Source organism: Vidua macroura, chromosome 25 (genome assembly GCF_024509145.1).
Source record: "Vidua macroura isolate BioBank_ID:100142 chromosome 25, ASM2450914v1, whole genome shotgun sequence".
In the NCBI taxonomy this organism is placed as follows: domain Eukaryota; kingdom Metazoa; phylum Chordata; class Aves; order Passeriformes; family Viduidae; genus Vidua; species Vidua macroura.
In genome coordinates this window covers 2,783,673-2,850,000 of record NC_071595.1, presented here as the reverse complement: position 1 = coordinate 2,850,000, position 66,328 = coordinate 2,783,673, and the positions used below count along the sequence as shown (strand labels likewise).

Here is a 66,328-nt window from a genome sequence, read left to right as displayed (position 1 = left end):
CTGACACCTCTGTGATCCAGGGTTATTTTCCACAATGGAAACGTATCAAAAAGAAAAGAAATTAAAAAAAAAGAAAAAAAGAAAAAAAAAGAAAATAAAAGGGAAAATAAACCATAAACAATGATTTTCCATTCCCACTGGAGGCAGCGAGTGCCTTTGGAACATGAGGAATGTATTACTCGGGCTATTGTAAAGTAAAATATAAAAACAACCAAAATAGGAGGAGAAGGGAGAGATTAAAAAAAAAAAAAAAAGGCCTCAATTGGGAAGGGAGACACTGAAAATTGGGTTCTTATCCAGCAAATTCTGTCGTGCAGAAGAGTCTGGGATTGGTGAATCCTGGCTGGATGGAGAGGAGGCTCCAGGGTTTGAATTTCCACGTGGGGAGGTGTAGGGATCCCTGTGACACTGGAAGGGACCTCCTGCCACCCTGGATGGTCCCAAAATGCCAGCAAGGAGCATCCCTGGGGGATTCATACCCCTGAGGGATTCACATCCCTGGGGGAGTCACATTCCTGGGGGATTCACATCCCACGAGGGATTCGCATTCCTGGGGGATTCGCGTCCCGCGAGGGGTTTGTGCCAGGAGGAAACACCTCCCAAGGCTCTTTTCCTCGCTCTGTGCCCTCACTGCGGCCACACCGGGATGTGACTTGAGAGGCTGCGTGGTTTTTGTTAAAATAACTCCTAAAAACCCCCAGACAGAAGGGCAGGGATGGTGCGAGGGCACAGCCCGGCCCGGAGCCTGCCCTGCTCCTCCGGCGCTCAGCCGGGCGCGGGGACAGACAGACGGACAGGGGCCGGGACAGACCCGCGAGCGCGGTATCACGGCCCGGGCTGAGCTGCTCATTAAAGGATAATTAATTTGTTAATGAGCCTCGCTCAGGGCTTCGCGGGAGGTTCCCAGCGCGGCCCCGGGTGCAGCATCCTCCGGCCCCATCCGTGCGTCCGTCCGGGGCTGTCCCGCAGCCGGGGGGGGTTTCCCGCAGGGGAGCCTCGGGCGGCGGCCGCAGCGGTGGCTCCGCGATCTCCGGGGCCAGCAGCGGGTTCTCCCCGGGAGCAGCAGCATTCCCGAGCGGCACACGCCTCCCGCGGCTGCCACGGGAATATCCCAGCTGGAGCTCGCCCTCGCTCCCGGGGAGAAGCCAAAAAAAGCCGCGGAGGAAGCTCCGCTCAATCCCAGCCACCAAAATATTCCCTGCTTCCATTCCTTTCCGTAGCGCTCAGGACATGTTGAAGGGAATGTTGCTCCCTGCAGCCCAGGGAGGTGCAGGAGGATGCTGGAGCTGGGACTGGGGCTGTGGATCCGTGAAAAAGCCGGGGGAGCTGTTTCTGCACAGCCTGGCAGGGATTAAATGCCAGACAGGGGCTGGGCTGCTTCCCTCTAAACTGGGAGTGACTGCGTGGAGATAATTTAGTGATTTCAGTGACTTGGATCAGGAATAAACTCCTTAGGGGGATTTGGGAAAGGCTAAGCTGTTTTCCCTCGTTAGGGCAGAGAAAGTGGCAGCCAGGGAACCCAAGGGTTAAATCAGATGTGCTGCTCCAAACCCCAGCCCTCGTTCTGCTGCTCCCTCTTGCCACACCGTGTTTAACTGGGCATTTTTGTGCCCAATTACCCTGGACCCTGTCACTGAACAGCATTTTTTTATTATTATTATTAGCCCAGGGTCAGTTTGGAAAATGAGAGAGCCTTCCATGGTTTTTTTCCATAGAATCTGGAGAACATGCCAGGCTGGGAGGGGCAGCCCCAGCCCTGGGTCCTGGTCCCCGGGGGAGGTGAGGGGACACGGGGCTCGGAGCACCCTGGGGTGGTGGGAGGTGTCCCTGCCCGTGGCAGGGCTGGCACCGGGTGGGTTTAAGGTCACTCCAACCCAAACCATTCCAGGATTCCGTGATCTCCCCTGCCCTGCCGAGGCCTTCTCCAGAGCCAGCCTGGGGCAAAACCACAAAGCCACTTTCCAACCCCCAGTTTTGGAGGGTGGGCAGGTGCAGGGTGAGTCAGGGCACTCTGAATTTGTATTTCCCAGCCCAGATCCCCTCTGTGCCCGTGGGAGACCCAGAGCTGCTCCTGTTCTGTCTGGGCAAGTTCTCCATTTCCCATCCCCAGCCCCAAAGTGCTCCAGAGCCTCTGTGACTTCCCAGACCTTGTCTGGGCTGGCTGAGGAGCCTCCCGTGGTGGCAGCCAGCTGACCCAGGCACCTCCTGCTTGCGTAGGAACTTTTATAAGAAACTTCTGCAAAAGCCCAGATGAGCTCACGCTGATGAACGCGGGGCTCGCCGGGGATGAGTTCCCTTTCCAAGCTTGTGGATGAGGAGCAAACAGTGACTGAAGAGCAGCCCTAAATAACAGCGAGCTGGAGCTGTCTCAGTTCATAGCCAGAAACCAGAAAAGCACCTCCTGCCTCGTTTTTAGCCTGTGACTAATTCCCCCAAATTGGGAATTTGTCTGGGCCTAAGGGGAGGTGTAAATGTCGGGTGGATTCGCAGACTGAGCCTTTTCAGGGGAGTTTTTTGGAGCTACTCTACAACCCCCAGGCTTATTGATGGGCCCTGTTGGGGCCACATCCATGTCACATCCAAGTCACATCCATGACAGCCTTCATGGAAAGGTGGATCTGGAAGAAATGTTTATACAGGAAAAAACAATCTGAGGAAGGAGCAAAAGCAGCACAACCCAGAGCCCATCCAGTCAGAGCAGAGATCACATCCCCAGGGTCATTCTAGGAGTGAAAGTGGTGAATAATGGCAAAAAGCAGATTAACCTGGCAAAAATACTGTGACAGGTACAGGCTGAGGTTTGGGACAGGGGGAAACTCTCCACCTGCAGCCAGGGGATGTTTCAGGAGGGGCTTTGGAAGTTGAGCCCAGAGGTTTCTCCACTGCCCCGTGCTCAGCCTGGGTGGGGCAGCACAGCCCCGTCATCCCTCACCGCAAGGTGCAGAGGAGGCACAGGGACCCTGCACAGCTGGGGCTGGCCTGGGGGTGTCTGGGACCAGGGGGTGCCCTCAAGGTGACCAGTCTGGGTTCCTGTGGCCATTCTGGTGTCCCACAGAGGAGCTCAGCAGAACTGGGGAGCGTTTGCCCGGCCTGTGAAGCTGCTTCTGCTGAGACGTGACCTCTGTGAGACCTGAGGCAAAAGGGAAACCGGAGTTCCCTGTCTGACAGCAGCAGCCAGGCCCTGTCTCAGGCAGCTGCCAGACCCTCCTGGGGAGGGGGGGAACACACTGTCCTGTCCCCACAGAGAGGGACAGAGAGGGACAGAGACACAGCCCTGGCACAGGGAGGCCTCGGGTGAAGTTTGCTCTTGCTGGGGATGGGGCTGAGCTGTGGGATCGCGTTCCCCAAGGGTCACTTTCTCTCCTCACGTTCGACTTCCCCAAAGGGAACTTTCCACAGCAGAGCCCAGCACAGCTCCCTCACCCTGTGGGGCTCAGGCACATCCCTGGCCACTGGTGTGTGGGTGCTGGCCCTGCCCCAGGCTCCTGCAGCAGCCCCACTCACAGGAGCTCTGGCACCTGCTTTGTACCTGGAATCACCCCAACATTTCGGGCCAGGCTGTGGGAACAGCACTGGAAAATGCTCCTTGGGCAGCACCCCTGCCCCTCCAGCCAATGCACGGGGACAGGGGGCTGGATTTTGGATTTCCCACCCCACCAGGACGGCAGTGAGTGCTGGGTCCAGTTTTACCAAAGCACCACGACTTTCCAAGGCAAGAAACAACTTGGTGCAGCATTTTGCTGCGGCAGCAGGGCTTTGCTCAGCACGTGCAGGAGGATTTCCCTGCGCCTTGGAGCTCTGCCCAGGAGCCTTTCCGTGACAGCGCTGCTTCAAGCTCCTCTCCCTGCTCAAACCCTGTTTTTCTGTGCCCCTTGTGCTTTTCTCGCCGTCATGTGCCTTTCAGTTCCTCTTTTCACCTTCCAGACGTTTCCCCTTTTTCTTTCCTTTGGAATTTTTTTTAATTTCTCCCCATGTCGCGTTTTGGGTTTGGAGGGTCTGGCAGCACCCGGGGCTCTGTCCCCACCGTGGGACAGGAGCCCGGGGCTCTGTCCCTTCCCGGGTGGGTTGGGCAGTGCTGGACTCCAGGAAGGTCTCTCCAGGGGTTCCAGGAGTCCCATGAAATGCCTTCCATGGGGAATGGACAGGCTCAGGCTGGAGGTGTGTCCAGCGAGGAGAGCCCTCATTCCCTGGCAGAGGCGGAGTCATCCCTTGCTAAAACTCCTCCGAAACCCCTTGAGAGGGAGAAACTCTCGTGAACTCGAGCAGCTCTGAACAAAGCCCAGCATTTCCAGTTGTGCTCCGCACCTTTGAGCATTTTTGGAGGAGATGGAGTGTCCTTAGGTGCTCCATAACCTTTGCATGAATGGCTCCTTTTCTCTGCATAAGCACATTCTTGAAGGAGTGTTGGGCTTTCATTCTGCTCTGCCCCAACCCTCGGACTCCTCTGTTCACTTGTTTAAATCAAGCATAAAGCTCTAACTGTTCTTTGAATATTTATGACCAGTTTTTATCTCATGCCATGCATACAAAACATACTTGATTCCTTTCCTAAAAGTTTTTTCAAGTGCAAAGTTTTAAAAACATGTGGCTTTTATTGCAGGCAGGAATGAATAACAGCATTCCACCCATAACCACATTAAATGGAACAGTAATATTCATATGCGTAAGGGCAAAAGCTGCCTTGTTTCCTATTTGCAGCCGAACTCTGAAATTAATTAAGAACTAAGAGGATCTGACAGTCATTAGGATCTTTTAAGAAGGAGTGGAAGCGGCAGATGGGACCCACGCTCCAAAAGCGCGGCCGTGCTATCAATAGCACAGAGGATGTGAGCCCCGAGCGTGCTCCTCATCGCGGGGCTGCTGCGGCGAGAGGAGAGCGGCGGCCCCGGACAATGAAGAATGGCACTTTCGTGACTTCACAACCGCAGCGCTCACGTCAATGGCACTCGTGCTCCCGAGTCACTTCGCAGCTTTTGAAAACCCCGTCTGCTCCCCGGGGTTCGCGCCACGCCCGCGGCACAGCGCGCCTGCTGCCGGGGGCACGGTGTGTCGGGTGTCCTCGGGAGGTGACAAATCCCCCAGGGGCAGCGGGATTGCTCCTGGATCCCCTGAGCCGCCCGGGGGTGCGTGTGGCTCCCGCAGCTCCCGCCCGAGCGGCAGAGGGTGCGCGTGTGGGCGGAGTGTCCCCCTGGGGATGCTGATGGAAATGAGGGCTGGTACAAAACCTGCAGGACTCAGATGGGGACAAGTGGGAACACAGGCAAGCTCCAAAGCTGTCAGGAGTGTCACCGATGACGATTTCTGCAGCGCAGCCTTTTGTAGTCATTCAGGTGCTGCCGAATGAAAGGTGGCCCTCGGCTGCCAGGTGGGAATCTCAGACTGATTTTCCCGCTGACAGCATCTGAAACTCCGGCTGAAGCCTCGCTCCTGCTGCTCCGCTGCTGCCCCAGGCGAGGATCTCAGCGCCAGGGCTGTGCCCACACTGCAGCTGCGGCTCCCGGGGATGTCCCGGCTCAGGATCCGACCTCAAACAGCAGCAGTGGGATCGGGGCTGAGCAGGGACCCCACTGCGGGATCCCCGAGCCCAGGGCACAGCAGAGCCCGGGGCAGCCCCCGGGGCCGTCCTGAGGCCACTCTGGCAGCTGCTCCCTGCCCAAGAGGAGATTTCCCTGATTTATGTCAGGGGCAGCCGCTGCTCTTTCCTCCGCCAGTTTCCCTTCATTCCTCCCCCTGAGTCCCGCAGCTTCCTCCCGGCAGGAGCCTCTGCCCCCAGCGCCCGGAACTGCCCCGTGGGAGCCCGTTGGAGCAGTGACACTCAGGGGTTAAAAATTGCCACCACCGTTCACCCCATTGGCCCCGGCATCTGCTATTTGATTTATGAATGAATTGCACGCTCCCTCCCTGCGTGCTGCTCTCAGATCCCCTTCCCTGAGCTACAAAATAGATCCAGACACCCGCCTGGCCCTGCTGAGTGCCGAGCTCCTGAGAGTTTGCGATGAATTTTTAATAGAAAGCTTCCTCTGAGCCTCTGCTCTTGCTGCTCTGCTGTCGAAACGAGCGGCTCTGCTGCTAAAAGAGCAGCTCAAATGAATTAAAAACTACAGAGGAGCCTGTAAGGGAAGTAATCCCAGCGAGGAATGATTTAAAGAGCTGCTGACCTCCCCGCGATGCAAACAGTAGCTTTTGAGTGTTTGTAAAGAGGCCCATGCAAATCCTGGGTCTGATACTCTATTAACCTCCTCGGGAGCGCGGGGAGGGCGGTGTTGGGATAATCCCCACGTGTCGACATCTCCTGGTTTGCGGAGGACCAGAGCAGCTGGATCCTGCTGTGTTGGAAAAGCAGAATTCAAATGAAAACTCCTTCCTCCTCGGGCACAGTTCCGAGGGTCCCCGCAGCTCTGGGGTGGCTTTGCTTGGCTGGACACCTCTCGCAGAAGCAGCCACGGGGTTGATGCGCTGGGCTCTGCACCTCGGGAGGTCCCCAGACAGTTTTGGGGTTGTGGGGAGCCTGGTTTGTCACAGCTCTGTGGTTTGGGTCTCATCTTTGTACTGCTGCGAGTCAGCAGCTACGTGCAGGGCCCTGCTGTGGGTTGTGGGGTGAGGCTGCACCCCGGCACCCTGAGGGGAGAACAGGGCGGGGGGGAGGGCAGAGAGCGGGCAGAGAGAGAGGATTTTGGGAAGGAAGCAGGACGTGGTACCCAGCACACCTGGGGCTGCAGCTGGGAGTGACTCGGGAGGCACTCGGATGGTGCTTGGAGGAATCCAGGTGATGCGTTCAGCGCCCGCTCCAACAGGTGGCTCCCGGTATAAAAAGGGATCAGAGAAATGTGTGCATGGCGGGGTGTGACACAGCCTCACCCCAAAAGGCGAGCGGCCCCAGCGGGGCTCCCACTGCCCATGCGGGGACCCGTTCCAGCGGCGGGAAGGGGCAAGAGAAGCACCGGGGCGGGCAGGGCGGGGGGTGCAGGGATGGTGCGGGGGTGTCAGCAGCCCGGGGGTGTCAGCATCCCGAGGGTGTCAGCATCCCGTCCCTCCCGTCCATCCCGTCCCGTCCCGTCCCGCCCCGGCGGAGCCCCGGTGCCAACCAGCGGCCGCACGGCGGAACTGCAGCCTCGCCCCGCATGCGCCGGGTGCCCCCCGTTCACCCCTCCGTGCCCCCTCGGGGGTACCGGGAGGCACCGGGACGGGCCGTGCCCGACCCCCGGCAAACCCCGGCCCCGCCCGCAGCCCTGCCCCCGCCCCGGGGTTTGTGCGGGTTCCCCCCGCTGGCGAACGGAGGGCGAAAAGTAGAACTGAACCGGCGGCCGCTTTCACCTAAAAAGGGCAGAATTCGAACACCAGTAGCGGCGGGGGCCGGCCCGACCCGCGGGGCCGGCGGGGCTCGGGGCTGCTCCCGGCGGGCTCGACCGTCCCGGCGGGCCCGGCACGGACCCCGGTGGTTGACGCGGTGTAACGGGAGCTACGGGGCTGGAGCCGCCGCTCCTCGGTTAAAAATATGTGTTTAATGTTGTTGCTATTGCTCATTTCTGGAGGAACACCGGGGGTTTCTGGGGCTTGCAGGACCCGGCCCGGGCTCGCCCCTCGAGGCACCGCTGCTGGCGGAGGAAAATGGTTCAGTACTGAGTGAAGGGAGCCCAGGAAAGGAGGATTTTCTGGTGCTGGGATTTTTTTTTTTTTTTTCCTGGTTTGCTTTAAGGAAATTTGCGTTTCACACCGGGATGCGGCGGCCCGGCCGGCTCCTCTCGGACGGACAGTGCCGGTCTGCAAAGACCGTTAGACCGATTCGGGCACTGGGAAACACCCGGGGAGCAGCGCGGGCACGGCAGCCTCCCGATCTGCGCTGGTTCTGCCCCCGCCCGCCCCGCGGTTCGGGGCACCCGCGGGGCGCAGGGAGCCGCCGCCTTCGTTGTGTTTGATCCCGCAGAACCGGCGGCTTCGCCACGAATTTTCTCGCCAACGGATTCCGGCCGGATCTGCCGGCCCTGCCCGCAGCCGCAGCCCCGGGGGAGCTGCCGGGAGCACCGGGGGCTGCGGGCGCCCCGAGACCGCCGGCGATGGGGCGGGTCACAATTTTGAGGAGGGCAGAAGGAGAAGATTTGGGAGCCGCGGTTTTCAGCGCGGGCCGAGAGGCGAATCCCCCCGCCGGGGACGCGAGTGCCGGTGGTCCCCGCGGCCGCCGCTGCCGCCTCCCCGCCACGGTCCCGCCACCGCGGGGAGGGCGCGGGCGGCGGCAGCCGCGGGCGCGCTGGGCGGCGGGGGCCAGGCTGTGTCCTCAGCCGCTCCGGACGGCCGCGGCTCCGGCCCCAAACCGGCCCCACCGCGCCCCAAAACTTCCCCGCCGGCGGCGGCGGCGGCGGCGGCCAGAAACCACCGGAGCCCCGACGTGCGCCCGCCGGGGCGTGTCCTGCCGAGACCACGCCTCTTTCGCACAGCCACACCCATTCATGTACTAACCACGCCTCTTTGCCCATAACCACGCCCCCCGCCCCGCAGGAGCGCGCCGGTGGGCGGGGCCATGGCCCGCCGCGGGGCTCCCATTGGCGGAGCGGTCCGTCCGTCACGGCCGCCCCGCCCCGCCGGGGCCGGCAGTAAATACGGTACCGGGCGGCGCGGCGGGGCCGGCAGCGGGGCTCGGGCTCGGCACCGGGAGCGGCACCGACACTCGGCACGGAGCGCAGCGCACCCACCGGCGGCGAGCCCCGGAGCCGCGCGGGACCCGATCCCCCGCGCCGCCGTCCCCCCTGCGCCGCCCCTCCGAGGACGGCGCTCCGCCGGCACGGAGCGAGGCAGCGCGGGGCTCGGCCGCCGCCACCCCCGCCGCCCGCCGAGCCCCGCCGGGTGCCCGCCCGTCCCGCCCGGCTCTCCGACGCCCGCCGTTGTGATGCGTATTCCCGTAGACCCGAGCACCAGCAGGCGCTTCACTCCCCCGTCCACGGCCTTCCCCTGCGGTAAGATGGGCGAGAACAGCGGGGCGCTGGGGGCCCCCGCGCCGGGCGCCCGCGCTCGGCCCGAGGTGCGCTCCGTCGTGGATGTCCTGGCCGACCACGCCGGCGAGCTGGTGCGCACCGACAGCCCCAACTTCTTGTGCTCGGTGCTGCCGTCGCACTGGAGGTGCAACAAGACGCTGCCCGTCGCCTTCAAGGTGAGTCCCGAGCCCCGACGGCTCGCGGGGACCGAGCCGCGACACGCTCGCCCTTTCCCCTCCGCCTCCACCACTTTAAATCGCTCCTGACATCGCCGCCGAGGGAGCCCGGGTTATTATTTTTACTCAAATAGCCCGGTTTATTATTTTTAATCAAGTCTCCGCATTGCCCCGCGGTCACGGCATCTTAGATATTCCGTACAGTTAGGAGCTCTCAGGCGACTTTGAAGTTTAATGAGATGGAGGTTAATTACCTTCCTGGGAGAGGGGGAGCGAGGCAGGGAAGGGAGATCTAATCTGCAAAAAGTGGAGCGAAGAGCTGAATCCCCGGTGCCGGGCTGCGCTGCCCGGGCCCCCCGGGGCACCCCCGGGCTGGGCATCCCCGCTACCCCCGGACCGGCCCGGGGAAGCCGAAACCGAGCCGGGGAGAAGCGAGGGGAGTCGGGCAGGGCGGCAGCGCGGTCCTGGGAGCCCGGAGGGCTGACGGGGGGCTCTAAACCGGGTTCCCCCGGCTCCGGGCGCTGCTCCCCGGGAGGAGTGGGGGCCCTTCCCCGGGCCTGGCGCTTCCCCGGGCCGGACGCGGAGCTCCGGGGCCTCGCTCGCGGCCGCCCCGCGCTCGGCAGCGCTTTATTTTTATCCCGAACTCAACAAAATAAACGCACAGACTCCTCCGACGGGGCCGAGGGTGGCCTGACTCCCTCTTCACCCCCTGCCCGCGGACCCCCCGTCTGCTTTTAACCCTTTTCGAGCTCATTTTCCCCTTCCCCCTCCGACTTTCTCAGCCTCCCTCGGGGGCTCGGGCTGCTTTTGGTTTTGCTTTGGGGTTTTTTGCGCGGCTCTAGGGGGGGAACCTTAGCGCAGGTTGGCTTCGGTGAAGGTTGATTTGAGCCTGAAATGCTCTGGCCCTGCCCTAGGTCGTAGCGCTCGGAGATGTCCCCGATGGGACCGTGGTCACGGTGATGGCGGGGAACGACGAGAATTACTCGGCGGAGCTGCGCAACGCCTCTGCCGTGATGAAAAACCAAGTAGCGAGATTTAACGACCTCAGATTTGTTGGGAGAAGCGGCAGGGGTAGGTACCGGCCAGGAAATGGTTGGCCTTTTTATTTTTTTTTTTTTTTTAAGAGGGCGGGAAAAAAAAAAAAAAAAAGGAAACGGAAAGAAAATTGTTTCTCTTTTCTTGTTTTTTATTATTATATTTTATATTTTTTACTTTATTTTTAGATTTTATTTTGTTAGCTTATTTTATTATTATTATTTTTTTTTCTTTTATTCTATATTATATTTCGTTCCAACCGTGGTTTCGTTGCCGGGAGAAGCCCCCCAGCCCCAGAGCGGTTCCCAAGGATGAAAGGGATGCAGGAAGGATGCGGGAGGGATGCGGGAGCAGCCCCGGCCCCGCCGGCAGCTCTGCCTCGCTCCTCTTAGGGCTTCTTCTCTGCCGAGGTGCCGGGAATGGGCGGTGCAGATGAAAAACAATTTAAAATACAGACATAAATATATCTAAATATCTATAAATCTATCTAAACACAAATAAGGCGGCCCCGGCCCGAACCTTCCCCAATTTCTCCCATCACGCAGGAGGCAGCGGCGGCTGCTCGGTGAGCAAACCCCACCTGGCAGCTCGACTTTAAATAGCGAAAATCGAGAGTTTAAAGTGAAATAATAACGCAGAGCTCGGCCTGCAGGGCTGACACGGGAGGGAGCTGCGGCTGCTCGGGGAGGGGGGGGGGGGGGGATTTTGCTCATTTTCCCCCGCTCGTGGCAGGGAAAAGCAGGACGGCAATTTGGCTTCCCGGCTTTTCCAAACAAATCCGGCCGTGCCACCCGAGCAGAGGGAAATAAATCCCCTGGAAATGTTAAACACGGAGCCCTGCCTGCCCTCCCTGTACCTGAATTTCCGAGGGTATAAATAGAATTTCAGCATTTCATCACCAATGAACGCTGCAGATCGAAGCACTCAATTCTGCGTTTGAGCCCAAATAAGAACTCTATATTTTAATGGCCATATGGCAGCACTTTCTCAAAGGCTTCAAATGTATACACACAGTGTCAGATATATTTTGACTTCTCCGCATTAATTAAAAGCAGTGATGTTAGGAATTATTTGCATGTAATAACTGTTTACTTGTTCCTCTTTATGAAACTTGAATAGTTTACATTCTTTCATACATTTCCTTTTTCCTGTTGGCTCCTTCTCCATGTTGCAGTTTCTTTAAAACTCTCCACTTAACTGGTTGCAGGTTGATGGATGGAAAATGTTTTTCTTTTATGAATTAAGCTTTCATTTCTGTAATCAATTATTCTCTTAGGCTCTTTTCTTTCTGGTTGGGCTTTTTCCTTTTTTTTTTTTTTTTTTTTCTTCATCCTCGCACAAATTTCCAAACTGAACTCAACCCAATCTCAGCGTGACTCTTGAATTCATTATTAACTTGCTTCCTCTGCACTCTCAAGCTCGGGATTAGCAGGAGTTGGGTCTCATAAAGCCCTTGGTGAATAAACTCCTTCCCCGGGCGCTCATTCCAGCAGTGGCGGCACCTCCGCTGCCTCTAACGGGCGGGACTCGGGCGCTAATTATTTTAATTTTTTTTTTCATATTCGTGTGGGGTGAGGCTTTGTCATATTCAGAGAGGAACAGCCCCACCGGGGCTCCCTGGGGCCGGCCGAGGGCGGCTCCGTGGGGATTTCTCGCCGTGTCAAGGGTGGATTTCACTCCCCGTGTCTGGCGCTGCTTTCCCGGCACGGGGCTCTTTCAGAGCAATTTACTGTGAAAAATCGCTGCTATTGAATTTTTATTTCGGGTGTCACACTCGCCCTGCCTTGTTTGGCTCCAGCCCTGACAGTCCGGTGCTGCTTTCATTTATTCTGGCAGAAATTTGGGGTCGCTGTGGAATATTTCCCTGTGTGTGTACAAATGTTTGTGTAAATCCGAAGCGAGGACGTGTGGATCTGTAAACACGGATCCTGCTCCAGCCCTGCCGTGTGCCCGAGCTGCAGGAGCCTGGAAAAGCCCGGCAGCCAGGCTCTCCTTGGGAAAACACCACTTGAAACGGGCCAGATTTGGGTATTTTTAGTAATAAGGTGTCAGGGATTATTCCCCGGCGCTGTGAGCTGGGAAGAGCCGCTCCTAACTCCCCCGCCAAAATAAATTCCCATCTCCATGTGCAAGACAAAGATGAAAAAAAAAATCAGACTTTTTTTACTCAGATTGAGCTGTATAAAATGAAAATTATCCCTGCTGCATCCCCGCCTGTTCTCCCAGCTGGAATCTCCCCCCGGAGCATCCCCTGGAGCCGGCGGGGCTCCCAAACCCGCCCGGGAGCCGCGGTCCAGCCCCGGCGGAGCAGAGCCGGGGCACGGTGGGGACGAGAAACCCCAGCCCGGCTTCCTGAGAAGGCGGGAAATGACTAAAAGTGATGCTGGGGCAGAATCATCATTTTCGGTTCAGGGCAGGGTTTTTGAGAGAGGCAGAACCGGCCCGGGCTGGGTTTGTATCTGCAGCGAGGGACTCCGGGGCAGGGAGGTTGTTTCACGTGGAGAATAAAAAATTAAAGATTATAATAATAACAAACAATTCAGTATTAATGCAGTATAAACAGGGGCACGGAGGTGCCGGGCTCAGCTCTGGGGTTCTGTGCCTCACAGCCGGGTTTTGCCGCACGCTGCCTGCAATCCCTTCCCTCTGCTCCTTCAAATTCTCTAAATAATTGCTCCTCATCCTCCTGACCCCGTGCTCTGGCTCTGCGAAGGTTTTTACCCGCAAGCCCTCGGTGCCGGTTGTTTTTTCCGTGATCCTCCGGGATCCTCTGCGCTCCGCGGGCTCATCCCGTCGCTGCAGGTTGGCAGCAGGGGCTGCATCCTTGCGGATTCAAAATGAAATAATTGTCTTTCTTTTGCCCTCCCAAATGCTCCTCTCTGTGCAGAAAATGAGCTGAAGGTTTGTGCGCTGTTCAGTCCTGGTTTGAAAGCAGAGGTGAGGCGGGGATTGGTGCTTGTTGTCGCCTTTAGAGCCCACATTCCCTCCTTTCCGTGCTCCATAGAGGAAGTCTCCCACCTGGGATAATTCCAGGATGTTCTCTGGTGGATAAAATGTCAATTTTTCGGTTTATTCCTTTTTTTTTCCTCTTAGCTGGATAAATCCTGGTTTGTTTTGCTGTGGGTAGTCTCAGGTCCGACCCTGTAGAGAGACGATGGTCGGGATCTGAAAACCCCTGATTGCTTCAGGGGGAAAGGGAAAGGAGGTGGTTTCTTACTGCTTTTATCTGTGGAATAAAGGCTGGAGGAGCAGAAATCCATCACACCGAGGTTTATACCTGATATCCTGCCGGGGTTCAGGCCTCTGATACCTTTGAAATCCCACAGGGATTGCTGCTGGGGCTTGGTCAGAGTGTTTGTGCAGCCTCCTTCCTCTAGCTGAGGGTTTCCTGAATTTGGGGAGCCTGAGGGAGAGCTGAGACCCTTCCTGGGAGGGTTTCTGTTCTCCCACAGCCTCCCCTGGGCCAGACATCGAGCCCCAGCCAGGCCAGGCAGGGACAGGGGGCTGGGGTGAGGCTGTGGGATGTGAAGGGTTTGGGGTCAGGGTGGGCCCAGGGCTGGTGACACCCTCTGTGATGATAAAGGCGTTTTCAGGCTGCGGATGGAAACTTGTTCTGCTGGGGCAAGGGGGCTCTTCTTGCAAAATTTGGCTCCCAAGAGCTTTTCAATGCTTCATTCAATTTTTTTTTTTTTTTTTTTTTTTTAGGTTTTTTTTTTAGGTTTCTTTTTTAGGTTTTTTTTGTCTAAAAGGTGACAGGTTGGTGCTTCAAAAGCACCTCTGAAACCCTCCCCGAGGGTATCCAAACCCTTTCCCAGCAGCAGATTCCTGCTCTCTGGGCAGGGCTGGGAGAGGGGACAGTCCCTGCACAGCTGCATGTCTGGTGACCGCTTCTGGTGGCCAGAGCCGGCCGGATTCAGTTCCCATTTTGCAGTTCCCAGTTTCTGGCCCTCCCGTGGGTGCCCGCATGGCCGAGGCCAAGCACAGCTCCCTGCAATTGGAACATCCACAGGGACCGGGCCCTGGATCCCCTGCAGGCTGATCCCAGCTCCACCCCAAGGGCACCAGGCCCCAGCTGCCCCCCGGAGGCGATCCCGCATCCAGCGCCGTTCCAGGGCTGGGTTACCACGGAAAAGGGGAAGCGTCCGGGTGGGAAAACCCCAGGAGGCTGCCCTGGGTGGAGGGGTCGATACGGGGGCAGGGCAGGGCAGGGGGACGAGTGGCTTTTCCGTGTGGGAAGGTCCCGGCTCCGCTCTGAAGCGGCTCCGGGGCTGTGTCTGCCGCAGCCAGCGCAGCCCCAGCGGGAGCCGCCGGCCTCTGTGTCTGGGCAATGACGGCTGCTTAAACGCAATGATGTGTGCGGGGATTTGTGTCCGAGCCCGCTCCCGCAGCAGCCTCTCTCTCCCACATGTGGGATCCTCACTTCTGGCTTTTTTTTCCCCTCCCTCCCCACCCTCCGTAGGGAAAAGCTTCACCCTGACCATCACCGTGTTCACCAACCCCACCCAAGTGGCCACCTACCACCGAGCCATCAAAGTGACCGTGGACGGACCCCGGGAGCCCCGCAGTAAGTGAAGGGTTGGGTTTGGGGTTTGGGGAGGGGGTGCAGGGTCCGAGCTCTCGGTGCCTGAGGGATGCAGGATGTGGAGCTCAGGGGTGGCATTGGGGTGCCACCAATGGCTGCTCGGATTTTCCCCTGTGTCCCTCCCTGCCTCCTGCTCCATGTCTCATCATGGAGGGATGGTTTATAGCTCCCTAACCCATCTTGGAGGGATAATTTCACAGCTCCAGGTTGGGATGATGGGAGAACTCTTTGGGCTTTTTGATGGCAAAAGCACGAAGGGCCCAGCCTGGCGCTGCACAGGGGGGCTTGGGGGGTTATGAAACCAGAGATCTGTGCTCGGCTTCAGGGGCTGATTGCTGGGATTAAACTAAAATTGGTGCAGGTTCCCTGGGTGCTGAGGCGGTGTCTGCTCTGGCAGAGAGCTCCTTCCCCTCGGCTTCGCGGTGGTTTCGCTTTCGGGCTGTCAAAGGCTGGGGCTGGCAGCGCCCGCGGCCGGGGGCTGAGCCTGGAGAAACCAGAGAGACTCTGCGACCGCAGAACCGTCTCTGTTGTGCTGTGGAGGCTCTCCCGGGGGCAGGATGGTGCCTCGTGGTTGAGGGAGGCTCCGGGAGCTGCCCTGCCTGGGCTGGCTTTCGGCGTCGGGCTGCTCGGAGCTGCCCTCGGCCTTCCCAGCCGCCCAGGGACACGCTCCGGAGCTGCTGCCCGCGGGAGTTTCCCCTCGCCACGAGGATTATTTGCTCTGTGGAACCCCCTGCGTGGTGGGATCTTGTCCCTGGGGGCTCCATCTCCGGCTTTGCGCTCCGGCTTTGCCTTCCTGCTCGCTCAGCACCACCCCGGGACTATAAAGCCGAGATTGTTCCCTTTGCGTGTGAGGCTGTAGTGCCCACACCGAGGGGAAGCGGTTTGATCCTTCGAAAAACGCCTCCAAAAACATTTGCTGTTGATGCTGTCGCTGGGCCATCGGTGCCCCTTGATGTCAGGCCAGGTGGAGGCCGTTACCTCGGCCAGGGAGTTTCATTTGCATCGGGCTTTGGTGGATTTTCCCCCCTCCTTGATTTTATTTTGGAGCCTGTCGAGGATGGATTTAGAAGCTGGAATGCAGGAAATCCAACGCTGCTGTTGTGGGGGTTTTTTTTAAGCCAGAAACACCAGGCAGGTCCCTGGTGTGGGGCACCTGTGGGTCGTGGTGGGTGCTGGGGCTCAGCCCCAGGGCTGGGCAGGGAATTTCACAACTCTGCCAGGAGTGTCAGGAATAGAAACCAGCCCTCCTGACTGCTGGCTCAGCCCCTTATCAGATCGTCTTTCTAATAATAATAATAATAATCATCATCATCCTCATCATCAGGAATACATAAATAATAATACACGGTGAGATAGTTGCTGCTCTTGGAGCTCGGTTTGGCCTTCCCGACAGCCAAACCCCGGTGAATCACACCCGTCCCTCCTGAATTTCAGCATTTCACCCCAGAGCTCCCCATCCCTCATTTCAGTTTTCTGATACGGAGGCCGTGGCAATCGGGCCAAAGCTGAGGATGGAGCAGCTTGTCCTGGTGTGGGGTGCCCGAGGGACACAGCCCAGCTGCAAGGGCAGCGTTTTTTTTCTGGGGTTTTCCTTTTTATTTTGTGATTATTTCTGGTCGTCAAATTGTGCTGGAAGTGTTGGCGCCTTGAGGACACCTGTGTGGGGTTTATTTGCTGCTTGTGCCCTTGCCTTGTGTGGCCCCCAGAGGTTGATCTCTGCCCCATTCCTGCACCCCCAACCTATAAATTGTTGATGGAAAAGGTTTAGACCCAAATTGTGGCTATTTTGGAGTTTTTTTCAGGGAATCATAGATTTATTGGTCATGTTTTGGCTCCCAGTTTGACCCTAGGGCTTGAAGTCATGGTCGCCAAATTTCCAGTGGGGGAAAAAAAAAAAACATTTTTAAAAGAGTTCCCTTTTTTGCCACACTTTCAAATGAAAATGACAATTTAAAAAAAGAATGAAAAACACCTTTCTCCCCTTCCTGGTCTGCAGAAACCCTGGGTGTGGAAACAGCAGCTGTAAAATGATCCTGGAAAGCTGAGGTGCTTTTCCTGGTTCACCTGCCACTGGGTGGCTCCCGGGCACAGCACCCTCGCAGTGCCAGCATTGGCACCCAGGGTGGCATTTGGGGCTGGCACAGATCCCCACCTTGGGCCAAACATTGAGGCTGGGTCTGCTCTGTCTTGTTTGGCTGCGGGAGGTGAGAGCTGCCAGCAGGAATTGCAATTTTTATTTATATATATACATACTATATACACTTTTAAACATATATATGTAAATGCCTGTGTGTATATATGTGTGGGCATAAAAATGGATGGAATTTTTCCCCCTTCTTGGCTTCAAAAGATGGTCCACGGTGTGTGCTGGCTCCTGGTGTGAGGATCAGCACTGGCCAGGGCTGGAGGCTGATGTGGGGCTGGTGGAGAGGACAAAACCCATCCTTAGTGTGGAAAGAATTGGCCATTTGTCTTGGTACCCTGGGAAAGGCCCAGGCAGCGTCTTCTCAGCTGCAGCAGAATCCCTCCAGCCAACGTCCTTGTGGGGTTTGGGGCCAGGACTGTGGCTGGGCTCCACCTCTGGGCATCCCATTCATCTTCCACCTCTGGCCCATCGCTTCATCTCAGCCCTTGAGCGAGGCTTTCAACTCAGGCTGTGCCCAGATCAAACTCCTGAGGAGTCTGAGAGCGACTGGGGATGGGTGGGAAATCCAGGGCGAGGGGCAGAGTCCTGCCAGGGCAGGAGGGGCAGGAGGAGGCTCCGTGGGGATCCCCCAGGGGCGACACCAGCGGTGCCTTTCCTTCAGCATCTCCTCCTCAGGCTCCTCCCAGTGCTCTGAGCTCTTTTTCCTTGTGCTCCAGCTCTTTCTGGGTTAGATCTGGACAGGAAAAAAAGGACATTCTGTCAAGTTGGCACCTTAGCTCTAAACAAATAGCACAGTGGGTGCCAAGTGTTGACATACTTTGTACAAACAGGAAGTAATAAAATATTTGAACTTCCTGTGGAATTTCCTTCTTTCTCCCCCCCTTTCTGCAGCCCCGTGTTCAGCAGGAGCCCTGCTGTAGAACCCTCTCACATCCACAGCTGCTGCAAAATAATCCCCAGCAGGCAGAAGGTGGGGAGCTGAAGGGCTGGGAGCTGCACAGGGGTGTTCAGTCTGTTCCTGGGGAAAAGGGAGCATCCCAGGGCCTCCCCTCACACCCACCTGCTGCCTGCCTTGCCTTCCCCTCCCTTTTCCTTCCTTTCCTTCCCAAGGCTCTCACCTTCTCTGCTCTCACTTTTCCTTTCTCCCTCTCAGCTCCCTCTTGCAGCTCCAGCCCCTTTCTGCCCAGAACTTTTCTACAAAGTATTTTTTTTCCCTTTTAAATTCCTTTTCTCCCCTCTTAGACTTTTTTTTTTTTTTTTGCTACCATTCAGTCTTTAACGTCTCCACTTTCTAAATCCCTTTTGGATTTAATCCCTTCTTTCTGACTCCCACCCCATTGCTGCTGTCCTTGTTGGGGAGGAAAGGGAGACCAGGAGGATTTATGGGTCCCTGTGTCCCCCCGTTCCCTGCTCAGCCCTGTGGACGTGCTGGTTGTTGGTGCCTCCTGCCCTGTTCATTTCTGGGGTGTGCATCAGAGATTGGGTGCTTTGGCTCATGTCCCTGCTTGGTGTGACCACAGCGAGTGACAGAAACGTGTCCCCAGCGTGGCTTGGACCGGGACGAGGGGGCTTGTGGCCACAGCACTTCACATCCCCTCTCCCACCTTGTCCCTGCAGGTTTTTCTGGCTGGGCCCATCCTGCACAGCCCCAAGTTCCCTCTGTGGTTGCTTTTCCCTCCCCAAAAAAGGCTCCTTGCCCCCAACGAGGCTGCAGCTGTCCCCGGGCAGCGCTGTCCCCTGTCACGTAGCCAGCGGGTGGGAAGGCTTCTCACCTCCCCCGTGCGAGGCGTTTCCAGGAACCGCTGCTGCTCTTTGGCTTTCAGACTTCTGAGAGCCTCAGCTGAGTGAGGGTTTCCCTCCCACGAGGGCTCACGGTCCTGCGCTCTGAGCTGGGAAATGAGGAGTTTGGGGTGTGCAGACACGCGGAGTTTGGGGAGTGCTGACAGGAGCTTGGGGTGTGCAGACACGGGGAGTTTGAGAGGTGAAGAAATGAGCAGTTTGGGGTGTGCAGATACGAGGAGCCTGGGGTGTGCTGACAGGAGCCTGGGGTGTGCTGACAGGAGTTTGGGGAGTGCAGACACGGGGAGTTTGGGGTGTGCAGACACGGGGAGTTTGGGGTGTGCAGACAGGGGGAGACATGAGGAGTTTGGGGCATACAGACACGAGCAGTTTGGGGTGTGCAGAAACGGGGAGTTTGGGATGTGAAGAAACGAGCAGTTTGGGGTGTGCAGGGGGTGGTACCCCCTTGTCCCTCCTGTGGAGGTGTTTGTGGCATCGCTGTCCCCACGGTGCTGGTTGCCTCACCCTATGCACTGTGAACTCTTGGCTTGAATTTGAGGTAAAAAAGCAAAAAAAAAAAAAACGTGAGAAAGATCAACTGGAAAGGGGAAATCTTGGTTTGGGAGCGCTGTGGGAAGGTTGGGATGGTGTTCTCTGGCACGGCAGCTCCAGGAACCTGGAGATGGTGAAATAAAACACTCCCAATCCAGGGACACAGGGAAGTTGGGATTTGCTGAGTGGCAGATGCGTGTGGGTCAGTGGGAACAGCCTAAAAGTAGCTGAGGATGAGGAAGATGCAGTGGGGTTATGGGATGGGAGCCAAAGAGGAGCAGGGACAAAATGATCCCCTGTTCCCATATTCCTATGGGCAATGTTTGGACCTCAAGGCAGAGATCCTGTGCTTTCTGCACATTTACCCTTGGAGATTTGGGAAGTGCTTGGAGAATAAATTATTGGAGAGTCTTGTGCCTCTCAGAAGCTTGAGTGGAGACCCAGGACAGGGTGGGTTGTGCCAGTATTGTCCAAATCCAGATCTTTATCTTGGCCAAAAGGCTCCCTTGTGGAGCTGCGTAAAACTTGAGCTGGAGATGTTTTCTGTAATTAAAAGCAGACTCGGTGCTGAAGTGCTCCCGTGGGGTGATAGTTTTGGGTATTATTGAGGTCTTTGTTTTATTCCCCTGCTTGTCCTTAGCTAGAAATAAATACACAGACAGTTCCCAGATTGTCTGGGAATAAGGAAAAAAAAAAAAAAAAAAGGGAAATGGCAAAAAGAAGGAAAAAATAGGAGAACAAAAATGCAACAAAATCAATCCAAGATAATTTCAATAAATAAATGACCTCAGCTCTTCCTGGACAGTGATTTGTCCATGTCATATTGCTGTAATCTGTTCTAATTTAATACTCAGTGCTTAAAACAAGCTGATTTCCCACTTCTGGAGCCCTGTCCTCTTCCCTGGTGAGGAAGAGGAGGAAATCCTGAGTGGCCCTTTATGGCTTCCCTATTGCCTGAGCTCTGGCAGGGCTGAGGCCATTGGAGGAGGGCGTTTGAGGAAACGCCGTGTGCGCAACCCGGAGCTGCGGCATCGCTCCTGCTGCTGAGGGCCCTGGCTGTGCTTCCCCCGGGATATCCTCGCACATCCCCTGGATGTTCTTGGGGTGCTGCTGCTCAGAGACGTCGGGCTAATCCCAGCCATGCTCCAGCCTCTGCTTTTGTGGGATGAAACCTGTGCAGCTCGTGGGTGTCTGCACCTCCCTGCGCTGATCCAGCCCTGCTGGAGGAGTGGAAGGGCTTTGGTTCATTCAGGAGCCTTTGGGGGAGCCTTGGGGCTCCCCAGTTCCTGCAGGAGCCTTTGGGGGATCCTTGGGGCTCCCCAGTTCCTGCAGGAGCCTCTGCAGATCGGCACTGGCTCACAGGAGGTTTCCCTGCCTGTTTTCCCATCTCTAACACGTTTTGATCCCAGGGGGAAATTTTGCTCCTCCGGGATGCCCCGTCCTCCTCCTCCTCCTCCTCCTCCTCCCGTTCCCACCCGGGTTAACCCTGCCAGGAGAATCGGGGCTCAGTTCCTGGGCGTGGATAAAAACCCCTTGGGGCCAAACCCAGCCTGGACCTGGTGGAGCTGTGCAAGGCCCCCAACCCCAGTGGGATCTCAGTGGGACACAGGATTTCCCAGGGGACACCAGGGTGTAGAGAATTCCCTGGGGAAAACAGAACAGGGATGAAAGTTGCCTGGGAGTGCTCCAAGCACTGGCTCTGCATCACCAGGGCCTTTGGTGCTGCAGCTCGAGGCTGTAATCCGGCCTCAAAAGGAATAACAGAGCAGCTGAAATGATCTGGGCTCCAGTAAATGCACTCCTCTAATTATTTTATTCGCCACATGCAGTAAATTCCACCGCTCTTTTCCAGTCGCCTGCTGTGTAACAACTTCAAAATCATTTCACTTGAAAACGACCAATATTTTCTAAGTGCAGCAATATTGGGAGTCAGAACAGGGAAATTATTTTTGCTTGCGTCCTACAAAGGAATCTTTGTTGGGATTGGTTGCAACACCTCCTGCTTTTGAAAGCTTTGGGAAAACCCCAGGGCACAGTTCTCAACTGGGGTGGAAGAGGCAAACCTGGCCCTGGGGTGGCTTTGGAAATAACTCAGAATGGAGAAATGGGCATTGGTCTGGTGTTCGGGAGAGACTAAACTGATCAAAAGGGTTTTCTGGTGGGATCTGGTGGTCGTTTAGGGATGTTTGGGGGGTTAAGTTGCACTGAAGGCTTTTTCCAGGAGGATGTTGGTGGTGCTCTGTGTCGGGTTGTTCAAAGACACAGCAAAAGAAATTCAAATGCAATTCCAACACACAACCAGAGAAATTCCTGCTGGATCCAGCAGCATGATCCAAAGGGAGCTGTGCAGGAGGACGAGTGGGCCAGGATGGGATGCAGGTGGCACCAGAAAGGAATTTTTGTGAACATCGCAGCAAGGCCATTGGTGAACTTCACTCCTTCCCAAAGGAGCAGCATTTTGCCCCGTGCCTCAGTTTACCTGTCTGTAATTCCTGGGGGGCAGCAGGGGATGTGCAGGAGGCTGGCTGGGAGGGTTTGCAGGGAAATTAATGCAGCGTGGCCCCAGCTCCCTCGGGCAGGATTCAGGAGCTCAGGAGGACAGAGCGAAGGGTCACAGATTGGAAAGGAGAGAGGGGAAAAAAAATTGACAGTGCTAAAAGGCAAGTTTCGTTTCAGGGAAGACAACAGCTAAAGGACCAGAACTATCAACCAAAACCACAAGATCACATCAGATGTCAGGCAGGACACATCTTGTTTCTCCCTCCCGAAAGGGCTTATCAGCACAACCAATCACTTTAATGATGTGGCGGAGGGAGGAAGAGGATTTGACTCAGAGTGAAATGAAATTTAGTTCCTAAGACCCTTCTCTTCCGCTGCCGGAGCGCAGTCACCTGTCCTGCAGGCAGGCAGAGATAAATCACCTCCTGCAGCGGAAGGGGCTCAGACATGAGTTTGCATTATTTTCTTTTACTCCTTCCAGTGTTTCCGTGTGCTGCAGCGGGAGCGGGGCAGAGAGGCGAGGAAGAAGAGGGACACAGTGAGCAGGAAGTACCCCTGGTGCCTTCCCAGCCTCTGGGGATGGTGGCAGTGGGATGGGAACCTCTGTGCTGGGAGGTTCCCCGTTCCAAATCCAGATGTGGGAGCAGGGAACCCCTTTCCCCATGGTCTGCTCTGCTTCCTTGGTTTGGGGAGCAGCGTTGCAGGGAGGATGAGCATGAGGGTGCTGTGCAGGTGCCAGCGCTCTGGGGCTCCTCCTTCCAGTGCAAAGCTCGGCAGGGCTGTAATTATCCAGCAGGATAACACCAGCCAGGCTCTGGAGATGGAGCTTGGAGCTCAGTCCTGGGATCGAGGGGATCAGTATTCAAATGCCAGGGCTCAGCTCCAGCCATGTCTGAGGGGAAAAGCAGCGCTCAGCATCCTCAAACCTTGGGAAAATTCGGGTCTGTTCCTGAGGGCACAGGCCGGGCTGGCAAATTGCTGCTCCCTCCCCATAGCACCAGGGACATCTCAGCTCCATCAGCTGAACCACGGCACATTCCTTGCACAGGGCTGAGCCCAGCAGCTGGTCCTCCCCATCCCGGGCACAGTGTCCTTAACCAGTGTCACCCCAAGGAATTTGATGTGCTTGCCCTAATGGAACAGGTTGTGAACTGGGAGAAACCAGCTCCACTGGTAGGTCCCAGTCCAGGTTGTTAGATAGCAGCAGGAACTCACTGGGACTGGCATCTCTCCATGGATCTATGGAATCTGAAAATCTGATCTCAGCCAGGGCTGAGGCAATACCAGCTGGATGTCCTTGAGATCTGTCTGCTTCCTCCCAGCACCCAACTCAGAAATCTTGGAATCAGGGAGTTTGCCTGATTCCATGAGAACCAGATCACAGCCCATAAGTGAATTTTGCCTTCCTGGAATGGGGAGTGACTGCAGAGAGGCCGTCGGGGCTGGTGGTTTTTGCACCCCGTTCTGAAAGCTGCCCGATTTCCCGCAGATGTGCACCCACCTGCTGCACTGTGACACCCAGGCTGCAGCTTTCATATCTGTAAATCACAACTTTTAACCCCCACCCAGTTCACTCTGCAGTCTCAGGGGCAGATTTTCAGAGTTCTTTCTCTGGGTGGAAAAAGGCAGGAAAGCACTGGTGGGGATTTTCAGCAAGGCACAAGTGGGCTGAATGCCTAATGAATTAATTTTACCCACTGCTGAGAATACCCTCAGCTTTCCCTGTGTTCTGAAGGGCTTCAAATATTTTTGCAAATCCACAAAGACTCTTGAAACCCTGGGAATAGGGATCCTGTGTCCTTCAGGCATTTGAGCCACAGTTGTGTGGAAATTCAGGCATGATGTTCCCTTTGATTTGGGAATGGGCCACAGCTCCCATGTCCCTGGAGTTTTTGGAAGCACTGCTCTGGATTTCTGTTTAAATTAATGCCCTGCTTTGTTTTCCTTCCAGAGGGCTCAGTTTTGGTGTCTCCCAGCACAATCAAGGCCCTGATGGGGTTTATCAGAGTCTTGCCAGGGTGGGCACAGGGTGGGCAGGGAGAGAGGCAGAGGCAAGGTCTCAGCACTAACCCAGGAGTGAGAGGAGATCAGGGGCTCCTAAAGCCTCCTAATCAATCCCAGCCTGCCTAGAATGAACATCTCTCCCGCTGCTGGAGCTTCAGACACTAAAAAACCTACTGTAAATGCAACATATCTCTGTGCTTCCTGCCAGCTGGCCCAGAGCCAGCCTATTTCCTTCAAAAAGAGGGATATTTATTTTCATCCTTTTAGAGGCAGCCAATTCATCTCAGACCACCACCAGCTAAAAAAGCTTTATAAATTAGCAGCCTTTTTTTCTTTTCCTTTTTTTTTTTTTTTCCCTTCCTAATTCTCTCCCCCACCCCTTTAAATATTATTTTCCTTTGGTTGTTGGTATGAACGCTGTGCCAGGACAAGCGAGCCGGGGCGCATTGCGCCACACTCCCCTTTCTCCCCGAGCTGCAGAAAGACAGTAGCAGCAGTGTCTCACGAAAGCCAGAGGAAACCAAAGCAAAGCCCGGCCGTGACTGATTCTCCTTCCAAATGGCGTAAGCAGGCCAACTTCAAACATGTGAATAATGAGTTATCTGTGCCTGACTTTGTTCGGCAGCACAAGGGACGGTGCCTCCCAACATTTCCCTCCTGTGAACTCCTGGACTCTGATTTTAGCAGTGGGGTTGGCGCTCACTGGGGCTCAGAGGGCACCTCCGTCATCCTGCGTCACGTTTGAGTCCCTTCCAGCTCCCTTCCAGCTCTGCACTGTCCTCCCCTCCCTCCTTCCCTGGCAGTGGGGCTACTTTGAATTCTTCTTGGCTGGGCATTTCCCATGGCAGGTCTAGAGCTGGAGGTGGGATTCCAGGGAGAACCTGAGCCATGTTCTTGCCCTGTGTTAGACGTGTGCAAAGATGAAACCAGCCCAGCATCGGCTGCAAGGGACAGGCCTGCTGTTCCCATAACACAGGAGTTTCACATGTGGCTTCTTTCTGGAGCACATGCTGGGACTTGATAGTCTAGCCGAGACTCAGACTGGGAAAAAATTCCAGCCTCTGCAGAGGACTGGCGTGTCTCTCTGAAGTACCTATTTCGAGGGCTACAGGAGGGATCTGAAAGGTGTTTTGCACACTGAGACAGAGTTTTATCCACTGCTGATTCCTTTCTTGTGGTCCCTTCTCACGGACGTGTAGAGACTAAGCCATGGCTTTATGTGCAGGGACTGCTCCTGGTGAGCTTGGCTCAGCCCTGCAGTTAGGCTGGGAATATTTGGGCTGAGCCTTGGTGGGAGGATGGTGGAATGCCAGGGGGATGCTTGGATGCTTTGAAGGAGGCTGAGTGTGGCTCAAGCTGCTGTGCCAGCCCATGCCACCCTCTCCTGGCTCTCATCTCCTCCTGTCTGGAGCTGAGGCAATGATCTGCAGTGTGTGTGTGCTCATGAACGTCCCTCGGCGTTTCCTCCGCTCCAGCTTGCCGCCAGCATTCCGCAGCCAGGCTCCCGGGGAGGGCCAAGCCACTTCCCAACATCTGCTCTCCCGGCCCCCGGCAGCATGGGGCTGAGCTGGGGCTGGGGATGAGCGTGACACCCGGCTCTGAGCCCAGCAGGGCTGGGAGGAGGCTGTGCAGCTCCTCAGCTCTCATCTAACTCCATCTGCAGTGAAATCAGGGAACTGGGGCTCCTGCTCACCCCACAGAGTGTTTTTTTCAATCAAATCTCTCAGCTCTGAGATTTTGGTGTCACTCGAGCCATGGAGATCCTGGAGCCCTTTCCTACTTTTGCTCAGCTTAATATTCTGCATCTCAGTAATCTGAGGAAATCAGCTGCTTTTGGAACTCCCCCTCCACAGCCTGGAAACCCCATCCTGGTCCCGGCTTGGGAAGCCACATCAGGTTGCACACTCCTAGAAGGAAGAGCAGACTCTGTTTGGTCTTTGAAATATTTTAATGCAGAAAGCATGTCTTTAAATCATAGCTCTGAGGGCCTGAGCTCGTGTGGCACACACTGTTTCGCTGTCTGCATTCCAAGGAAACACCCAAAACTTCCAGTATGCTTCTTATTACTGGCCTAAAGTGTCAAATTCACGTCGGCTCTTCCAGCTGGGAAGTGTTCAGTGGGATAGTTTGTTTGATATGCTGATACAGATCTTGTTATTACATCAGGATCGTAGGTGATCTGTCAATGTTTACATCATGTCGCGTTCAATACCGGAGTTAACCGATTCTGAAACCCGATCCAGCGTTAAAACCCTGGCGCTGCTGACAAGGAGTGCCCAAGGTCAGGAGCTGCCACCATTTGACCATGCTGGGCTTTGCTGTTTCCATAAATATTGACCTGCAAGCCAGTGGTGGCCCAGCTGGAAATGCAGCACAGAATCTCCAGCGCCAGCAGTGCCTTTTGTGCCCCAAATTCACAGGTCGGGGTGATTAAGGCTTCTCAGACAGATTTCTTGGGATGAGGGCTGGGGCTGTTTGAAGTTGGGTGAAAATCCGCCCACTGGCTTCGGGAGGCTTTGAGTCAGTGCTTGGGTGAAGGTAGAAACCACCTTCCTGTTCTCTAAGGTATGAGCTATTGTTCACTGGTTTCCTCTCCGTGACAGCTGTGGGCAGATGGGGAAGGGCTTTTAATGAAGCCAACCGCTGCAGAAATTAAAAAGCTCAGGTTGTTCTGATGAAAGAAACCCATTAACAGCGATTCTCTCTTGCGTGACAAAGTCTGACGTCCCCAGCCCTAAGTGACAAGCGGCAGGAAGTCCTGGGGAGACAGCCTGAGCTAAAGAGGGCTGGCAGGCCAAGCTGGTGGTTTTTAACTCATTCTCTGCCTTGTTTCACAGGGTTTGGGGCTGCCAGGTCCCACATGTGGGGACAGGGTGGGACACAGACTGGAGAGGGTCTGGGAAGGCTGGGAAGAGCCCTGATCCCACCACCCCTGTGTTTGCCTTGACTTACATTTGCATCAAGTTTGCCATTTTCTTTTCAGCAGGATAGTTTCAGGGGTTTGGGGGGTTTTGCTGGTATTTGCTGGGTCTTGCTACAAACCAGCCCCTTCTGGAGGGTGTTTGCTCCAGGCTGGCAAGTCCCACGGGGCTGTGCCCACGTTCAGACAGCATGGGCACGGGAGCAACCACAGTGCTGCATGACACAGGCACATGAAGCCCTTGGTGGGGCTGCATGGCTGAATAATCTTTAAAAACATTATCAGCATAGAGATCACTTGATATATTTTTTCAGGATTTTCCCTGTCACATGCCAGATAGCACCACAGGATAGGGTTTGTGCTGAGATAGAGGAAGGGAATTTAATTTTCATTAGATTTCTGGGGAACTTGGTCTTTGAAGTCCTTTTTGGCTTTCTTGCGAAGCTGTGCCCAAAAAAACTGGGTAAAGGTGAAATACAACACTATTTTTCTTCTTCTGTGGTTAAATGTATAGTGAAATACATAAAATGTGGGCTAAAACAAGACATCTCAGTGCACACACTTTTCCCCTGGAGAAAGCACCATGTGACAAATGCTGCTCACAGCTCCAAAGGCCCTAGATAATGCAGAGGTGCCTGAGGTCTGGGGACGCACAGAGATGAGAAGAGATCATTTATGGTCTTGCTTTGAGGTTTCCTTGGTTTACTTCACACAGCAGGGAAAATACATTTTCAAAATACCACTGGGTTTTTGCTTTCTGCTGGGTTCGTCCTCCCCCAGTTTTCCTCTCTGGTGCCAGCATGTTTTCCCTTGTTTTGGACTCTCACATCCCTGGAAATCTGGGAATTATAGAGCTTGGAGGGGATGGTGGGGCTCACCTGGATGTGGAGAGAGCAGAGAGGGGTCAAAGACCTCAGAATCTGTGGCTGGGATGAGTTTGCTGGTGGGACACCCGTGGAACTCAGCTGGGAGCATGAGCTCCCCTCTGGAGCTTCCCTCCCATCCCAGCGTCCCCACAGCCAGCCTGGCAAGCACAGCCTGAGCCAGGCAAGTGGGAGATCAGGAGATACCAGACGCTGGATTTAAAGAGGGGGAAGTGTGGGGACGTTCTGTGACTTTGCTATGAACTGACACAGCTCACAGAGCTGTGCAGATGTGAGGGGGGAGGGCAGGGGGGTGCGAGCGAGAGGTGCCTGCGTTCATCACCTTTCAAACACGCTGCTTTGCTTTCCTTCTCTTTTTTAGAAGCCACCAAGAGCTGAGCTTGGCTTGGTGGATGTCGGGCTGTAGGATCTGATAAGGCCCAGCTCTCTGAAGTGCTGCAGAAGGGTTTCTTCCCAGCCTCTCTCCCGGCGTGCCTGCACATCTCCAGTGCCCCTGAGCGCTGGGACGGTGCCGGGATGAGGTGGTGCCACCTGGGGAAGGTCCCTCCGTGGCAGGTGCAGAGAGCTGGGGGTGTTGCGGGGCAGTCTGGCTGAGGCAGGGGAGGAACAAGGAGAAGCCAAGGTCTGAACCCCACACCGATGTAAAGCTGAGGCTCCTCTGGAGCCCCTCCAGCTTTGTGCGGGTGTAACTGAGACTGGAATCCGGTCCAGAGAGAGAGAAGCTGTTTGGCGATGATTAATACAGTAAAATGTGAAAGTTATGTATCAAGTGTGTTTCATGAGCCTCTTGCCTCGGGACAATTAGCATAAATTTAATAATTATTGCCCTGTGCCAGCAGCTGCTACCTAAGGAGCTGGGAGTGCTTTATGAACGCTCATTAGCTGCTGCCCTGCCTGGGGGAGGTGGGTGATTAGTCTGCCCATTTTATGGGGAGGAAAGAGGAACAGAGAAAAGCAAAGTGAGGTGGCCAAGGTGTGGTACCAGCAAGGGCTGATTCCATCCCTCCTGTGCCTTCTCCAGCCCCACTTGGCTCTGACTGAGCTGGGTGGGCACATCTGGGAGGGGGCTGGAGCAAGACAGGAGTTTGTTCTTTAAGCAATGAGCAAATGCTGTAGAAAATAGTTCAAATTCAATGTTTGCTGGTTCCCTAGTCCCCACTTCGCCAGGACATGGTTTCTCCTGCCTTGCACATGTCTCCCCTCTGTGTTCAGAGTCGGTGAGGGCTGGTGGAGGTTGTTCACCTAGACAGGGGCATCCTGATCCAGCTCCTTGACTGGAGACTTTCTGGATGATCTGGAGCCTCCCCTATGGGTCACTCTGTGTCCACCTGCCCCGGGAGCTGCTCTCTGCCAGGGCTGGCACCCTTTATCCTGTGTGAGTAACAGCAAACCACAGAGACAGAGGCTGCACTGGCTCCCTGTGTAACCAGGGTGCTGCAGCCAAAGGGGAGCTGATCAGACACCAGACTCTTTTATCATGTTCCAGGGCACAGACAAAAGCTGGAAGACCAAGCCAAACCCTTCACCGACCGCTACGGAGAGCTGGAACGGCTGCGCCAGTCCATGAGAGTCACCCCGACAACACCCAACCCCCGTGGATCCCTCAGCACCCCGAGCCACTTCGGCTCCCAGGCTCAAACTCCAATCCAAGGTAACCACCTGAGTGTCCCAGTGTCACCCCTGAACCCTCGTGTTCCTGGCATGGCTGAGTGGGAACAACCCTCTGGATGGGATTTTAGAGTTGGAGTCCAGCTCTCCCCTAGTTAAGGAGCCAGGGAAGGGTTTGTGTAGATTTCTTGACCGTGGAAGCCTTTTTGCACCATTAAGTCACTTTTTTCATCATTAGATCTGGGTTTTGAGGAACAACTGAGCAGCAGCAGTGTGAGGGAGGTGAGAGCAGCACCCTTTGAACCCAGCAGCTCCTCTGACATGAAGGCAGCCGCGCTATGGTTATGCATCAGCCAGAGAGGCTGTTCCATGCTTTACATGCTAATCCCAACGGTTTCTTATCATTGTGTAGCTGCCAAGTGTGGTGATCCCTCGCCCAGCTCCAGCATAATTCCCCACACAGATGCACACCTGCACGGGCACACACACACACACACACAGAGCTTTGCTCTACCCAGATCTGCCAGCGGCAAAGAGCGCCTGAGTCCCTGGGCGTTCCCCAGGAATCCGCAGCTTGCTGCCAGGACAGGGGCAGGAATTGCCACTGGAGTTACCTGACAGAGATCGGGCTGCTAATCCCGGAATTTCAGTCCCAAACTAAGCAAGGCATTAAAATATCTCAGCTGCTGTGCTGCTCCTGTCTTTCTGCACGGGCAGATGCCACCAGGACGAATTAAGAGACCATTCTTCTGTCCTTTTCTGTGCTGCCTTTGCATGCACTTTTAGTCTCACTGGTTCTTTTCCTTCAGAAATCAGCAGAGATACTAACAGGGGTTCAAGGAACAGCATTTAAGTTGTCTGTATTTGGAATTTTGGTGAGAAGTGGTCTTTCTGGGAAAGTTCCATAGAAAAAGCTCCCAAAACCCTCGTGCTGTGTTTCCAGAAGGGATATGGTTGTTTGAAAGCCTCGGTGTCATTAGCAAAGTGGGGGTTTTGGGTGTAAAAACATGTTTGAAAATGTTACCCGAACTGTAAAAGCTGTGCTGCTCCTCCCAACACAAAATTACAGAGAAAATTTAATTTCTTTCTCATTGAAATGCAAATCTCCACGCTTGGAATTTTCATTGACATTAGCAAGGTTTATGAGAAGAACATGGGCATTTTGTGTAGGACTATCATTTGGGGTTTTTTTAAAAAAGCAAGAGGGAGAGAAAGAGTTTTCTAGGCTTGTCCCCTCGGCCGCATCATAAAGAAAGAGATTCTTGGGGGAAGAAAAAAAGATTTGTATTTTAAATTAGCACAGCCCCCTGCAGTGCCAGAAACCCAAAGAGCGCCGTTTGGAGCAGAGAATCAGGTGATGACACAAATTCAACGAGAAAAAAAATGGAGTTGGCCACAAGCTACCGCCCCTGCCAAATTCCCAAATGTCAAGTGACAGCAGGAGTGGAGACACACAAAATTAGCCTCTGAAATCATTCCTGCGGAGTGAATCCGAAGTCCCAGGAATGCTGCAAAAGGCGGTTTGTGCACGCTCTGCTCTTGGCTCCCTTGTTCCCGAGTTGGAGGAACCGTCTTAAAATGACTGCGGGTTCCTACCAGCGTAACTCGGAGCAGGACCAGCTCAGTAATTTTCATCTCAGCCCTGTCCTTTTGACACAGCTCCGGCTATGACCAATCATAATCATCATTTTAAAAACCCCTCTTTCTCTCGCACACACACACGGCTTATTCACAAAGATCATAATTTTTACCCAAGCAAGTGGAGCCCGGCCCGTGCCAAGAACAACACGGGAGTTAACAGGCCTGTAATTCTCACGACTTGGCACGTTCTTGGGTAGCACACAGGAGAGGCCGATTAGTGGGATGCAGAACGAGATACCAGCGGGGAGGGGCCATGGGGCAGGCTGGGGTTCATCCGGCCCCCGCTATCTTTCATGGGGTGCCTCTCAAGGTTAATGTTTTTAGCATCCCTGTGCAGGGATTAAGAGGGGGACAGGAAGGTTTTTCCCTCCACCAGTGTCCGGCTCCCTCTGCTTGTGTGCTAGGGGTGCTCAGCTTCTGTGTTCTGCTGACCAAGCAGTTTGCACAAACTTCCTAATCCGCTCCTGGGAAAAGCAGGCTGGGAGCTGGGATGCTGAGGAACAGCCTCAGCCACTGCGGGGGGATCCCAGCACCTCAAATCCCTGCACATGGCACGTGGAGTTTGGGTTTTTAGGCAGGCAGAAGACAGTGTTTATCTTTGGGAGAACTGGGGTTCTTGGGAGATGTGTTTGCTCTGGCCCAGTCCAATCTCTCCTCCTGAGGAGGGAAAGCTGTGGCTGTGGTGGAGATCACAGCAAGGACGCTGCTGGGAGTGGGAGAAGGGTCTGGCCCTCAGCCACTCGCAGAGGCTTTCAGTAAAGCAGCCCCTGGAGGTTATAAATAGCCCCCATGTAAAATGATCATCCTGAGGTTAAATGGTCTCAAACCAAAACCCTCCCGGTAAGAGAAAGACGATGGTTTCTGAAGGGCATGCCAGGAAATATGGGAGGAGAGAGCACGGCTCCGATACCGATCCTGCTCTCTCCAGTGTCAGGGTATTTCAGTGGCTCTGGCCTTGCCTTGCCCTACTCAGGCAGAGATTTGATCCCTTCCCATGCCTGTCCCCAGATGGGATGGAGACTGGCAACCCTGCCCACACCAGATCTCATTCCCACTGATGCTGCTCTGGGGGTAAATAGAGTAACTCTGGGTTCACCCCATGTAGCTGTGTTGAGAATCTGGCCCAGTGCTGGGCAGTCAGACAGGCAGATCCCCATCACCATCCAGCTCTGCCTCCCAGGCTTCAACCAAGCAGAGCCTCAGTTGAGGATTTGGCCCAATGCTTCTCCAGAGAGGTCTGGAAAATCTGAGTGTTTGCAATCCCAGCTCTGCCATCCCCACAGCGAGACACCAAGCTGTCATTAGGATGGCTTGAAATGGTTCCTTATTACGGGGCACGCGAAGCCAGAGCCTTGCGTGCTTGCTTCAGTCGAGTTTTGTCTTTTAGCTTGAAAAAAATCCAGTAGTTCTCAGAAGTGAAGCAAGATGTTAAAGGGACTTCTGCTGTCTGCCTTCAGCTGCTTCTCGGGGCCCCCTGGCTCAGCGGAGGTGGGCTGGTGACAGACACACATCCTCCCCAGGAGCAGCCCCCAGTTCTCTGTGTCCTCCCTTGCCCATGTTTCAGCAGTGGCTCAGGCTGAACCATTTTGTTCCCAGCACAGCAGAGCAGGACCGCCCACGCTCGAGTTCTGTGGTGGAAACATCTTCAACCACTCAAAAGCAATTGTGTGCCTTGTCCAGCAGCATGGAGGGGCCTTGTGCTCACCAGGACAATGCAAAGGCATTTTAGATTGGATCTCCTTGGTACCAGAGCGAGCTGTTTTGATTGATGCATTTCACGTCCCCCTGCACATTCTTGGTTTTGCTCCAGAGAAGCCAAACTCCCTTGATTTCACAGGGAGGACAGTAAAGTTAGATCCTTTTGCAAGCCTCTCCTAGCCCTAGTGCCTGTGGAATGGTTTTTGGGAGACTCTGTGATCACTGGTGAAGAGCTCCAGATCTCCTGGTCTGGAATTTGCTCAGCTTCATTCCCAATCCTTTACTTCAGGCCAGGACAACATTTTTATCATCAGCAGAATGCTTTATCATATGCCTTTAAAGTAAAGTCTTTCTCTCTCTTTTCTTTTTAAATATACATTTTTAAAGTATTACATTACTTTTAAGAAGACTCTTGGCATAGGCAGCAAGTGCCCCTATTGTTTCTGAAATGCAACGTGGCTGCTCTGAGGTTAAGTCCTGAATTATGGGCCCAGCAAATACACTGAATTGCTGCTTCCTAATCCCTGTCCAGATTGACTTATGGTTTCTTTAAAATATCCGTTTCTTAATGGATAAAAACATTCTACCACGGGCAGAGACTAAATTGTTTCCAAAGGAAGCTAGGCAAGCATTAGTGGGAAGAAAACATATTGTGGGATTCAGCTTCAGCCTCAAAGGAAGGAACACGCTCGAGATGGGTTTCCTGCCTGCTTTCAGGCTTCTGTGTCTATCTTTAAACTGCTTTTCTGCTCCTCTCCTTTACATTTGTGATGTCGCTCCAGTGAATTTGTCATGGAACTGTCACAGATGAGCCACAGAGCAGTGCTGGGCAGGAGATTCCCCCAGGACAGAGTCCAGGCACCCACGACCGCTGCGTTTGTGCCACGGACATGTGGCCAACCCCAGCCACAGCTCAGGGTGCTGCATCCCTACAGAACAGCAAGGAGTCCCTCGGAATTTCCCTCAGGGGTTCCATCCTGCCTTTAGCACGGGATTTTCCAGTGTGCTGGGATCTGCAGGGCCATTCTCATAGCGAGGTGGGGAGCCCCCAGCCCGGGTGCCGCTGGAGCCCCTGTGCCATCACCCCTCTGCAGTGGGATTCCCATGGCAGACGTGGCCTGGCCCAAACCTGCTCGGCAGGCAAGGTGGTCTAGCTGCAGGCTGGGTTGTAAATCCAACAGCTTCCTTTTATGTAGTCAGGGCTTGTTAATTTGTTTTAATACCCTTTGAATACAGGTAAAGAGCAAAGCGCAGGCAGGGCGGAGGGGAGTGCCCGCGATCCCCGCTCAGCCCACCCACCCGCTCCAATTAGCACCGTTATTCATTAGCTCGGCGGGATGGAGCGGCGGGGACTGCGGGATGTGCCGGGCAGGGGGATGCGGGCAGAGGGCTCTGGGATGAGCGAGGCTGTGCCGGAAGCTGGGAGAGCTGGGCTTGTTTAGTCTAGCGAAGGGCAGGCGGGGAGTGGGACTCATTGCTCTGTGTAAATACATCGAGGGGGTAAACACGGCGAGGCAGAGGAGCTAATGTAAGCTCTGGAGGACGCTGCAGGCACAGGACATGGGGCTGAACTGATTCTGCATAAATCCACACTGGAATTAGGAGCAGGGTCCTCCCCAGAAGGATGGGTCCAGAGGATTCGAGCATCCCAACGCATCTGGAAGGGTTTGCAGAGGAGGCTGAGATGCAGTGCATGTTTCACTGGGATGGGAACACCTGGGAATTTCCCTGCTCTGCTGCTGCCCAGTGTATTTGGGGTGGGAGAGGTCCCAGGGGCTGGGTTTGTGCTGCTCAGCGGGGTGGGTTTGGGGCCGCGTGTGTGTGTGCACGGCAGCACACGGTGTTCAGGGAGAATCGCAAAACTGAGCAGCAAACGTGCTTGGCAGTGTTGAGGTGGTGCCTGGCGATGCTGTGATAAAGACCTGTGTGTTGTTGTGTTTTGGTTTGGGGTTTGCGTTTTCATTTCAGACTCTGCAGAGGAAGTCCGTGCACCCAGTTTGTGAGCTGGTTCTATCAGATACAGAGCAGTGCTCCATGGGCGTGTAACAACGGATGCTGTTCACACCCTCCTTTTTTTTTCAACACCTCCCCTCCTCCCCCAAAATATATTTTGCTCTGTTTTACGTGGGCTGAGAGGAAGGGGCCGTTTTCTTTTTTAGTTGGCTCTGACTTGGAAACAAATGAACTTGTTAACATACGTGACAGAGGCGTGAGAGCGTGCCTGCATGCGTGGGTGGGGAGGAGAGCGGCGCCTTCTCTAGAGATGAGCTGGGGCTTCACAGATCAGATGCATCTCGTGCACCTTCCCATGGAGATTCTCTCCTCCTCTTGGCCATCCGCCTCTCCGTGCTCCCACATGGAGTTATTGTCATCAGGGGAAGGATGCAGAGAGGGACAAAGATCAGAAAAATGCTCAGAGATGACTTGGAGGTCCAAGCGTGACAGAAATGAGCAGAGAAAAAACAGCCAAAGGTATATCCAGAGCGGGAATGTCTGTCCCCACTGTCACACACATGCTGGTGTGTTATATACAGAAGCATAAAGTATCATTAGTGTTTACATGGTCGTCAATCATTGTGCAATGAGACAGGAAAGCGGGGCTTTTTCCCCTGGGGTAGATTTTTCATGACAATTTTGCAAGGCACACATATGCATAGAATTAGAACAGTGATCTATGGCCAGGCTGAAGATATTTTATATTCTATACACTTGTAGAGTGCCACACTATCAAGTTGCCTTTAAATTCCCTTTATTCTCTGTGTGTCTCACACACTGTATTTGTTGTGTAATATCCACACAAGATCAGGTTTATTGCTGACTGGGTTCATCAGCCACCACGTGCTCCCCACATCTCTAAGGTGGGGACCAGGTGGTATCTGGGGTGCTGAGGAGCTGCTCAGGTTCCACACGTCGCTGCCTGGCCCCAGATAATCTGATAATGATGATGCTGCTGTACATCAGGCCCCGGTGCTGTGCTCTGCCACGTGCCTGGGGTGAGCTGGGTACCATTGCAGCACTGAAGAGGTCCTGATGTTGCTTTTGCTGCCCTTTCTTCCCTCCTGGCAGAGCAGATGTGCTCCTGGGAGGAGGTAGTGGCAGCATCCACTGCTCCTCTGGGATGGATGCACATCAATCCCTAAAACCTTCTGCAGGGTCTATTGCCTCATCTCCTTGAAGGCTTCCAGGGACCTCAGAGCAGATCCACCAGCTCTGGCCCTGCCAGGGTGCAGGGACCAGTTCCACTCCATCCAAGGCAGCTCCCAAACCCAACGTGGTCTGAAGGGAGGTGGCTGAACACACCCAGAGAAACCTCTGTGGTTGTCAGCCTCAGGAACCAGCCCTCCCCACCTCCTGGCCAGCCCTTGCCACCATGACCCAGCTGAGGTTTGGCTCCCATCAGGGGCATCTCTCTGCATTTATCTCCTGGCCACCCACCCAAGGAAAGGGCCTGTATTGTCTCTGAGGCAGAGGGAGAGCTGCTGTGTCACTGCAGTGCTGTTGTTTTATCTGGAAAGGGGCTGAGCAGCTTTCAAAGCATATTTCTATCCGGCCCCTCATGCAGGGGGGACTTGGGGGTCCTCAAAAGGTGCAAATTGCAGCTGCACAATTAAATCATGGGGTGTGTCCCGGCCTTCGCGGTCTCTGGGGCAGCTCAGCCCTAAGGAGGAGACAGTGGCATTACTAATCAGGGCTTTGACCTTTACATGGCTTTTATTTAATACACATTCCACACTTCCCCAAACTCCCATCCAAAACATTGACATTTCCGCTGATAGATTGGGTCAGATTTTGGAGTAGTTGGGGGACTCAATTCACTCTTACAATGGTTAAATTCTTACAGCTAAATGGGCTTATTCAGTTAGTGCAGCAGCTGGTGTGATTTCGAGAAGAAAATAAACATTTCCTTCAAATATTTTGATTGGCAACTGGACAACTGAAGTACTCAAGCTCGGATTGCCAGGGTCCAAAAAAGCAAATGGGGGCTGGACGGTGAGTAAGCGAGGGAAAACCGTAGTAAATCCTCAGAGGCAGCACTACGGAGCAGATGTGTGAGATGTGCTGGGGAAGGGGACAGCAAGAAGGGGTTTTTAAAGCCCGTTTTGAGCTGTGATTCCAAAGGGAACGCGGGGTTCGAGGGTGCAGCTTCACCACTCCTTGTTCCCTGGCTTTGCTCAGCAGCTGCTTGCTCCAGGTTGCTGTTTGATCCTGACTGTGGCAGAGGGTCCTTGCTGCTGAGTTAGGTGGTTATGGAGGGTGTTAATGGCCATGTTTTAACTAGATCTCGCTGGGGTTGTTTCAGTGGAGGGCAGGCGCTGGGGCTGTGTGGCTCCGATCTGAGGCAGCCAGGATGGAGGGGCTGCCCTGAAGTGAAGGAGATGGGATGGAGAGGAAACCTTGAGGCGAGGACCAAGATGGAAGGGGCAGTTGTGAGGTGACAGCGCTGAGGTGGAGGGACGGCAAAGAGATGGGACGGAGGAGCAGCCCTAAGACAGGGACAAAGATGGAGGGGAAACCCTGAGGTGAAGGAGAAACTCTGAGGTGATGGAGCCTGGATGGAGAGGGTGCTGAGGTGAGGGGGTGAACTGGAGAGACAGTTGTGAAGCGAAGGAGACGGGACAGGGGGGCAGCCCTTAGGCGAGGACCAAGATGGAGGGGAGCCCTGAGGTGAAGGACACTGGACAGAGTGGCAGCCCCGACGTGAAGGAGATGGGATGGAGGGGAGCCCTGAGGTGAAGGAGACAGGACAGAAGGGAGCCCTGAGGTGAAGGACGCGGGACAGAGGGGCAGCCCCGAGGTGAAGGACACAGGACACAGCGGCAGCGCTGAGGCGCCGGCCCTGAGGCGATGGCGAGGCCCCGGCCCCCTCTGGCGGCCGCCTCCTTCCCGCCTCCCGCGGCCCGCCGGGCGCCCCCTGCTGGCGGCGGGGCCGCGGCCCCCTCAGGGGGACGCTGCGCGGGCCGAGGCCGCCGCGGTTTTGTTTTTAGAGTGGTTTGCGGGTTTATTTGTAGCCTCAGACCGGTCAGGGAAAGCTGGAGCTTTAATCTGGGCCAGACTTAGAGCCCAAGGCCGGCGGGGGTGAAAGCGAGCTGGTCACAGCCACTCGGACGCCTCATGGCTCTACTGGGCGTGGATTCCGTTTGAGGGGTTCGCGCTGAGGGATTTGCTTTTTGAAGGATCTGAATTCGCAGATCCCAGCCCTGCAGAGTGCCCTGGCCAGGGGTTCAGAGCCTGGCAGAGCTCCCTCTCTGCCCACCCGTGTACCTGAGCGTCTCCAGACCCCACAGCCTCTCTGCGCCTTGCCCATCACACACACGGAGCCCGTAATTAACACTCTTACATGCTCCTGTCTAAATTAGTAGCAGGGACCCACTGCCAAACGGTGCAAGTTCAGGCCAATAAAATGTAGCCTCTAAAAAAAACCCTCTTTGAGTGAGTTATAGAGGAAAAAGGAAATGTGCCCTGAGCGCTCAGGTTTGATTTCGATTTGCATTTTATGGAATATTATTTATGGAGCTGTGAAAAGTAATGAAGGAGCACGGTCTGAGCGCTGGAGATTGTCATCTGGGAGGGCAGCGAGCAGCAGTCTGGGTGTTTGGGGGCTGAGGGGGATTTGGAGGCCGCTTTTTCTCGGTGCAGGGCTGCTGAGTTTAAGGGGAGTCATTCAGAAGACAGCACTTTTTCTTTCCAGTCCAGGTGCAGGCAGGATTTCTGCCCCATGGTCCTGTCTCAAGCTGTGATGCTGCTGGATTGCTACCACCACGGGGCTGTGGTCAGGCTGCTTCTTGCAGAGCTGGTCTGCAAACCTCAGCTCCCTCAAACCTCAGTGCCTGGCAGCAGCTGTGGCTGCAGCACGGCTTTGGGATGGGTCCCTGCTGGGCTGTGAAATCAGGCTGGGAGCGCTTTTCCCACCGCTGTGCTTTTCCAGCCAGCCCAGCACGGAGCAGGGCCGGCCCTGTGGCCGGGCAGCCGCTTCCACAGGCGCTTTCCAACGCCGGGTGTGTGCAGAGCAGTGTGGTTCGGGACAGCTTTGAGCTGCTCCTCTCTTATCTCGCCCCAAAGCCACAGCCACGTTCACAAACCAGGTGCTCCCCCGCCTTTCCCCTCCGTGGAGCCTGCGTGGGAAGGCAGGCGCTGCTGGGCGCCCGCAAAAGGGCTGCAGGGGAGGGAGGGAGGATCCTCCCCTTCTCCTTCCATGGCTGAAGGACTTACCTGGGATCAGAAGGGAGGTTCACACCAAATCCCTTCCATACCTGCTCCTCCAGAGCGTGCCCGTGTCACTAGGTAGCTGGAAGGGATTAAATCAAGAGTTTTCTCCTGGGGAAATGCTTTGGGGCCTGGAACGCCAGCCCTGAGAAGTTAAAAATGCTTCATTGTAATAAATAGATCTAAAACACACGTCCCTGTGCATGCAGAGCAGCCACACAATCCTCTGGATGTGTGTTTCTATGTTTATGCATTTCCAAAAGCAACAGGCGTGTTTAGCATACTCACCTCACATTCTCTTGCTCTGAGGGATACAAAATCCAGCTGATGTGACCAAAAAAAGTCACTTTTGAGGCTGGGTGGCATCCCACTAGCAAAGGAGAAAGGCTCTGCTTTTAACAAGGGGAAAATAGAGGAGGTCTGAAGGACAGAGGTTTCACTCCCTCCTTGGGGAGCAAACCTCACTTCTCTCTGCTTTGATGCACCAAGGCCAGAGGTTCCTGGGCTCTGTCTCAGCCTTGGGACAGCTGAGAGAGCCACAGGAATGCCTCCAGCTCCTCAAAGGAGCTTCTGCTGTGGATTCCCACCTCTAACCTGGGCTTCCTGCAGGAGGATGGGATCCCAAGCCAAGGTCCCTTTCCAGTTCCAACCTGGCTGTGACCCCCTCTGGCTTTAGACCCTCCAGGAAAAGGTGTGTGGGGCTCCATCATCCAATGGAGCTGGGGAACATTCCGACTACAAGTCTCCCTTCCCCCAGCACAGAGCCTGAATTTCTCACTCTCTTTATCCTCTTGGAAGGAGAAAAATACACAGAGAACTGAAGCAGAGGGATATAGTGGCTCCTGGCTTGGGAGTTTTCAGCTGTGTGTTTATCAGCTTCATCCCCTGATGGTATCAGCACAAACAGGCCACCCACAAGAAGGCTTAGCAGGCTGGTCTGGGCTCCAGCTTTTCCTGCCTGTCTCCGTGTGTGTGTGTGTGTGTGTGTGTGTATGTGTGTGTATACAGCAGGGATGGATGATCCCAGGGCCCGGCCGTCTGGGGCCTGCCACCATTTATTTACTACACAGCTGATGTCATGGCTAAACATCTTTTTTCTGTGTTTATGGGGTGTGCTGCTTTAATCTGCCCGAGATGAATAGACCCCTAAGAGAAGTCAGCTTAGCCATGTCCCTTCTTGGATAGGAAACAACAAATTTTAGGACAGGAAATGGGAGCAACTTAAACAAATGGGCTTAAGGTTTTTTATTTAAGTCCCTCAGCTCTTTTCCTTGGCAGACCCAAGAGGTGCTTTCCCTTCTGATTCCTTGGGAGTGCTCTAACCACCCCCTCTCCTCCCGCACCCCGGCAGGCACGTCAGAGCTGAGCCCCTTCTCGGACCCGCGGCAGTTCGAGCGCTCCTTCCCCACGCTGCCGGCGCTGACGGAGACGCGCTTCTCCGACCCGCGGATGCATTACCCCGGCGCCATGTCCGCCGCCTTCCCCTACACGGCCACGCCCTCGGCCACGGGCATCGGGGGCATCAGCATGACCAGCATGCCCACCACCACCCGCTTCCACCACACCTACCTGCCGCCCCCGTACCCCAGCTCCACGCAGAACCAGAGCGGGCCCTTCCAGGCCAACCCCTCTCCCTACCACTTGTACTACGGGACGTCCTCGGGCTCCTACCAGTTCTCCATGGTGGCGGGAGGCGAGCGCTCGCCCACCCGCATGCTCTCATCCTGCACGAGCGCCTCGGCGGGGAACAACCTGATGAACCCCAGCCTGGGCGCGCAGAACGACGGCGTGGACGCGGACGGCAGCCACAGCAATTCCCCCACCACCATGAGCACCACGGGCAGGATGGATGAGTCCGTCTGGAGACCCTACTGAGGAGAAGCTCGGCTGGGCACCCATGTCTTTAACTTAATCGGCCACCGTGGCTCCTTTTGGGAGCGACCAAAGTGATGCCAAGGGAAAAGTTAAACCAAAGTCTTCCAAACCCAAAGCTAAGGATCCTCTGCATGCAGACATCAAGCGAAGATGGACCAAGACCTTCATTACATTTCAAGGTGAACACCCACGAGGCTTGAATGTGTCGCTTGATGTGGTTCCTTCCGTATGTTTTAGGTATGTGGATTGTACATAGGGAAAAAAGCCCCCAAGGACATGTGGAATCAGATGTTTGGTACTTGCAGAACACTTCTCATTCATCTCACACCTCTTCCCCACACAAAGCATTCAGAAGTGAGGAGAATCTCACCCTTCCTCTGCAAAATGGTTCAGAGAAGAGAAGATACCAGGGAGTCATCCGAGCCATCTCTCTGCCAGTGCCGGAGGACCAAACTTTAAAAAAAAGGAGAAAAAAAAAAAAAAAAAAACCCAAACCATTGTCTCCTTTCCTTCCCTCCCTGCTGGTGAAGGGTCCCTGAGCACCACAGAGCAGTGGGGTTTGCAGCACAGCCAGGGCCACTGGGGCTCTGTCAGCCACGTGAACAAGAGCTGTGATGTGATTATTGTTATTTTTTGTTGACGACACAAGTTGTATTGTTCATTTTGGTGTCACTGTCGTCGTTTGTCAATCAGTAACGTGGCTGACCCTGGGCCTGGCTGACCCCTCCCCTCCATGTTTACACACGAAATGTACTTTTTATGGAGATGTTTTGTTTTGTTTGTTTGCTCTCTTGTCCTGACCTCACCATTCAGCTCTTTGCTCCCCTTAGCAAACCTCAGTGATGGTGGCTGAAGTGAAGGCGGCATTCAGGACAATCTGAGACGTTTGAGATGCACTTCCAAGGGGCTCAGGAGCTTTTGGCACAGCCTTGCCACCGTCCTCCGGGTGTTCCTTCCGTCCCCTCAGAGTGGCAACACTCACAGCTGGTGGCAAAGCATTACAATTCTGTTCTGGTCCTTTCCCATGTTCTCATCCAGAGAGGATTACCACAATTTTTTTATTTTGACTCACATGTGTCAGTTCATCCTGAAAGCTCTGAGATCTGGAGAAAGGAGCAGTTTCTACTCCTGGTGGTGGGAATGTTGTGAACCGATGCTGTGCAGCCTTTTCCATCCCCTCACCCTCCTGTCTTTCCCCAGGTGACCCCGAGCACAGGGATCTTGCTGAAGAGGGGGCACTCGAGGTGCCACTGGTGGCGGTGGCATCAGGTGGCATTTGCAGGACCCAGGTCTGCCAAGCACCACACACCCTCACAGCTGACACCACAGAGATTGCAACCAAACAGGGCCATGGTGGCAGGCGGCCAGAGGGGTGCTGTGGGCTCCTCCAAGGCCGGCTCAGGGGCTTGGCTCTGATGCACAACACGGGGTTTGTCATCTCCTGCAGGCCACCTGTGCCCTCTTCTGGTATGAGAATTGGGGCTGAATTCAGGATTCTTCGTGCTGGGAGGGCACAGACAGGTTTCTGCAGTGCCCAGTGCCCTGCAGAGCCCCCGCCACAGCCAGAGTACAGTCCCAGCCCCAGTGCCACCAGTAACCACACCTTTCTTTTTCCACTTCTCCCATAAACACAAGAAAATCGAACCCCCAGAGCTGCCCTCCTGGCCCCTGTGCCTCAGTCACACCGTCCCAGCCTTGTCACCTGTCCCAGCTCCCAGCTGGCAGCCGGTCACCCTCAGCACAGAGCGCTGGAATTGCACTACCACGGCGAGGCTGGAGCAGCACATCCTGGCTGCCCTGGAGAGCTGCCATGACCACTCAGAGTTCCACAAGCAGCGAAGAGCAACTTTTTCAATAATGATAATGATAATAATAATTTTTTTTTTTTTTAATAAAAAGCCTTACCCCAGCATAACTGCAACCTCCACTTGCCTTAGCGCCAGTGCTCGCCGGCTCTGGAGCTGGACAGGGCAGCCTGTGTTTTGATGCCTTTTTGCATTTGTCATCCTGTCCCACTGGTTGAAAGCACAAAGGAAACAAGACATTCGTAGTTCTAGGTTAATTTAAGACTATTTGTAGTGAGTTTTAAAAGAGAAAATAATAAAAAGAATGGCAACGATGTTGTTTTTATGACATATTGTCATGTGAAGGTGTAAATAGATGCACCTCTATTGTATGCAAATGGTCATGAGACAGGCCAATGTTTTTTGCTTTGCACTATAATTTGCTTTTTTTTAAAAAAAAAAATGCACAATCGCTTGTACAGTAAAGCCCCTTTGTCTGGCTCACAGAATATTTAACTATAAAATCTAATTTTTGGTCTTATTTGTTATAATAATATAATTCTTAAATGTGTTGAAGGATACGATTCTTAATAATGCTTCTAATACTTGTATGTGCAGGGTAAAAGATCACCAGACTAAGGAGATGAGATCAGAGATCTTTGTAGATAAAGAAGGCTAAAGCTGTTGGGTTTTTTAATGGTGTCTTATGATGGACATTAAAAAAAATGCTAGTGATACCAAAAAAATGTGGTTATTTGTGTAATACCCCAGTCCTACTTGAAGGTAATGCCCTATATTTAATATGTAGCCCAATTTTTAACCTGTAGCACTTGTCACTGGGGAGGGGGAGGTGGGGAGGGCAGAGGAAGAGGAAGAGGAGGGTCTGCTCCTGGAGAAGTCATCGGGGAAGCTGCGGCTGAAGGAGTCTCCCGGCTCTGGCTTCCCTGAGAGCAGCCGGGCTCCGCGGGGCTGACGTGGGGACAGAGCTACGGCTCGGGGGACAGTTCTGCTTTTCTGGTATGGGGTCATTTCTGCTCCGCGGGCCGTGGCCGTGGCCTCGGGCCGCCGTGTAATCCTGTCAATGCCATGTGGAACAATAAACAAATGGTTACAACGGCCCCGCCGCCTCCCGCCTGTCACTTCTCGCCGGGGACCGCGCCCGGGGCAGGGGGGGCTCCTCACGCTGCTCTTTTTCCAGGCTCTGATTTTCGGCTCATTCAGAGCATCCCGGTACCAGCTCCGGTGCTTTAGGGCTGCTCTTGGCCACAGTTTGGCACCACAAGGGTGTCCAGGGGAGGGCAGGCAGGGATGGGGTGGGATGGCAGGACCTGAGCTCGCTGAAAACCCATTGAAAGCTCTCCGGAGGGTCTGGAGCACTGCCCATGCCCGCGGGCAGCCCTGGCGGGGTGATCGCTGCATGCCAGCCCAGCATCGCCTCCCTGCCCTCCTCCCGTCAGCGCCGTCCCGAGCACAAATCCAGCAGGACCCAAAATCCCGAGCGGTGCCAGCCCAGACCCCTCAGCACTCATCGCTCGCCTCCAGCACCCAAATGACGGCTGAAAGGCAAAAATGAAAAAGTCCCAGCCCACAATAGGATCCGATGCCAAGGCGCTGCGGGCCGGGGCTCCCGAGGAGCCGGGGAACTCAGCGCCAGAATTATTCATGAGCCCGGGGCAGGAGCGCCGGGGCCATTCCCAAAGCTCTGCCTCCCCTCTGCAGCATCTCCGTGAGCGGTGCCCACAGCGGCGTTCGCGTGGAAAGAGGAAAAAGAAAAAATAGGAAAAGCCCAAACCAAACCACAATAAATGCTCATACCCTGCTCCACAGCCCTGGCCAGCGGGAATATGTTCCAAGGAAAACCCGAGAGTTAGCTGCCTTTTCTTCACAGCTACTGGGAGAGGAAACACCCCGAGGTGTAGCTGTTATTTACAGGAACTTTCTGTTCCAAATGGATCCGTGCTTTTCTTGCCGCCTCAGAGCTGCAGTGGGAAGAGAGAAGGAGAAGGAAAGAGGTGGGGGGGGAAGGACAAATAAAAAGGGGTTTATTGTATTGTCATGCACTGGATTATCCATGAAATCCATGGGGTTCAAGTGGGTTTGGCACTGGTGCCCATGGAGGGGATGAGGATGTGTCGGGCCAAACCAGTGCCAGGGGGATAACAGCATCTAAAATCCTGATGGGAGGCCCAGAGAGCTGATGGTGTTAAATGTGCCCAGCACCTGAGGGCCAGAGGGCTGTGATTTTTATACAGGCATTATTTTTATATGGGTATTATTATTATTTGTGTTATTCTATGGGTGATATTTTTATAAGGCTGATGTTTTTATATTGGGAATATTTTTACCTGGGCCACCTACAACGTGCTGCTGCAGCATCGTGCTTCCACACAGGTTTTACCCCAATTTAATGAATTTAAATGGGAGAGCTGCACCCCATCACAGCAGTGTGGGGTTGTAGGGTACATCAGCCTCTCCCAAAGGCTCCCAAATACCCGAGGGCTCCCTGTATTCTAGGGGGAAGCTGAAAAACAGGGCTGGAAACAGCAGCATGGGGCAGTCAGAGCAGGAATGTTTGGATTTTCTTTTGCAACAGAAAACAGAAAACAGAAAAGGGGAAAAAATAGTTGGAGCTTGGAAGGCTATTTTTTGAGCATTCAGATATTAAATTGTGTGGACTAAAAAATCTCAGGAAAAATGAAGACTATTTCCTTTGAGATCAGAGCTAACAAAAGTCTCAGCAAAAAGCTTGTTTTATTGTCATTCCAGCCCAAACTCCAAAGCCCAGCCTCTGTTTTAATGACTCTGTTGTGTCCAAACTGCCTTGGTAAATAATCTTTTAACTTGCACAAGTTCTGAGACTACGCAGGATATAGGGGAAGGATCCTGGCTCTTGTCTTGCCCACATCAAGCCCTTAACAAACCGTGCCCAAACGAGCAATCAGCATCATTAAGGCCCAATTCTGTTCCTCTGAAATAGAACCAGATGGCCCTGAGAGGTGCAGAGCACTCATCCAGCACCCCCAGGGACCCCCTGCACCTGCAAAAAATCAGCCCTGTGGGCACCCAGCTGGAGCAGAGCGAGGTTCCCACTCTGGCATCATCTCCATGGGCATCCACCAGGGGTTAATCCTCCTGCAGGGCCTTCCTGCTGGAAAGGATGGGGGGTTTGTGGGGCTGGGGTGGGTGTTTTTGTGAATGCTGCCTATTTAGAAGCCAAATGATGGAAAACATGGAAAATTCATTAGGGTGTCTGGGCAAGTGTTGGGTTACACGTCATTCACATCCACTTACTCAGCGGGACCTCGCGCCTTGGGGGAGAGATATATTTATATACATTTATATACATGGATTTTATATAGAGGAGTGGCTGGGGAGTTTTTTTCCCCTCCATTTAATTTCCAGACTGGCACAAAAATGAGACTTTTTGCCTCTCTTCAAAACTCGCTGCCCCCTCAGCCTGGGCTCCCTGGGCTCTGTCCCCTTCCCAGCCCTGGGAGGTGACCGGTGCCACTCCCAGCGCTTGGAAAAGGCAGGAGCTGTTAGCCCAGAATCCATAAAGGGCAAATCCATGGCTAGAGCAGGACCTGCAGGCTGAGATCCCCAGCTGGCTGTTCCTTCAGTGCCGGCTGGGGGATGATGAAAGCTGGGAGAGGAGCGGAGGGGGGGGAGGCTGGTCCAGTGCCCAAAGTATAAAACCCAAAAAACCCCCCAATCCTTCACTCCTGATGACCCAGAATTTCTCCAGTTTGCTGCAGTACAAAACCAACCCAATGAAAACATTGTTCCGAGGTCATAGGAGATGTTTTGTTCAGGATGTTTCATTTTTCAGGGCGCTCTTTCTCCCCAGCTTCAGCCTGTCCTGACCCCGCCTTCCAGCCCTGAACCACATCAGAGATGCCACCAAGCAGGGCCATGTCACCTCCTGATGGCACCTGAACCTGCATCCCGGTGCTGGCAGCCCCAAAAACCACATCTTGAAAGCTTCAGCAGGCACCTCGTGTGCTGTTCTGTGATTTAATCACACATTTTATTTTTATTTAATCCATGCAAAGCAAGGCCCCCGTGTAACTGTTAATTCCTGCCAGCAGCAGCCTGGGATGCAGGGAAGGTGTTTTCTTGTGCAGAGGCTGGGCTGGGCCGCGAGATCAGAAGAGTTTAAATTAAAATAGGCTCATGCGAGTCTTTATTCTTGGCTTAGCCCACAGAGGCTAAAAACGCTGTTAAGCGACGCAGCGCCGGGATCCCGCCGCTGTCAGACACCCGGCCCTGAGCGCAGCCCCACTTCAAAGCGCCGGGGCAGGGCACGGTGCAGAGCGAGGCCTCATTAACCCGGGGATCGCGTTAGATGGGCCGATAGCGGGCTCTAATTAGGGCAGGAGGGGCGGGCAGGGGAGCCGGGGCCGCGTCCCGTGTGTGAGTGCGCGGGGCCGTCCCGGAGCATCCCCCAGGTGAGCGCCCCGGGCGGGCACCTGCTGCGTGGGCCGGGCTCACGCGTGACGGGGCAGGTCCGCGTGGCGGGGGACGCGCGCCCGGCGGCTCCCGGAGCCTCCCGGAGGCACCCGCAGCACCCACAGCTCCCTGCACCTCCCGCCGGCCCCACCCGGGCACCCCCGGCCCAGCCGGCGGCTTCCCCCGAGATGCGCCGCTCCCCCCGGGATGCGCGGCGCTGGCGGGGCGGGATCCGCCCGGGGAGCGGGTTGGGAGCGTCCCCCCGGCTGCTGCAGCCCCCGAGGGTCCGGCAGGGCGCTCGCACGGATGCTGGGGCTGTTGGTGGTGTTCCCTGGGCTCCTGGCAGGCAGCACCGTGTGCCTTGAGCCCGACGGGGCTGGAAAAGCCACGGGTGTCTTGGCTGGGCAACCAAACCGTCCCTGGGATGGCACCGCGGCATCAGGAGAGCACTGGGAGCACCGGGCGCTGCCCCGAGCTCCTGCCCAAAGCACCACCGTGCAGCAGAGCAGGAGAGGAAGGAAACCCCGGGCACATTTTGGGGCTGGATGACCCAAATTCAGGCACAGTGAGCACCCCAATCCCGGCCCTGTGAGCACCCAAATCCCGGCTCTGTGAGCACCCAAATCCCGGCCCTGTGAGCACCCACACCGCGATGCCGATGGGGTGGGCGGCCAAGGATCAGCTCGGGGTCTCCATCGCCGCACGGGGACTCAGCGATCCCCCTGCGGAGGTGCCGGGAGCCCCTTCCCCAGCCCCGGCCGGGCTCTGGCGGCGCTCCAGGAGGGATATTTCACACCAGTGCTACCAGGCGCAGTATTTCCTTTCCATCTGAGCGACTTGCAAAGCCCCCGGGTCCCTGCAAACATACACAGGGAGGGTTTTAATTCGGGCAGGAAAAGAACCGCAGCAGAGCTGGGTTTGGCTGTGGAGGGCGGTCCCGGAGGTGCCGGTCCTGGTACAATTCCCGGTGCAGCTCCCGGTGCTGTTCCCGGTGTGTCCCCGGGGCGGCTGCAGCCCAGACCCCCCTTGGCAGGTTTTGCTGTTTGTCTTTGCAGCCGGTGGGTTTATTACGGCAGGGAACACCCAGGATTTTTTTGCTGTCTGCCATGAAATCGATACAGTAATTTCATTTCTCAGTCATAAATGAAATGGGCTGTAAAGCAAAGTTGGGTGTTTAAGCCAGAGTGAAAGAATTAGTTGTTCTGATTGGGGATGTTAACAAGGGGATTAAATGTTCCTGCAAATCTTGGGGGTCCCCAGGCCGCCCCTACTGTCACTAGGCGGTTTTGGGGCTCCCTGCCCTGCCTGGGTGGGACACAGAAGTTCACTGAGCCCCACCAGGGACCCCTCCAGGCATGGAAATACTCCAGGGGGTTTGAGGCACTGGTGGCCAAGGGAGAGAGCAGAGGGAAGTCCTCGTGGGATGGGGCCAGTGGGGAGCTCTGCCAGCCCCTCATCTCCTCATCTCATCCTTATCTCCTCATTTTTCCTCATGGCGACACTTCCACATGGGAACAGACTAAAAGGAATGGGAAAAACAACCCCAAACCAAGGAGATGTTTGTCACCAGCAGCCTTTCAGCTGACCCAAAGCAATTGGGGTTTTTATGCTGGGTTTTTTCATGGGGACACAACCCCTGCTGCTTTCCGAGGAGGGTGGGCAGAGGTTTCCGCTCCCGGGGCCGGGCAGTTCACAGCTCAGGGGATGTTTTTCCCTGCCACGGAAGGCAGGAGGTTTGCCCAGCTCCACACCATTAAAGATTAAGCCCAGAATTTGGTCTTTGCTTTCCTGCCCACAGCCTGGCAGCCCGACCTCGGGAGCCCTTCTCTCATGGCAAGCACCCAAGGCCCCCAACTCCCCTCCTGCCCTTGCTCCATCATTTATTTTCCAGTGGAAAATAACCCAGCGCTGATCCGGAGCACTTTGACAAGTCCAAAAATACGAGGCCATATTATCTTTAAACCATTTTTAAAAAGCCCCACAGTGAAAGCCCTACTGGGACAGGAGAAACTCCAGCCAAGTTCCCCACGTCCGCCCCCTGCTCCAGTTGTATTCCCCTGGAAATCCTCGCAAAGAAAAACACAGGGCCTGAAAAAAAAATTTGGTTTTCATTAAAACCCTCGAATGTGAAGGGTTCTGTAGCTTTCAATGGGGCTTTGATTCCTATAGATGATGGAATGTTTTCAGAACATTTAAAAAATGTTCTCCACCTTTCTATCTTCTATCGGTGGGGAACTGCGCTGGGTTTTTCTCCCTGATAGAAGTGGCAAGGGCTGGAGGCAGATCCAAACCCTTTCCTTTATTTACCTTGAGGTTTCGGTTTAAAAATGTGATGATATTTTCTTGTGGCTTTGGAACCAGAGGAGATAATCCACATCGGGGAAAAAGAAATGGGCGGAAAACGCTGCAGGAATTTTTTTTTCAAGGGGTATTTTAATTATTAATTTACTTTTTTTTTCCATGGAGAGGAAGCGGGGTCACCCAGCACATGCAGGCACCCACGTACCTCTCTGAGCCCTTTCTGGGGGAAGCTGAGAGGCATTTCCAACCCTCTAAATCATCTCCAGTTTTGTGGAGATTGCCTAAAGAGATGATTTTATTGCTGTGTTCCATCCCAGCTCCTAGGTGTGCCAGCTGGTGGCTTTTCTAAATCCTCTTTTATAGGAGATCAGCCTTTTAATGTAATTTAATTCCATTTTTTTTTTTTTTTTTTGTGAGTGTAAAGTAGGTTCCTGGCCTTGGCATTTTTGAAGGTGAGGTTTAAAGGGCTGGAGGGAGCTGAGGTGCCCCTTCCCATCACCCCCAACCTCACCTGGTGCCCGCGATTCCCGAGGAGCCCCAGGGTGCTGCACGTGCTCAAATGCCAGGCTGGGGCAGCCCCGTGTCCCCTCCGGGGCCAGGGTTCCTTCCCACCCCAGGGAATGTCCCCAGGGCCCGGCCATCCCCAGGGCTCTCTGCACAGCGCTTCATTCCAGCTTTTTCCTGCCGCTGTGTCCGAGTCACTGCCCAGTGCCACCCCCAGTGCCACCCCCAGTGCCACCCCCAGTGCCACCCCCAGACCTTGCCAGCGGCCAGCGCTCCCCTCCTCACACAAACCCCACCTGAGCTGGCATTTTGGGGTGGCTTTTTGCTCTTTCCTGCAGGAAACCCCAAACCAAAGCCCTCTCCTGCAGCTCGGTGGGGCTCTGGGGAGGAGAAGCTGCGAGCCCAGCCCTGGGCGGCTGCTGCCGAAATTGGGCACCATGCCGGGCTGGTCGGACCGGTCGGGCCGGCTGGGCCGTGCCCGTGGCACCCAGACACGCCGTGCTCGCCCCTATCGCTGTCCCTGCCCCTCCCCAGGTGGCAGCTCAGCCTCGGCTCCATCACCGCTCATTAATCACCGCCCCAGAAAGGGCCACCCAGGCTGTGGTGGCCCGGTGCCACCGCGGGTGCCCGGACCCGCTGCCCCGCGCCCGGGGAGCACCTGCAGCGCTCCCAGCCTGGCTTTATCCCAATTCCTTCCGGGGGGATTAGAGGGATTTGAATAAACCCGAGGGAGCTGAGCACGGAGTGCCAAACCCCGGCTCCAGTCCTGCCGTGCTGACCCAGCGCATTGGGAAGAGGGTTTGAGCTGGGCTTGGAGCTGGGCCTGGAGCTGGGCCTAGAGCTGGGTTTGGAGTTGGGTCTGGAGCTGTTCCCCAAGTCAGGGTCCCTGTGGGTCTTGGGTCTGAGCAGCAGCAATCTGGAGGGGCTGGGATGTTCCATGGGATGTGATTCCATGGGATGTGGTTCCTTGGGATGTGATTCCATGGGATGTGATTCCATGGGATGTAGTTTCATGGGATGTGAGTCCTTGGGATGTGGTTCCATGGGAGCCTGGCCATGGGGCTGCACTTCCCCAGGCAGGGATGAGCCCATCCAAGGTGGGAACAACGTGGGGTCCCACGTTCTCCTTGTCCCCTCCAGAGCTCCTGGGCTGCCAGGGCAGGGGGTGACGGCTCTGCCCATCCCGGCTCCTGCCCCAGGCTCCGGGAGCTGAGGAGAGCGGGAGTGTGCCAGAGCTCACGTAGGCAGGAGGAGCTGCCGCCTCTCCAGGGCGGGATAAGGACGGGATGAGGACGGGACACGCTTCCCTCTCACTCTGGGCAGGCAGCAGCAGCAGGAGATGGGGCTGGCTCCGAGCTGGGAATGCCCAGAGCCCCTGAGCAAGGAGCTAAACCCAGCCCCCGCCTCCCCCCTGCCACAAGAAATGCAAACATCATTAATTTTTTAATATCTAATTAAGAAGTTTTAATGTGCTCCCCCAGCATGAGGGGCACGGTGGCTGCCACTGGAGTAGAAGGGTTATAAAACACCCCCACGGAGCCTCTGTGGATTTGAGGATCTTTGTTAAGTGTTAATTAGCACGTGGAGCCAGGCTGGGTTAATGGCCAAGGACCTCGTGGCCCTTGTGTGGCCATGGACCAGCACAGCATCCCAAACTAGCATCCCAAGCCAGCATCCCAAACCATCATCCCACAGACTGGGGGCTGCTGAGCCCCTCTGGAGCTGGGCAGCCACAGCTGGGCCATGGCTGAGCCCCCCCAGGTCCCTCCCAAGGCTCCAAAGGCACTGAAATTATCCCAGTCAAAGGCCCCTCTGTAACCCAGCCCGGGGTTGATCTGTGCCTTGAAGAGCTCCAGCATTTGCCTATAGGGGGAAAAAAAACCCCTTATTAGATTAAAACCAAGCCCCTCTGCATGAATCCTCTCCCTCTTCCCAAGCCCGGTCACTTTAAAAGGCAGAGATGGAAAAAAAAAAAAGCCTGGGATAGGTTTAAAGAACTCAGCCCTTCACAGGAGATGCTTCAGCCTGCTGGAACTTCACAAATAAACTTTGCTTTATACTTTGACTCGTGGCACAGTTTTGGCAAATTCAGAGCCCCTCAATGCAGCGTTTCCTGCATTCCCGATTGCTATCGGAAGGCTTGGGAAAATATACAGGTGGAGGAGCAAATTTAACTCTTTGCTCCCCAGCCTCACCCCCGAGTCAGGAAGAGCTCGGGGCTGCTCCAGAAGGGACCAAGGTTCTCGGATGGGGAACAAATCCCTGCCCCAGCAGCACAGGGAGATGCTCAGGGTGGGCTCAGAGAAAAACAGGAATTGGGACTAAAGGAAAAGGCTGGAAGCCAGGCTCCAACCCAGCTTCCCACTGCCTGTGCTGGAGGAAACCTGGGAACAAGAGGGTTTCCATAGCCATGGAATGGCCCCTGGCAGGCTCCAGCTGCAGAAGCCCTGCAAGGCTTCACAGCTGCAAAGGGATTTTTATTTTGGGTTTTTAAAACAAAAACCAGGGTAATAATGATAATTTTTGTGTGAGGAACCACAGCCCCAAGCCTCAGGTGAGGCTCAGGGAGGTCTGGACTGGCCGAGGTTCATCGAGGAAAACCCAAGCACAGCAAGTCCAGTTTAATTCCCTACAAACGCCAGCAGCCCTGCTGGCCACAGCTTGGCTGGAAAGCCAAATAAATGCAAATAAAGTAATAATAATTAAATAAAATAACAAATTAAAAATGTCAGCCAGACCTTTTGGGCCTGGACCAAGCAGGAGGAGGAAATTCCAGCCCCTCCATGCCAGCTGCCACCACAGGAAGGTGCTGGAGGTGCCCAAAAAGTGGCTGGTAAGGAATGCAGGGACTGGGCTGAGCAGGAAGGACACATCCACACCAGGATGGAGGGGCTGGATCCAGCCCTTTTTTCCCCTCCAATCCCAGGGCCTTGGCCTCGCTGGAGCACAGGGGCAGGAGCACTGAACATGTGTCAGCCAGGACATTGCCGAGGGACAGACGTGTCCTGGAGCTCCCGAAAGCCTCCCAGGAGGAGCAGGACTCCAGACCTCCCAGGGGAGCGTGGATGAGCTGGCAGGGACACAGGGTCAGGGCAGGGGTCCTGTCTGGACCACGGTGGCTTTGCTGGTCCCCTTGGCTCCAGGGCCACCAGCGTGCAGAAAATCCCTTTCCCAGCCCGCAGGGGCCCGGGACAGCTGGAGAAGGGAGGGGATTACTCATCTCCACGGGCATTGCGGCTCCCGGGGGAGGAAAGGATGTTCCCCATCCTCCCCTCGCACCAGGGATGGATTTTTTCCTCTCTGGGGCCCGCTGGGACCTCGCTGAAGCGCCGGGGCCAGAGAAAGCCCCGTCCTCCCCAGCTCAGCAAAGGGACCTCGGCCGCCTCCTCAGGCACCTCTTTAATGCAGTGACGGGGATTTGGCAGTGGCGGAAAAGCCAAAAGAGCATCACGGGGCTCGGCTGGGGCTCGGGCTGCCCCTCCCCCGGCCGGGACAGGCTGTTGTCCCCTCGGGGCCGGGCAGGGCCGGAGCCGCCGGCCCCGCTCCGGGAGAGGCCGGCCCGGGGCGCCGAGAGCGGCGGGCGCAGATCAAAGCGCCCGGGAGGTTTCGGAGCGATGGACAAGACACGGCGAGAGGGAGAGCAGACAGAAACTTGCCCCGGATGCGCCGTGCGGGGCTGCGGGGAGGACGGCGAAGGCGCAGACTCTGAGCTCTGCCCCACTTTTAGGCGGTGACCTCAGGCGCTGCTTTCATCTCGCTCCGTCTCGGCAGATCCGGGTGAAACGCTGCCATTCGGGGCTGTGCGGATGGTGAGGGGAGCAGGGGCTGGCACCGGGGGCTGTGCCAAGGCTGAGCCACTCCAGGGCCCGGCTGTCCCAGAAGCCACCAAGCTCGGGTATCCCCAACAAACCTCATCCACTCACCCCAGTCTGGGAGCATCCCCAAACCCCCGTTTGCTTTAAAAGAGGAGAGAAATGCAGAATGGAGTCCAGCCTGGCTTTGCAGCAGGAGGAGGAAATGTGGGCGTCAGAGGGGAGCTCCTGCACTCACCACCAGCCCCCTCCTCACACCCCCAAGGGATGGAGCAGCAGCAGCAGCTGCAGCCGAGCCCCTCTGGCCAAAGCAGGAGCAGGAACCGGGGGCAGGAGCTGCTGCCTTTGGGCCCCAGACCCCCGGGATTCACCCCCTGCCCTGCTTTGCCCATTTCCATCTCCCGGGCCCTGTCCCCGACTCCCTGGGTTTTGCCAGGACGGGAGGGAAGCACAGCCCGGGGAGGTGAGCCGGGGCATTGGCACAGGCACTGCAGGGGAGAGAGCAGGAAAAAGGGAGCCTGAACCCAAACCCACACTCCGCTGGTTTCTGGGAAGGGTTTGCAGTGACCGCAGGGAAAACACACAGGTCTGGGCAGCTGCCCCGGCTGGGCAGCGCCGGCGGGGTCACAGCCTGGCCTGGGGACGTGGCACAGCGGGCAGTGCCAAGGAAATGCACGGCAGGAAGGCAGGAGGGATGTGCTGACCCCAACGCCGTCCTTTCCCACCTGCACCCGGCCGTGGAGCATCCCCTCCATCCTCTCTCCAAGGTCCACCAGGACTTTTCCCTCTTGGACAAGCCCTTCCCGCTCCCAGCGCTGCTGTTTCACAGCGAACCCGGCTGTTTGGGAGCTCTGCTGGGCACATCAGCCGGGGAGCTCCCAGCTCCGATCCCGAGTCCCTCGGCTGGGCCCTGTCAGAGCAGGGAGCTGATCCCTCACCGGCGGCTGCAGCGTCCCCGGCTCGCAGGGAAAGTGGGAGAGGAGGCCGGGCCCAAGTCCCGCTTGTGAAATAAGCCCCGGTACCTGCCCGGCTTTGAAATGCAAAGTGCTCGGCTCCGCTCCGGCAGCGCCGTTGCGGTCTGGGGCGAACAAAGCTCTCAATACAAACGGGCTGCAGTTGCTGATCAACGAGCAGCTTCAGACCGAGAGGCATCTCGCATGCAAATGGGGTTTACCGCTAATTAAATGCACAAAGGAGATTTTTCCAGGCATCCAAGGTTGCTCCTGCGGAGTCTGAACTCCCACACGCGCACACACCCAGCGCCTCTGCAGAACGAGGGCTTTTTCTGCGCACAAAGCACTTCATTTCCATGCGCGTGGATTGGGCAACGCTGCCATTCCCGGCTCCCTGCCCTGCTCCTGCCGAGGACATCCTGATCCAGCACGAGCTCTTGGGGTTCCCAGTTCCACCCCCGTGTCCAGCTCGGTGGGAATCACAGCGCTGGGACAATTTCAGCCCATTTCCAGGCTCGCTGGAGCTGGGTGTGGTCTTGAAGGTGCTGGGCTCCTACAGGTTTGGGGAAAAAGTTTTGGTTTGAGGGACAAGACCCACAAGGTCCCATCTCCCAGAGGGATCCATGAGGCCACTTAGTCTCCTGTCCCATGAGGACAAAGTCCCCTGTCCCCTGAGGACGTGGCACTGGTGATGCCCATGAACCAGGCCAGGGATTGCTGTGCCCCAGGAACAGCACCCTGATCTCCCCCTGGGCTCACCCACAGCCCCTTCCTGCCATCGGGGCAGCCCAGGGAACACCACAGCCCCTCTCCCCTCCTCCCAGCACACCCAGACCCCCAAGGCCAATCCCAACTCCAAACCTTTCATCCTGCTCCCAGCCCTCCCAATGGCCCAGCTGTGTCCGGTGGGGACAGGGAAGGGCCCAGGGGATCCCGAGGGCAGGGTCAGAAGGGGCTGTTGGAGTCACCCCAGCCATGCTGCTGAGGGGCAGCAGGGACACCCCAGCGGTTCCCAGCCCCGGGGGGACGCAGGGGACACTCAGGAGTCAGACGTGGCCACGTTTCACAACTGCCGATGGCTCGGGCTCCCCCCGCCACCACCACCCACACTCGGGGTGTGTTTGCAACGCCGAGATGTCGAGTTTGTATCTCCTGCTCATCTCCAGCTGAAGCATTCCTGCTTGTTTACTGGTCCTCTCCCCCAGTCCCAGGATCCCAGTCCAGCAGAGGAGCTTGCATTTCCTGGGGACATCTTGCATTCATTAGGACATGTTGTTATTGACTTACAAGGCTGCTAATTCCCAAGGTCCAATTTAGCCCTCAAAACCACCAACATGTGTGCTGGGGAGTTGCTACATCCCAGCCAACAGCCAAGTGTGCTCAGCAAGCACAGAGGGAGCCCAGATTTAAAGCCGGGGAGGTTTGGGACCTCTCTGCTCCGTGCTCAGGATCTGCAGCCCTGAGGGGTACCTGCGCTGGTGGCTCTGCAGGGCACATGGCCACCACACCAGCTCAAATATTCGCCCTCTGCAAATGGGAAAAATCAGATGAAAAGCAGCTGGGGAGATGCTGTGGTGTGATGGGGACGCTCCAAGGGGTGACAGGGACAGCTGGACCCCGAGTGCAGCCCCGGATCAGGGCAGGTGTGACCCGGGGCTGGCAGGAGCAGGGGCAGAGCTCTGAGGAGCGAAGTCCAGGTTTGAGGAGGTGCCTCAGACGCGGCTGAGCTGCGCCGGCGACCGCAGATGGGCTCCTTGTCTGGGCCGGGTTTAGGTCCAACAGGTTCGCTTAACTCCCCATCTCGGGCTATCTCCCCCTGCGCTGCTCCCGCAGCCGCACTGCCCAGAAATAAATAAATAAATAAATAAATAAATAAATAAATAAATAAATAAATAAATAAATAATGTACGGTGTGGCGAGAGCGAGCTTAACTCGGGCCCCCGGGGGCACTGAGTCACCTCAGACGGGAATTAAAGGCTGGTGGCTGAAGCAATTCCAGCCCCCGGCTCCGGCCCCACCCCGGCCGGGAAGCTGCAGCCCCCGGTGGCGGAACCACATGGAAGCAGCGCCCGGCCCGCCGCGGTTCGGGGCTGGGCAGGAGCGCGGCGGTCCGGGGAGCCCGGGGCCGCAGCAGCCCCGCCGCGATGGCTGCAGATTGCGAGGAGGCGGCGGCAGCCCCGGAGCCACCGGCGGGGGTGTGTGGGGTGCACCTGCAGGAGCTCCCGGCTCTGAGCCCCGCTCTGTCCCAGGGCTGGGCACGGCCCGGGGAACGCTTCTCCCTCGGCCAGGAACCCGCACAAAGGGAGAAGAAACAGAGCTGGAACTGCGGGTTCTGCCCCAGCACAGAGCTGGGGCAAAGCACGACCACACTGCCACCTTCCCTACCCCAGTGTTTGCAGGTTTGGAGGGCACGGGGGGCAGCGCCTCCTCCCCGAGTGTCCGTGTGGGACCAGGAGTCCTTCAGAGAGGGGCGGAAAGCATTTCTGTGAGGCTGAGCAGCTGCAAAGGTTTTTCCTGGGGGCACAGGGACAGCAGCTCTGCCGTGGGCCCGGATCCCCATGGGAATGAGCAGAGGGGTGGGATTGGCATGCCGGGGTGCAGCTGCGTCCCACAGCCCCGGGAAGGGGGCAGAGACAGCACCCAGCGGGCTCAGGCAGTTCATCCACCTTCCTGCAGGGATCCTGAACCCCGGGAATGGGCTCCAGGCTGTCCCTGCTGTGCAAGTGCTGAGGCCCTTTTGGAAATCAGTCTCCTGGAGTGCTGCAGGAAAGGTCAGGAGCTGCTCTAGGAGCTCATTCCCAGAACCAAATCCCAGCCTTGGGCTCCTCTGGAGCATCGATTCTCAGCTCATGGCCGAGAGGGACGGGAATTCATTACCGTGGATTTGGAAAATGCAGATGAAGAGGAGCCTGGGCAGGACAGAGGCACCTCACTGCAGGCAACCTCTAATTAAAGGGTTCAACTAACTCTTCCCAGGGTCAGGTCACCACTTCATTGCCCCTCAGAGCACTTTGTCCTGGGAAAATCCCAGTCCCAGCCACGGCTGGGAGCACGTGGGTGACATCAGACCCAGAGAACCACCTGCTGATCAACCAAGATGGGACAACAACCAAAAAGGTCCCTTTTGGCATTGAAAATCTTGGAAAAGCAACCCCAAAAGCCTTTGGTTGGGGATACGCATCTCCAGATGCAGCAGAAGTTGAGCTGTTCTTGGAGATCCAGGAGAGATGGGAGAGGGTCTTCCCAACACACAGCCAGCCCTTGAGAAAGCTGAACGGCTCCCAGTTGTTTTTAACAGCCTTAAAACAGCAGCTGAAAAATTCAATGGGATCATTTCCTCCTGGACATATTTGGGAACATATTTATTTTATACCTTGTGAAAAAAAAAAAAAAAAAAGAAATTCCAGGATGTAAGTGAGAAGCCAAGAAAGGGCAAAAAATAAAAAGAAAAGAGGGGAGGGGGAAAGAAAGAAAACAAATTTGAACTGGGCCTGTTTTCCATGCAGTATTAAATCTCCAGCACACAATGAATCATGCAGTCCTCGGCCTAACAAGGAGGACTCCAGAAAGTCTGTAGGATGAAGGAGTCACTGGAGACTCCAAGAAATATGACAGGCTTGCTCCAAAGTGCACAAAAGGTTTTTTTAGTAAAGGAGAAAGAAAAGAAAAGGAAAAAAAAAATCTCTGAAATTACAGCCCTACAACAGCTTCATTTGTATAATCCCTCTCAGGGCCGGGGGCTGTTTGCAGCTCCCAACAGGAGCAGCAGCAGATGACAGAAGCCAGCACAGGAATAGGGATGTGAACTTCTGTCCCAGCTCCAGCATGTGTGTTCACGGTGGGACAGGGAAGGCCCAGGCCAGGATGAGTCCAGAAATCCCAGAGAAGCAGGGCTGGAGTCACCAAAGCTGTTCCCTGGCCCCAGGCAGCCGTGTTTACCCAGAGCAGCTGTCTGGGTGCTCTGGTACAGCCATGGGGGCACTGCCTCAGCAGCTGCAGATTTTTCCAGGCATCCAACCTCAATCTGCACCTTTGGTTTCCTATCCCTTGGACAGCAGTGCCCTCCATGGGGATTGGTGCCTCTTCCCAGTCCTTGTTTCTCCAGCTGTCGCTCCCTCTCCCTTCACTTATCCCACACCAGGCTCCCAGTCCCTCCTCTCTTCTATGGAATTCCAGGAAAAGCCACTTTAACCTCTCAGGTTTGACCTGGCAGCCTCCAGCCCCAACAGGGCAGGAAAAGCCTCAGGGGAGCTCCAGCAGCTCTGGCCCAGCCTCTCCAGCCTCTTCCCATGCTCAGGATGTCCTTCCTGACTCTGGGGCTGGACATCGTGAGGGATGGAGCTGGAGGAGGATCCCTGCAGTTCTGAGACTGGCTTGGGTCTGCAGGGAGGGTGCAGAACCAAGAGCTCTCCAGGATCTGAGGAGCCCAAGAGCTCTGGCAGCGATTCCAGTACTTCCAGAGCCCGTGGAAACCAGCAGGGAGAACCAGCCCTGGGCACAGCAGAGACCAGAGACCCCTGACCACGGTGCCACCAAGGCTCCCCAGCCCTGCAGGGATTTATTTATCTGCTCCTTGAAATCAGCCTCTCCTGCCCCTCTGTAAAATCCTTGGGATCTGCAACAAGAGGCAGCTGTGGATCCTGGGGCGGCCAACCCCTCCTGCCAGGAGCTCCTTTCCCTCTGTGCCCTGACAAGGAGCAGCCCAGCTCCAGGAGTTTGCCCACACATTTTGGCCAGGGTGAGCCCCAGACTCTGCGGTGCAGAGCAGAGAATGTCACACCTTGCCCGGTCCCAGCATGCTCTGGCTGGGGCTGTTCCTCTTTGGAACATGTGGAAGGAGGAATGCAGAAGTCAGTGCAGAGTGGGGCAGGGGAAGGAGGCTCTGAGAGGAGGGGGCTGCCCTTTTTTTGGGAAGAACAGGCTGCAGCAAGCAAAAGATGGAATTGTCACTCGGCTCAGCCCGACCACCATTCAGGCAGCAAAACACTCTCTGGTTTTGCTCCATCACCACCATCACAGACCCTTCCTGGAGCTCTCTGGAGCGACTTTGGTGCAGGATGGATGCACTAAAAACCTGGGGAGGGGCAGAAGGCTCAGCCCTGGGCAAGCACAAGCACAGCAAACTCGTTCCTTGGCCTTTCATCTGCTTAATAACAGTCTCTGTGGCCTCCAGAGAAACCTGGGAATGGCAAAGAACATTTGAGCTCATCTAAAACAGGGATCCACCTTCTCCTCATGTGCTGGAGCATGGGGAGCTCCAGTGGGGACAGTGACCCAGGGAGCAGCAGAGCCTGGCAGCAGCTGCTGTGCCACCAAAGCCTCCACGGGGTTTGAGCCCTCCTGGCTCTCCTGGGTGGGAAATGGAAAAAAATATTGCTCTGATAACCCCCAAAGGGTTCAGATCCAGAGAACCCCCCCCAAAAAAACCAGCCCAAAGCACAGCAAAGCACCAAAAGGAGTCCCAGTGTCCATCCGTGATCTCCTCTGCATCCTCAGAGTGCGAGGCACAGCTCAGCACAGCGGAGATGTGGCAGACCCTGGGATGGAGGCACAAACATTTCTCCAAGCCAAGGCCAGACGTCGCTGTGTTCTCCCCTCAAGATCAGGAAGAAAATCGCGGAGGATGCTGCAGGAGGACAGCGAGAGGCAGCGAACCTCGGCCGGGTGGGAGGTGCAGTCTCAGAGGAGCCCCGGGAGGTTCCCGAGCCAAGGCTGACCTCCACAGGCCAGCGGGATCATCACAGCCCGGGGATCATCACAAACACGGGATCATCACAGCCCCGGGATCATCACAGCCCGGGGATCATCACAAACACGGGATCATCACAGCCCCGGGATCATCACAGCCCCGGGATCATCACAAACACGGGATCATCACAGCCCCGGGATTATCACAAACACGGGATCATCACAACTCCGGGACCATCACAAACACGGGATCATCACAGCCCCGGGACCATCACAAATCCGGCTGCTCCTGGCACCAGCAGCGCCCAGAAATGTTCCCAAGCCTTGCCCACAGCCCAGGCCTTGTCCCCACCGGCCTGTCCCAGTGCCACCAAAGCTGGGGACACCTGTGGGGGCCGGGAATTCCTGCCGCGTGTCCCAGGAGGCGGCTCCGCAGGGAGACACAGGAGATCCTGGGCTGGATTCTGCTCTCCATCTTTCTGCTACACCCAGGACTCTTCCTGGGAATCTCCCCCACCGTTTCCTACTGTTCTGGAAATTAAGAGGGTTTGAGAGACGGGAATGCTGCAGACAGGGAAGGTCTGCAGTGCACGGAGCTGTGGATCTGACAGGATCTGCAGCAGATGGAGCCACCAGGCCAGGAGCTGATCCAGAAATCCCAATTGCCCCAAATCCACATCACCTGCTCCAATAGCTGACAGCAGGCAAGGACTGTTTACACCTTTGCATTACTGGAAAGGCTTATCCTATATCCCAGTTATCAATAAGGCAGCAATTTCAGGATTGGGATTTTTTCCCTTAAAAAGAGGGAAAGATCCCATGGGTGGAGCTGATACCGAGGCTCCTGTTCCAAGAAAGTCTGAGCGAGCACAGCCCTGCCAGAGCCAAGGCATCCCTGGAGGGCAAGGGCAGCTCCTGCCTGGCTGAGGTTTGCACCAACAGCTGCTGCTGTGAATTCCTAGACACAGCTTCTGCCTCCTCAGAGCCTGGGGTTTGTCTGGGTGTCAGCGCCAAATTCCAGAGCGGATCCGCTCTGCCCTCACCTGTGACGGGAAGGGAAACCTGGCAAGGTCCCCACGGAAGGGCAGCTGGAGCTGCTGCTGCTGCTGGGGGCTTCAGAGCAAGGGAATCAAAGGCAGATGAGCCAGAGACTCTTTGATGCCTGGGGGAGAGCGAGCAGAGCAAAGCCAAGGGCACAGGAGTGGTTTGCAGGTCTTGTGTTTGAGGACACAGGCCAGATGTGACAGGGGCTGCTCCGTGTCCCTCACCCCACAGCCTCTCCCCAGGCCTTGGGGTCTCGCTGAGCCCCATTTCCCTGCTCTGGGGCAGTTCCAGCTTCCCTCAGAGCTGCCCAGCCCAAGTTGTCCCACCACCACTGTAACCACCACCTCCCCTTGGAGAACTGCAGGGCAGCTGTGCCCACAGCACACCCAGCATTCCAGGGGCCAGGTTATTCCTCTCCTAATGTGGGAACAAGCAATGCCAATGGGAAAACAGAGCCCCAAAACCTTCTGGGACTGCTGTGCCACCGGTCCCCTCATGTGTGTCACTGGACTTGTAGCCCCACTGACCCATCTTGCCTGGCCTGAGTTTACGAGGGGATTTGCTGGGCTGGTGCTGTGGGGGCACGAGGAAAAGGCTCCCATGGAAAGCTGAGGAAGCCCCTGGCAGAGTTTGATGTGCAGGCACATCCTGCAGAGCCAAGAAATGCGCCCTGGGCCGGGCACAGATCAGCAGCACAGCAAGGCTGTAAATCAAATCAGAGTCCAGCACTGACTCCAGCTTGCCCACTCACAACGTTCCCATTCACTCCAGGAAACATTCCCAGGAGCTGCTCCCATTTGCTGTCTGGCAGTTCAGGCTGGTTTTCCCCTCTGTTGAACCAACACTCCTGATAAAGCCGGGAGCCTTCCGGCTGCTCTCCCTCACCTTTCATCCATCCCCTCTTCCAGCCAGTGTGGCCAGAGCAGGGATCCTAGGGGCCAGGACTGTTGGATTTCCTCCTGGCCTCTCTGCACAGGGGCTCTGCTGAAGCAAGGGTTTGTCAGCCCAGCTCCTGCAGGCACAATAAAATCAACCCTTGGGAGCAGTGAAACCATGGCAGGACCGTGCAGAGGGGCTGTTCCACCCAAGACACAGCTTTGCCCCAGGGTCGGGGCTGGGGAGCTCTGCCCCAGGCTGGGGACTCACCCCAGGGCACCCAGAGGCAGCTCCTGTGCCTAGGGAAGTCAGAGGGACCCCCAACGATGCCGTGGAACTCAGCTCTTCCCAGGAACCAGCCCCGACTTGCCTGGGATTCAAGGCCCTCTCTTATCTTCTGCGGCAGCTCGGGCTCATTGTGAAATCTCCCCACTGGAGATGTTACCAGCTAGGATTTATGGCTTCTGTAGTTTCCCTTTCATGGCTCCAGCTGGGGAAGCGCTGGCGAGGGATGAAAGGTGCTGCTCTGGGAGGGATGTCAGGAGAGCACTTCAAAGGCTCCCGAGATACCGAGTCGCACACTCGGGATCCTTCTCTTCCAGCCATCCAGAACTTCCAGTGGCCTCTCCCTCCTCAAGCACAGCCTTAAAACCATCTGGGGCCAGAGTCAAGCACCTGCAGCTCAGCTCTGGAGCAGAAGCTGCCCTCAGGAGCCCCCAGCGGGTTTCTCATCACCCCCAGCCTTCCTCCTGAGCCCAGCCTGCCCTGAACCCTGTACCCCCAGACAGTGAAATGTCAGCTGGCTCAGGCAGGGCAGCAGCCACGACAATCCCAGAGGTTTCATGGGAAAGATGAGCAAGTTCTGCTCATAAGGGAAGTTTGGGCTGGAGGGGAAGGCCAGAAGGAGCCTGAGAAGGGAGTTTGGCCATTGATGCCTCTGGATCACGCCCTCCCCAGGCAAGTCACGCTGTGAACAGCTTTGCTCATGTGCATCTTTCACTGCCTGCTGGGACAAAAGGATCTCAGAGTGCCTGAGCTGGGCTGTCACACTCTGGTGCCTGGAGGGAACCAGGGACAATCTCCATCCTGTGAGCGGCCTGCAAGTATGCAAAATTTCTCCTTGAGGAACCTCACAGAAAAGAATTCACCCAAAGGTCAGAGCAGCATTACTTCCCTCTCCTCCTTGGGTGCTGACTCCAGCTCCAATGCCACAAAAAGCTGGGAAATTAAAGCCCCATGAAGAAATCTCACCCTGAACACTTCAAACCCACCAAGCCCATGCACGGAGCCTGCAGTAAACGTTCCTGTGCTGTTGTGGATCTGATTCCTGGGTGAGTGGGTGCAGCAAGATGAAGAGCCAACCACTGCCCTAAAAAACAACCAAACACAGACTGCAGGAACTCCCAGAACCTATAAGAGCTATTGCCTGAGGAAATTAAAACTCAGAAGTAGCTGAAGCAGCACATGCCTGCCCACACTTTAAATCCCCAAAAGCTTCCAGCACTTTCCTGCCCTCTGTCCTTGCCTGGGCATCCTGGCTCCTGTGCCACAGGTGATGCCACCTGGCAGCCAAACAGCAGCTGAGGATGCCCAGGGGCCCTGAGTGACAGAAAGAACAGCATAAGGCTCCATTTTCCAGCTCCAAACACATCGACAGATCCAGACCAAGGCAGCCAGGCTGGATGGAAAAGCCAAGCTCCAAGGCACAGAGCAGGGCTGGGTGCTCACACAGCTCTGGGACCCTGCTGGAGCTTCGCTCCCAGCAGCCAGAGGAGCTGATAAACTGGAGTCACTGTGAGCAGCACTGCTAAGAAAAGCCAGTTTCCTCAGAGCACATGTCCTTGTCCTCAAGCAGCCTCCAGGGCAGTGACCTCAGGTCCCCTCTTCGCCCCAGGAGCCTCCTGACAGGAGGTGCAGCAGTGCTGGGACTCGTCTGGAGCCACACGTGAGTTCGGGCCAGGGCAGGTTCAGCAGCCAAGCTCTGCCCTCCAAAGGGTCCCCTCAGCTCTCAGAGGGAGATCATTGTAGCTACAGATGGGAAGTACCACCAAAATCTTCCAAAGGAAATCATTACTTTGAATTTCTGAAATTAAATTAATTGAAATGGAAAAAACACCCGATCAAGGAAAGGGGAATAGTTCACCCTACATTTTAATTACCCTACATTTTCACAACAAATGGGAACAGCTTGCCTGACACAGACAAGAAATGTACTCATGGCCTCTAAAGTGAACTCCAGGGATCCAGTTCATCCCATTCCTCATTAGGCTTTTCCCAATGAGAACTTTACCCCAAAAACAACCTCCAACAGCTGTGCAGGAGCTCCATGTGGCTGTTCACAGGGTCCAGCTCTTCTGCTCTGTGTTTAAAGGCAGCAAAGCCTCTAATGCAGCTCAAAGCCTCAGGCAGGAAATGGTTCAGGAAGACAGCTGGGGGTTGGTCACCTTTTTCCAGGCATCCCATAATGGAAGGAGTATCCAGGAGCTGGAGGTCCCCTGGGAGAGCTGTGTGCACACAGCAGGACATGCACAGAGCAGCTGGGAGAAGCTGTCTGGAGCTGCTGGGCTCCCTGCAGGAGGCTGGGGCTGCTCTGCATCAGAAACATCTGGATAGAGGCAGCAGCAAAGACACGGAGGCAAGGGAGAAAAACAGGAGAAGCTGCAGAGGATGGAGGGTCCCTGATGCTAGAATGGGGAGCCAGGACTGACTCACGCCAGTTCATGTCTCTCTGCACACTGGACAGAAGAAAGAAAACCACAAATAACATCTGTCTGCTTCTGCTCCACTCCAAGCACCAACCCTCTGTGAGACCCTGAGCAACGCCCCTGCATGGGCCAGGTCCCATCTCCCGTGGGCAGGGCTGGCCCAGGGCTGGCAGTGCACAGCAGATCAAAGCAGCCCCTGCTGCTAAGCCTTGCCCCAGCTCCCTCCCTGGCAGCCTCTCAACCCTGCTGCCTTCGCTGTCTGGCTGCCCCAATCAGCATTTTTAATCACTGAGGATCATTTAGATTTAGAACATTGCTGTGCTCTGCATCCAGAGCTCAGCCCCATAAATGATTTCTCCTCTCCCCCACATGGACAGGGATGTTTTCAGACTCATTAAGAGGAGTAGTATCACTTTAATCAGCCTCTTTAAAATAACAATTCTGTGTGCAAACTGACAAAGTCATTCCCTAGGTCCTGCCAAGCCCTTTGCCGTAGGCAAAGGAGCTGAGACGTCCCTTAGCATCAATTTTGTTTGTTTATTTATAAAGTTCACATGTTTGATCTTTGTTTAGCAACTGTTTTCATCTCCCTGTCCAGTGGTAAGAACACAGCAGTTCTTCTCTTGAGTCAAAGAATCATGAGTTCTCTTTTCCCAGCTCTGGAAAGCATCCAGCATCAGCTTGGAGGGCTCATCCCAAATTTAGGCAGGCCCAGTGCAGGAGGCTCTGTGGGGAGGGCTGCTCCCCTCCACTGCTCACCAGGTACAGACCAGGCTCTGGATGCCCCCTGAAATGAAGGTTTGCATTAATTACCTGATGACTAATTCACCTCCATGACTGTGATTTCTTTCAAACGTTGCCATCACGACCCCAGCTTGCTCAGTCACAGCTTTTGGCAGTCCTGGAAAAACACTAACCCAGATTAGAACACTTTGGTACTGCCAGAGCTGCTGCATCTTATCTGAAAGCAGAAAACAGCAAAGAAACCCATCTGAAACTCAGAACAAGAGCTCCGAAATCCAGGAATTCTGTGATGGGATCAATTCAATCTCAACTCCTGAAGTGGCCACTCAAGGGATAAAGTTGAACCAAAGTTGAGATTTTTTTTTTTTTATGTCTTTTCAATCAAATCTCACCCATCTCTGAAAACCTGCATGCCATAGAAAAACAAGCCACCAAGATCTGTTCTTAACTTTCCACTGAAAATCTGAAAAAAAATCATCTCACTTCTCCTAAGGAAATTGTGGAAAGTCATTATTTCTCAGCTTGTTCTTAATTTTAAGGAAGTCCTAAATTTTCAGGAGCACCACAGCTGGTTATAATGTTACAAATAACACTAATTCTGCCTTAAATCACATCACCACTGAAAAAACCCTAAACCTGAAAGCCAAAAATGGAGAATATAATTACTAACAAGTTGTGCTATACAGTTCAGCCCATCAACCTGCAGTCCTGGATTACACATGAAATCTTCAGAAATAAGAGAAAGATCTGCTTGGTAGTGAAAATATAATTTTATTTAACAATAGCTGCCAGCAGTATACTGGTGTATCTGTAAAAGATGTTCCAGAAAGTGAAAGACATAAGCAAACTACAACAAATTGTATCAACTCTTCAAGTATTTCTGCAAACCACGCTCCAAT

At 55.3% G+C, this 66,328-nt stretch overlaps 2 protein-coding genes across 2 annotated transcripts in view; one reads left to right on the top strand and one right to left on the bottom strand.

The window, feature by feature from the left end:
- The first annotated feature begins 8,881 nt into the window (after positions 1 to 8,881).
- Positions 8,882 to 43,252, top strand: RUNX3 (RUNX family transcription factor 3). Its single transcript, XM_053999035.1, has 5 exons — positions 8,882 to 9,142; positions 10,057 to 10,213; positions 14,637 to 14,741; positions 29,030 to 29,194; positions 40,046 to 43,252. Exons 1-5 carry the CDS (start codon positions 8,882 to 8,884, stop codon positions 40,567 to 40,569), a joined length of 1,212 nt encoding a protein of 403 aa, XP_053855010.1. The 3' UTR covers positions 40,570 to 43,252.
- Positions 43,253 to 66,180: 22,928 nt separating this feature from the next.
- CLIC4 (chloride intracellular channel 4) overlaps positions 66,181 to 66,328 on the bottom strand; it is a 25,988-nt gene continuing 25,840 nt past the window's right edge. The window contains exon 6 of the mRNA XM_053998741.1: positions 66,181 to 66,328. This exon is cut by the window's right edge and continues 3,858 nt beyond it. The gene's annotated coding sequence lies outside the window, so the exon portion shown is untranslated.

Excerpts from the sequence above, each read along its gene's own strand:
- RUNX3 (XM_053999035.1), top strand. The coding sequence starts at position 8,882 with ATGCGTATTCCCGTAGACCCGAGCACCAGCAGGCGCTTCACTCCCCCG. Across the intron at positions 10,214-14,636 it reads TGTTGGGAGAAGCGGCAGGG|GGAAAAGCTTCACCCTGACC; the intron begins GTAGGTACCGGC and ends CACCCTCCGTAG. Across the intron at positions 14,742-29,029 it reads CGGACCCCGGGAGCCCCGCA|GGCACAGACAAAAGCTGGAA; the intron begins GTAAGTGAAGGG and ends ATCATGTTCCAG.